The 68,859-nt window shown below is 45.9% G+C and overlaps 4 protein-coding genes across 11 annotated transcripts; all 4 read right to left on the bottom strand.

Annotated features, from left to right (window-relative positions):
* Positions 1 to 30,278: 30,278 nt before the first annotated feature.
* Positions 30,279 to 40,362, bottom strand: LOC112542158 (zinc finger protein 263-like). Of its 5 annotated transcripts, none has more exons than XR_015793617.1 (6): positions 38,603 to 40,362; positions 38,093 to 38,219; positions 37,843 to 37,925; positions 36,462 to 36,588; positions 32,214 to 34,609; positions 30,279 to 32,118 (listed from the first exon to the last, which is right to left on the bottom strand). XR_015793617.1 is itself a non-coding variant. In XM_025174250.2 (6 exons), the coding sequence occupies exons 1-6, from the start codon at positions 39,008 to 39,010 to the stop codon at positions 32,019 to 32,021; spliced, it is 1,914 nt and encodes a 637-aa protein (XP_025030018.1). In that variant the 5' UTR covers positions 39,011 to 40,362; the 3' UTR covers positions 30,279 to 32,018. The 5 variants fall into 5 exon arrangements, 4 of the variants coding, with proteins under 4 accessions (XP_025030018.1, XP_087985494.1, XP_087985495.1 ...); XM_025174250.2 differs by having other exon boundaries at positions 30,279 to 32,030; positions 33,453 to 34,609; XM_088129368.1 differs by having other exon boundaries at positions 30,279 to 34,609.
* A 201-nt stretch (positions 40,363 to 40,563) lies between these two features.
* LOC112542161 (uncharacterized) lies at positions 40,564 to 51,907 on the bottom strand. 2 transcript variants are annotated; one of them, XM_025174253.2, is made up of 4 exons: positions 46,962 to 51,907; positions 46,356 to 46,726; positions 45,404 to 45,530; positions 40,564 to 43,199 (listed from the first exon to the last, which is right to left on the bottom strand). In XM_025174253.2, the coding sequence occupies exons 2-4, from the start codon at positions 46,422 to 46,424 to the stop codon at positions 41,686 to 41,688; spliced, it is 1,710 nt and encodes a 569-aa protein (XP_025030021.2). In that variant the 5' UTR covers positions 46,425 to 46,726; positions 46,962 to 51,907; the 3' UTR covers positions 40,564 to 41,685. The 2 variants fall into 2 exon arrangements, with proteins under 2 accessions (XP_025030021.2, XP_087985733.1); XM_088129607.1 differs by having other exon boundaries at positions 46,356 to 51,907.
* Positions 51,908 to 52,940: 1,033 nt separating this feature from the next.
* Positions 52,941 to 56,990, bottom strand: LOC148213942 (uncharacterized). Its single transcript, XM_088129748.1, has 4 exons — positions 55,184 to 56,990; positions 54,946 to 55,028; positions 54,009 to 54,135; positions 52,941 to 53,722 (listed from the first exon to the last, which is right to left on the bottom strand). The coding sequence occupies exons 1-4, from the start codon at positions 55,377 to 55,379 to the stop codon at positions 53,598 to 53,600; spliced, it is 531 nt and encodes a 176-aa protein (XP_087985874.1). The 5' UTR covers positions 55,380 to 56,990; the 3' UTR covers positions 52,941 to 53,597.
* A 151-nt stretch (positions 56,991 to 57,141) lies between these two features.
* Positions 57,142 to 67,937, bottom strand: LOC148213941 (zinc finger and SCAN domain-containing protein 23-like). Of its 3 annotated transcripts, none has more exons than XM_088129424.1 (5): positions 67,549 to 67,937; positions 65,507 to 66,069; positions 63,662 to 63,775; positions 62,352 to 62,478; positions 57,142 to 61,260 (listed from the first exon to the last, which is right to left on the bottom strand). In XM_088129424.1, exons 2-5 carry the CDS (start codon positions 65,900 to 65,902, stop codon positions 59,429 to 59,431), a joined length of 2,469 nt encoding a protein of 822 aa, XP_087985550.1. In that variant the 5' UTR covers positions 65,903 to 66,069; positions 67,549 to 67,937; the 3' UTR covers positions 57,142 to 59,428. The 3 variants fall into 3 exon arrangements, with proteins under 3 accessions (XP_087985550.1, XP_087985551.1, XP_087985553.1); XM_088129427.1 differs by having other exon boundaries at positions 61,124 to 61,260; positions 63,649 to 63,775; positions 67,549 to 67,932; XM_088129425.1 differs by lacking the exons at positions 65,507 to 66,069; positions 67,549 to 67,937 and having other exon boundaries at positions 63,649 to 63,769.
* Positions 67,938 to 68,859: the final 922 nt, after the last annotated feature.

Raw genomic sequence — 68,859 nt, 5'->3', positions numbered from 1 at the left:
AGGACCCTCTCAAGCTTGTGGGGAGGTAAGGCCTCCGGGTTCCCATTCTCTCTGCACCTTCTCCAACCTTTCACCGACAGCCCCTTTTTTGAGTACGAACAGGGGAACGCTTCTTTCCAAAACATGTCCAGAAAAAAAGACTGTGGCTCATAAGAGTCAAACGTTGTCCTCCTGCTTGACTTCTCTAAGGACAGGGAACCACGGATATATTGGAATAAAAGAGGTGAATAAGACAAGATCAACTTAATGTCCCACACAACTGTAGTGATCCAGATTTTCCCCGGCGCTGAATTTAGGTTGCTGTTGAAGATTTGTTTTATGCGGATAATTGGACCGAAAGCGAAGTCCGTGTCTGCGTAGCATAAGAATACGTTGACTTGCTTCCACAGGGTGGCTGGCACACTTTGGAACATCCTTGTGTAGGAAATCATTTGGGAGTATTGTTTCGAGAAGGCGACGCAAATGTCATTCCTGTTGAGCATGGAGGTCAGTGCCCCAGAGAACCTTTCTCCATTGGCACTATCTGGAGCAAAGAGGCCAATCCACGTCCATCCAAAATGCAGCAGCAGTTGGACAATTCCCTGGAATTGAGTTTCTTCTTTGGGGACCATGCGGTAAAAAAAGGGGAATTGACTTTTGTCACTAAGAAGAGGAGAAGCCAGTCCGTAACTAACCTAAAACAAAACAAAACAAACAAAACCCAAAAGCACAAAAAAAATTACAGTTGGGACAAAGATCCAAATTTTATGAGTTTACTTTTTTAAAAAACTATTGTGTTAACATTTGTTTTTATTCCAAACTGTGACTTAGAAAATTTCTGTTATAGGGTAAAAAACGGCTATCTTTTTGGCTGGGAGGTGAGGGAAAGGGTTTCAAGTCAGTATTGACTCCTGGAGACTGTGAGATTTGCCCCGTTCGACAGAGAAACTCTCGTGACACGTGTGGTTCACAAAGAAGGTTTACTCATGCGTAACGTAGTAGTCACAAGCAAAGCCAGGACTGGCTTGGTACAATTGCATCACTTGTTATATTCCCCCCTTCCCGCGCTTTTTCCCGCCTCGTGATCGCGTTGCGGCTGTGGGCTATTAGGCCCCCCAATGTCCCCCCTGATCGTTCATGATGGCAGGGTCGGTCAGAGTCCATTGTCCTTGATTGCCAGTCCCCCTCCGGCTGGATTGGCCCCTCCCAGCTACGTGCAGACCGCAGGTTCTGTGCTGCGTTGCGATCTTGTTTCGCTGCCCTGCGGCCCCGTTCCTTGCTTGCTCGCGCCGTTATCAGTTCGTAATTAAAAGCTTCCGCTGCGGTTTTCCTGTTTAGCTGGCCGCAGGTGGCTCGTTAATTAGCGGCGCTTTCGGTTCCTCTTTTCCCTGCTAGCTACCGCCGGTGGATTCCGCGTGGTCTGGTTGCGAGCTTCCCTGCAGCCCCGTGCTTCCCTGAAACCTCGTGCTGACCGAACCTGACATGCCGCCCCCCTGACGACAACTCCCCCCCTCGGTCCTATTTCGGCTTCCCGGGGTATTTACTGTAAAGGTCCCGCACTAGGTCCGGCGCCCTTATGTGGGTTTTACTCACCCATTCGCTGTGGGACTTGGGGAAATGTTTCCATTGCACTAGGAGCTGGGTCTGCCCCTTGTGCCTCCGGGCGTCCAGTATCCGGTTGATTTCGAAATGCTGCTCCCCCCCGACCATGATGGGTGGTGGTACTCCCTCCGCCTTGTGCCAGGCGTTCCCCGGCTGGTGCAACTTTAGCAGGCTGCAATGGAACACCGGGTGGATCTTCCCGAGGCTTTTCGGGAGCGTCAGCCTGACGGTCACCGGATTGATGATCTCCGAAATGGGGAACGGCCCCACAAACCTCGGGCTGAGTTTTTTCGATGCCTGGTGCGTCTTTAGGTTTTTGGTTGACAGATACACCTGGTCCCCCACTTTCCACTTTTCCTCGGGGAGCCTCTTGCGGTCCGCGTGCTTCTTGTAGTCGGCTTTGGCTCTTTGCAATGCCGCGTGCGTCGCTCGCCGGGTCTCGTCGATTTGGGCGAACCAGGCGTCCAGGGAGTTGATCTGGGATTCCGGCTGAGGCAGCTCCGGCATGGGGACGAATTCTCTCCCGGTGGCTACTTTGAACGGAGAGAACCCGGTGCTCTTGTGGACGGCGTTGTTGTATGCCACCTCCGCGAATGGTAGTAGCTCCGCCCAATCGTCCTGTTGGTGCCCCACGTAGCAGCGCAGGTACTGTTCGAGCACCCCGTTCAGGCGTTCCGTGGCTCCGTCCGTCTGCGGGTGCGCCGCGGAGGATAGGGCTTGTTTCGTCCCCACCCGCTTCAGGAACTCCCGCCAGAACCGCGCGATGAAGTTGCCGCCCCGATCGCTGACGATACGTCGAGGTGCGCCGTGGAGTCGGTAGACATGTTGCACGAACAGTTTCGCCAACCCCTCGGCCGTGGGGACTCGCCGGCACGCTACAAAGTGCGCTTGTTTGGAGAATAAGTCCGTGACCACCCAAATGGCGGTCTTCCCCTTACTCTCCGGGAGCTCCACTATGAAGTCCATGGCGACCTCTTGCCAAGGGCCGTCGGGTTCCGCTACCGGCTGGAGTAGGCCTCTAGGTTTGCCTTTGGCTCCTTTCGCTGTTGCGCACACCGGGCAACCCCCCGAGTACGCCTCCACGTCCTTCCGGAGCGTGGGCCACCAAAACTGCCGCCGGATTAAGTGGAGTGTCTTTACGAAGCCGTAATGCCCCGCGCTCCGGCTGTCGTGGGCTCTCTCCATGACCTCCCTTCGGCAACCCTCGGGCACGTACAGCTTTCCTTCGTGCCACCACAACCCCTCTTGGCTGGTTAGCGCCTCTCGGTTCTGCTTGAGCCAACCGTCCCGCTCCGCTGCCTCCGCGAACCCTTGCCTTACTTCAGACGCCGCGTCCCGTCGCTCCCCCTTGGTCTGGCTTCGGGTCACCGCCTTTGCAGCCAGCCTGCTGGCGGGGATGACGGAGTCCACGATCTCCTCCCGTAGGCTGGCGTGCTGGGGCATGCGAGACAGTCCATCCGCTAAGAAGTTGCGCTTCCCGGGGATGTGTTTCAGTGTGAACCTGAACCTCCCGAAGTATTGGGACCACCGTGCCTGTTTGGGGGATAGCTTACGCGGGGTCTTCAGGGCCTCGAGGTTCTTATGGTCCGTCCACACCTCGAACGGTTCAGTTGCCCCCTCCAGTAGATGCCTCCACGTGGCCAGCGCCCACTTGACCGCGTACGCCTCTTTCTCCCACACCATCCACCTCCTCTCCGTCTCGGTGAATTTGCGGGAGGCGTAGGCGCACGGGTGGATGGCCCCCTCCGGGCTGGGTTGGAGCAGGACTGCTCCCGTTGCCACGTCTGATGCATCCACTTGGATTATAAACCGCCGGTCTGGGTCGGGATGGCGCAGGATCGGCTCCGCGGTGAACCGCTGTTTTAGTTCCTCAAACGCCCCCTGGCATTCTGCAGTCCACGCGAGTGCCATGCTGGGCTTGGGGGTTTCCCAGTGCCCTTGGTTTTTAGCAGGTCGGTTAGGGGAAGGGCGATTTGGGCGAAGTTCGGGATGAACTGACGATAGAAGTTCGCAAACCCTAGGAAGCTTTGGAGTTGCCTCCGGGTTCGCGGCGCTTCCCAGCCCAGGACATCCCTTACTTTCGCCGGGTCCATCTCAATTCCCCGGCTGGATATTCGGTAGCCGAGGTAGTCTAGTTGCTCTCGATGGAACTCGCATTTCGAGAGCTTTGCGTACAGCTGTGCCTTCAGCAGTCTCTGGAGCACCGTGCGCACCAGGCTCACGTGCTCCGCCAGGGTCTCGGTGTAGATGAGGATGTCGTCCAGGTAGACCAGGACGCCCCGGTAGAGTAGGTCGTGCAGCACCTCATTAATTAGCTGCATAAATACCCCCGGGGCCCCTTTTAATCCGAACGGCATCACGGAAAACTGGTAGCTTCCGAGCGGGGTGTTGAATGCCGTCTTCCACTCATCTTTTGCGCGGATCCTAACTCTGAAGTAGGCTTCGCGCAAGTCCAGTTTTGTGAACACCCTCCCCTTCGACAGATGCGACATCAAGTCCTTCATCAGGGGAGGGGGTATTTGTACTCCGTGCTGATTGCGTTCAGCCCCCGGTAGTCTACGCACATACGGAGCGAGCCGTCCTTCTTCTCCCGGAATAACACCGGGGCCGCTAATGGTGACTTCGCGGGTTGGATGAATCCCCGTGCTAGGTTCTTGTCTATGAACTCGCGCAGGGCTCCCATCTCCCTCCTCGACAGGGAGTACATTTTTGGCTTAGGCAGGGTCGCTCCTGGCTCTAGCTCGATGGCGCAATCACTGGGCCGGTGTGGTGGGAGCTGGTCAGACTCCTTCTCCCCGAACGCTGCCGCCAGGTCTCGATACTGCCTCGGGATTCCGCCGCCCGTCGGGGGTTCCCCGGGTCCGGCCCCTCGCTTTCCGGTTGCCTCGCCAGTCGCCGCTGCCTCCCCTCGCCTCGGGATCGTGGCGGGTCTCCGGGGTCCCGGCGCTGCTGCTGCTGCTGTTGCTGTTGCCGCCCGGGTCTCGGGCCCCATCTGCTCTCGCCCCGTCTCCCGGTGTCCCGGACCCTCCGCTTGTCCGCCGGTGGTTGCGGCTGCCTCCGTCTCCACGGCTCGGTCCCCTCTGCTCTCGCCCCTCGCCGGTCTGTCGACCCCGAACCGCACTGCCTCCGCCGTCCAGTCGACTCGTGGGTTCCGCCGCCGCAGCCACGCCAAGCCGAGTACCACCGCGTAGTCGGCCACCGGGACCACCACGAACCTCAGTTCTTCCCGGTGACTCCCGATCGTCATCTGGACCGGCTCGGTGTAATACTGAGCTGGCCCCCCCCCTGCCAGCGTGCCATCTAACTGGCTGAATGAAATGGGCTCCCGGAGGCGCCTCAGCTGTAGCCCGAGCCCCGAGACCACCGCTGGGTGCATCAAGCAGTGGGTGCAGCCCGAGTCCAGTAGCGCCCGTAGCTGCGCCTCCCCTCCGGATCTCACCCCCCGGACGTGTATCCTCACCCGGAACGGTGGGCAGTCCTCGTCTCCAATTGGGTCCGCGCGCCTCGACTCCCCTGCTCGCACTGGGACGCCGTTCAGTGCGAGCGCGCCTCGTTTCCCGCCGGCTCCGAGTCCTCTCCGGAGGATGCTGTCTCCGGGGTCGACCACCCCCCGCGTCCTTTCTCGGTCACCGCCGCCACTGCCCCCTTCCGCGGTCGGTCACCGGTCCTTTTCCCGTTTGCACGCGGGGTTTTGACTTCGGGCCGTGGTGGGGCGCCTTCCCGCTCCGTCGGGCACTGCGCCGCTCGGTGGCCTCTGCCTCCGCATCGGAAGCACAGATTCGGGGCTCTGGTCGCCTCTCGCCTCCCGGTGGACTGCCGTCGACCGCTCCGTCTCTCCTCGGGGGTCCTCTCCCTCGGCCGGTCCCTCGTCTGGTCCCGTCGTCTTGTGCTCTGTTGGATCTGCCGCCACGCCGATTCCGCCGTTCCGGCCAGCCAGATCCAATCCTTCACTGTGGCCGGGTCGTCCCGCCCCAGTGCCCGTTCCAGGATCTCTGGGTTGAGTCCCCTCTTAAAATACTTCACCTTCAGGGACTCCGGCCAGTCCGCGAGCTTCTCGGCCAACCTCCGGAACTCCAGGGCATATTCCGATACCGATTTGCCCCGCTGCCTGAATTGTAGGATGTCGTCCTCCGCCCGCTTGGCGCTCAATGTGTCCTCGAATCTGTCCCGGAGCGCCTGCATGAAGTCCGGGAAACTCCGTAGTTCCGCCGCGTTGGCATCGTACAGCCCGATCACCCAGCTGGCGGCTTGGCCATCTAGCAGCTCGGCCACGTAGGATACCCTGTCCTCGTCTCTAGCGAATAGGTGACCACCCCTCTGCATGAACCCCCTGACATGCGTCAGAAAGTGCGGCAGCTGTTCGGGGTCCCCTGAGAACTTCCCAGTGATACCTCGAAGTCTCAGGGCGTCTGCCGCCCGTTGGTCCTCCGACCGGGGCGCCGTGGGTGGTGCCGGCGGGGGTGTCGGACCGCCCCCCCCCTGTCGCTCGCCTCCTCGTTCACCGCCGGTGGCCCCACTCTCTGTAGTAGGGTCTGGAGCATCGCCTCCACGGCGTCTAGGCGTCGCTCGACTCTCTCCTCTAGTCGGGCGAATTTCTCGCTCCACTCGCGGTTCCGGAACCCCGAACCCCGGGTCATCGTAACGCCCGAATCGTCTGGTCCTTGATTCACGCCCATCGACCACCGCTCGGATGGAGTGCGCCCGGCCCTGGCCGCTGCCCCGTCGCTCCCGGGCGGCTCCGACCGCCCTTCCGCGAGCCTGGATCCCTCGCGCTCCAGCTGACCCACGGATTCCTCGTCGCTGGTCATGCCTGTATTGAGAAAGAAAACGCTCCTCGGTGGTACCGGGTAGCGCTGACGGTGAGTCCTGGCTTTATGTGAGATTTGCCCCGTTCGACAGAGAAACTCTCGTGACACGTGTGGTTCACAAAGAAGGTTTACTCATGCGTAACGTAGTAGTCACAAGCAAAGCCAGGACTGGCTTGGTACAATTGCATCACTTGTTATATTCCCCCTTCCCGCGCTTTTTCCCGCCTCGTGATCGCGTTGCGGCTGTGGGCTATTAGGCCCCCAATGTCCCCCCTGATCGTTCATGATGGCAGGGTCGGTCAGAGTCCATTGTCCTTGATTGCCAGTCCCCCTCCGGCTGGGTTGGCCCCTCCCTGCTACGTGCAGACCGCAGGTTCTGTGCTGCGTTGCGATCTTGTTTCGCTGCCCTGCGGCCCCGTTCCTTGCTTGCTCGCGCCGTTATCAGTTCGTAATTAAAAGCTTCCGCTGCGGTTTTCCTGTTTAGCTGGCCGCAGGTGGCTCGTTAATTAGCGGCGCTTTCGGTTCCTCTTTTCCCCGCTAGCTACCGCCGGTGGATTCCGCGTGGTCTGGTTGCGAGCTTCCCTGCAGCCCCGTGCTTCCCTGAAACCTCGTGCTGACCGAACCTGACAGAGACAACCCTGCAGTTCTTTTCACAAGTTTTTTGGAAATGATTTCTTCTCCCTAGAGCTGAGTGATTGGGACTGGCCCAAATTCACCTAACTGGATTTGTGCCAAAGGCAGGATTAAGACTCACAGTCTCCCAGTTTCTAGGATGATGCCTTAAACCACTACACCAAACTGTCTTTCTACCACCAATTAGGGATGGGTACCCTTTTGGAGATCATCATGTTTTGGGGAGGCAAAAGATGAGAGAGAGCATATCAGAGATTTCTTTTATTATGTTAAAAGAGGGTGGTGTTTTTATTTCTTTTAAAAACTGTATTAAGCTTATTGTGAGCATACACCAGTCCTTTTCCTACCCTGGAGAAACCACAAAGTCAAAACCTACACAACTGATTGTTGTCCTCTTGCATGCAGTGTGTTTTGCATAGTATTCCAGTTCCTACCTGTGTGATTTTGTAGATGCCCAGAAGGGTGGCGATCTGGTTGGAGATTTCAGAGTCGGCCCGTTCCAGAACAGCGAGCAGGGGATTTGGTCTCCCACAGCTGTAGTTGGGAATATTGCTTTTTCCACCAGCGAGCAGATCTATCACAGCATCAGAAGTGATTCTTTTATCGCAGTAGTTCTCATAGAGATTGTAGCCCAGGGTGACATTTGGCGAGAACCCAGAATTATGACTGATCTCCTGAATGGCAAACCAGAAGGACAGGACATGCCAGTATCTCATTTGTGACTCACTGCCAAAAATATAGATATATTAAGATAGGTAGATGTTCACGTTGTCATCCTAGTCCTAGTAAAATTTAGAGCTTGTTCCATGCTCGAGAGCAATGTTTCCCAACCTTGGTGGATAGACCTCCTGGAGAAAATCCATCTATGTGGTCACTAAGAGTCAACACTGACTTGGTGGGACATCAGTCAATCAATCAAATGAATTGATTCCTTAAAGCAACAGCACCTTGTTTTTAGGCTTCCTCAGAAAAAGATCAGTTTCCCTTAATAAAAGGAAGGGCAAAGTCATTATTTGGAATCATTATTAACGACTCTGTAACCCTGTTGTTGATACATTTTGTTATAATTCAGTGATCTCTGCAAGGGTACCCTGGCAGCCAGGGGACAGAGATTTCCCCCATGGTTGGGGTGGGAGGTGGGGGGGATAGTCACAAACAGAAAAAGAGGCAGAGATCTACAATGCTCCCTATTGCAGGCCCATAATCCTGCACCACTGTGACTGTTTTACAGCCAGTCCTCCAATAGTTGTAATTCTTGGATACATTTTCCCCATGCACTACATGGTTTCTTTCATGGGGCAGAATAGAGGAGGGATCCCCTGGTGTCCTACTTTCCATCTCTATTCTGCTGCCATTAAGTACATAAAAGGGTTAAGGCTGGAAAAACCATGAAAGACTGGAAACCTTCTATGGACTTTTTGTTGAAAGAAGAAGAAAAATTTTAGCAGCTAAAATAATAATTGCCCAACCCTGGAAAACTCTAGATAACGTAACAGTTGAGATGTGGATTAACAAGGCCTCTTCAATTGCTACATTAGAAAAAATTACAGACAGTTAAAATAATGAGACATCAGAGGCAGGAACCACAATTTTATCAAATTTGGATGGATTTTATGGACTATCTCAATAGCAATAGACTATAATATGGCCAATATTTTACATATATGGTGAATCATTTTAGTAGATCTGTTTGTATTTTCTATATCTTTTTTTCTGTATGTATCTTAGATTTATGAATTGATTTATGGATTTGGAAACTAAAAAGGGTTAAAAAGGAAGGGAATTACAAAGAGGAAAAAAGAGGGAAGGGAAAGTGTAAGATGGAAAGAAGGGGGGAAGTCATAATATTTTCTTTCCTTTTTTTCCCCTTCTTTTCTTTTTCTTATTTTTTTTCCTATCTTTCCTTTAATTTTCTCTACTTTTATTGTATTTAAAAATTCTAATAAAAATAAAAAAATTTAAAAGCTAGAATAGCCAAAGGGACTGTCCATGCTAATTCCCCACAGGATTCTTTCTAGTGGTTGTGAAAAGTTCTGTCCTTTTGATAGGTAATATACATTAAATTCTTGCCTCTCTCTCTTTCCCTTGTTAGCTCCCTTTTCTCCCATTTTGCCAGTTAACTGTTTTTGATGTTTGCCGTTGTTTAATTAAAAAATCAAGCTATATATTTTTTCCAGAATAAACTGGAAATGAACTGAGAGCTGTGTCTTCTTGCTCTGATGGGATGTAGGGATTGACTGGGAGGGCGCTGGGTACAAACGAGACTGGAAATTGCCCACAATAATTTTCCAACAGTAATTAATAGAGCAATCACAGAGTGACAGGGATTCACATATCCCCCTCAGCATTTTCCTTTTCTTTTTCAAAAATAGGTACTTAATAGCTGGCTAGGCTGTTCAGAGCTTACAGCTGCCTGTTTTATCGGACTGACTTTTAAAACTGCCGAGAATCCAGTCCCGAGATTGCGGTGGGCTAAAAACCAAATAAATAAATAAATATCTGAAATAAAATGCAGCATTCTTCTTCCCAAACAGAGGATACTTATAAGAGACATTCCCAACATCCCTTTATAGAATGTTCTGACCCTGAAGGGGCTGTTCTGAACTTGAAACAGCCCATCCCAGGTTTTCCAGAAATGCTCTGATCCCTAATGCCTGTCTTCCAGTAATAGATCATGGCAGGGAACAACTCCCAGGGATCTTGACTGATCACAATAAAAGTAAAACAAGACCAGCCCTGATTATTTATCCATTCATTTATTTATTTGAATTCATTAGCCGCCCAGTTCCAATGGATTCTGGGCAGTGTACAAAGCTAGAGAAAACATTAAAAAAAAAACAGATTAGGACTTGGATGGGAGACCACTAGAAAATCCCAGTGAATGTGCACTAAACTGGAAATTCAAATAAACATCCTGGAAGAAGACAAACCTCCTTTAACTCTGCCAAGGAAACTGCCTGGATGTGTCCGTGGTAACTAGGAGTCAAGTCTGACTTGAAGGAGATTTTCTTACCTTAAAAGGGAATGGAGCATTCAGCCATGAAATACAAAAATCACCTCTGCTGTTGGTGATATTGGCAAGAAAAAGAGATATTCAGGGAGGACTTGGGGCATTTCCAATTTCAGTAGAAAGTCCCCAGAATGAAGGAGGGAAATTCCCCAAGCATGGAGTTGATATCCTTCTTTATTTTTTTTTATTTGTATAATTTTATTAAATTATTAATAAAAATTAATAATTTTATTAAATTATACAGATTTAATTTTTTTTAAAAAAGAAGATAAAAACTAATACAAACTAAAAAGAAAGAAGTCAAAGAGAAAGCTAAAAGTGCAATAAAAGGGAAAAAAGTCAAAGAAAAATAGGAAAGAAAGAAAAAAGATACAAAGAAGTAGCTTCCAATCTTCTTTACAGCAGCGATAAGTACAATTATAAATTTACCTCTTACTCTGTGGTTACAACTTAACTCTCTTCTTTCTATAATCTATCCTGTCTAATCATCAAAACCATAAAACATAAGGTTTTCTTTTTTTTAAGTCTATAAGGGGTGATATCCTTCTTTCTCAATAGGAGGGAGAATACGAAAGAGGGGAAGCCCCCCCCCACACATATACAAAGGAGGGAGGAAAAAGACTGCTTCCATAATGAAGGCTGCAGGCCTGTATATCTGACAATTTCCTTTGCTTCTCCCAGCAAGGACCTTCCTGTCTAGTTATACAAAAGCAGTTTCTCTTAGAGCAGTGATTCTCAACCTTGGTGAACTTCAACCCCCAGAATTCCCCAGCCAACAAGGCTGGCTAGGGAATTCTGGGAGTTGAAGTCCATGCATATGAAAGCTACCAACGTTGACAAACACTGTCTTAGAACAATCATTCCACATGCTCAACTTTCTTTCTTTCTTTCTTTCTTTCTTTCTTTCTTTCTTTCTTTCTTTCTTTCTTTCTTTCTTTCTTTCTTTCTTTCCTTCTTTCTTTTCTCTCTCTCTCTCTCTCTCCCTCCCTCCCTTTCATTTGTATGCCACCCATCTCCCCCAGGGATTACCTATAAAGTTTGCACCGAGGAGGCTCAGAGAAGACAAATGGTTCAAAGAAACCAATTTTTGGAGAGACAATCCCACTAATGATGTAGCTTCCGGGTCTGTAGTAACTCACAGCCTTGTGTTCATCCTGGGCTAGATTCAGTGGGCATTTTGCCCTCAGGGCCCCATAGGATGTCGTGGGTAGCAGCCAAAGCAGGAAGAGGAGGAGGAAGAAGAGCAGGACCATTATGACATAAAGTCTCCTCCTTTCCCACTGTTGTCACTGCCTTGCCTTCGCTTCCCCAGATGGGAGTCCACCAATCCTTCACAAGAAGGAAGGTACTGCAAGAACAAAGAGCATGCTTTGGTTGTGGGTTTTTTGTAGTATAGTCAACAAGGTAGCAACACCTAGCTGACCTTGGTTGATCCTGAAGAAGCCAGATGTTTGACCTAGCCAATGAAGCAGGCTGCCACGTGATATGGTGGTTTCACCTTCACTCAAGGTCTTCAAAGAGAGGCTGGATGGACATCTGGCAGAGACAATGCTGTCCTGAGCAGTGGATAGGACTGGATGACTTCCCTGGTCTCTTACAATTGTAGGAATATTTGGATGGGAGGCCACCACGAACTCCCTGGGCAGTAGGCCTGACTGGGAAGTCAAACTGACGTTCTAGAAGAAAGTGAATATTGCTCCTGTAGTATTGCCAGGCCCATGTTGTCACCTGGAGTCAAGCCAAACTGGAAGGCATCCTTGTCTTTAGTATTACAGTGGAGAGACCTGGTGTAATGTAGTGGTTAGAGTGCTGGATTAGAACCGGAGAACCCAGATGCAAGTTCATTCTTAGCAACAGACATAGCAGGGGTACTCCTGAGCAGAGCGATCAAGCAGTTACAAGTGTAGGAAGGTAAATGCGGACACACACACACTCACACACCATCACAGTAGGAAGGAAGGTGAATTTACTCCCAGCAATTCCTTGAAACTCTCAGGGATGAGGCATCGACACTAAGGCAGCCATGTCTGGAATGATAAACCAAACCACAATTGCAACCAGAAAAGAGAAGCCAGCTCTAGCAGGGCATTTCGACCCTGAGCAGGAGAGTTTTGAACGCCAGCCTCGGCTGAGGAAGTTTTGGCAGACTTTTGCCTTTCCAGCTGGCATTTCTTTGGGGACTGCCAGGTGCCCAGGCAAGGAGGTGAGATCTTTCACAGCCAGCCCACTCTGATGGGTTGTCGCAGGTTTATAGGTCTGAGCAAAACGTTTTGTAGAAGAATTTTACTCCTTCCCTTCAGCTTTCTTCTCTCTCTCAAAATCTAGGCACCATACTTGTGAATGCTTACTCCTAAGGAGGCTGGTGGTGTTGCAGACATCATCACCGTCCACCAAATTGGTCCCTCCAGGGTGCAGAACAGAGGAGGGATCACCTGGTGTCCTACTTTCCATCTCTATTCTGGTGCTGCCATTATGTACATATAAGGATTAAAGCTGGAATAACCAAAGGTTGCTCCCTTTATGACTGTCCATGCTAATTCCCCCAGGATAGTTTCCTGCAGCTCTAAAAAGTCTTGTGCCTTTTAATATAAATATAATATAATATAATATAATATAATATAATATAATATAATATAATATAATAGTAATATAAAATCTTGCCTGTTGTTCATGTTTCTCTCTCCCTCCCTGCTTTTTTGCTTCCCTTTTATCCCATTTTCCCAGTTAAATATTTGTGATGTTTGCTGATCACTAATAAATAAGCAAGCTGTATTTTTTTCTCGCTGAATTAAGTGGTGTTCATGCTTGTTCTGATCTGGATGTAGGGATAAACAGGAAGTGTGCTGGAAAATTACCCACTGTAATTTTCCAACAGTTGGTTCCTCTCACCCCAGCAGAAATTCACTGGGTGACTTTGGGCCATTCACAGTCTTTCAACCCAGCCTACTCTGCAGGGCTGTCATTGCATAGAAAAATGGGAGGAAACCATGCTATAAACACCACCTTAAGCCCTAATGGCAAGGCGGGGTAGAAATCAACAATCAAATAAATAATATAAATCAGTGTGTGCTTAGCACCTTTATGTTGCTTTTTAAAGTGATCATTCAGTCCAATGACTTCAATAGTCATAACGTGGTCGCCTGAAATGGAGGCAATGTAAATTAATGGTACAAATGTCTTGTTGATTTTAGTGGGGTTCTCATCAGCCACTTAATCTGCACACTGTCCTGTGATAAAGAACAGAGGCAGTTTTGAAATGCGGCATTAAAAGAAAAACATAAGGCTGGGTCACAATAAAACCTCAGGGTGGGTGAACCTGGAGTTGCTGAAGTTTGCACTGTTGGTGCCTCTCTGTTCCAGGAATATTTCTAGCAAATTTCCTCCCAGTAGTGAGACAAGGCTTCCCGGGCATGAATTCTTGATATATTATGACTTACTAAAACGATCAACCTAGTCTTATTCTGCCTTCCACTTGCAAAGAACCCTGAATCAGCTTGGAAATGAAGTAAAAAGTGGAACTAAACCAACAGATCAAAATGCCCGTTCCCAGCAAGCTCCCTCTTGATTGTTTCTACAGAACGTTTATGATAAGATTTTCATTCTGTTCGGCTTGAACATGGGAAATATTTTCACTTCCTTCCCAGTAATTTAGCAATTAGATCTTGTCCTTTTTGGCAGTGAGAGCTGAAGGCTCAGTGGAAGAAAAAGAAGTGAAGATGACAAAGTAGGCAGCGGAAAGATTTTACCCTCCATCCTGCTAGAGAGGATGGCAACTTTAAAATGGGTGGACTTCAACTCCCAGAATTCCAGTGCTGGCTGTGAAATTCTGGGAATTGAAGTCCACCCACCTTATTGTTGCCAAGGTTGAAAAACACTGGACTGAGACTAAGGTTTGGGCTCCCAAAATAAGCTGTATGGGGGTTGTAGTACCAGTCTCAGGGTAGCCTGTAACCTGGCCCAGGAAGTTAAAGACTATTTGCTAAAGCTTGTACTGTGGCATGAAACTTTTTCTGCTGAGTGCTACACCAAGGAACAAGCCCCCCTCCCCCCCCCCCCACGGCCTTGAAAAGGAGCACAAGATTTCAATCCAACTGAAAGGCAGTTTCTTGAAATACTGAACGGACAGCGAGCTTACTTGGCACACTCACACAGACACACACCCCTGCCTTAAACTCTTCCCCCAAGTTCCCAGGGACCGGGAAGAGACGGAGGCTTCTGCCAACGTTTTCAAGCCAACTCCAAGATATTCCCTTGTGCTCCATTCTGGTATTTTTAAATGGCTGGAAATCCAAGGCAATTTTGGAAAGGAGGCTAAACAAACAAAAATAACACAACAGCCCTTGGGTTTTGGCAAGAATAAGAAAACTATCTGACTGTGGTAATTACAGGGGGAGGAAACATCGTTCTTTTAACAACTTGAAGGTCGCATGATTTGATGCGCAGGTGCACCGTTGGAGAAAAACATGTTTGTGCAAATGCTCAGAGGCTCATCGGTGCAAAACAGAGGACAAGTCATAGTACTTCAAACACACACAGGGACATACACACACATTTTTTTTTCAGCTCCCCAAGTCTCCCTGCGATCACAGCTGTCCAAACACAGTGGCCTGGATTCCCCCCATTACGAGGTGCAAAACTCACTAAGGGGTAGTTTAAGGCCTCAAGTAAGCTTCACACAAATGAACAAAAAGCGAGCCAATTCTCCTCAGAACTCCCCCAAGCCCAGGCCATAAATAAATCAGGAAATCTAGGTGTGCCAAAGAGGGGCCAAATGGCTACATTTAGACCGCAACACAATGGTCAGGGTGTGTAACATTCACGCAGTTACCGCGGGGAAAGAAGACACCAAACTGATTCTCCTTCGAGGGGGGTGAGAGCGCCCAGACCGGAGTCTGGAAACCTCTTTTATTGAGTACATCAGAGGGCTGGGTTAAGCATATATACATCACACTACCTAATACAAGCCCATAACCATATATGATAATACATGAAACACAAGGGATCATGTGCTCCGATTGAGCACGTGACAAGCTGCGGGGGCTTGCCTCCTGAAATTTGAGGCTTTTCCCCAGGTTGTTGCTGGTACTTTCCATGCTAGCTTCCTTGTTATTGTACAACTGATTTTACTAGTCTGCACTAACAGAAATGCCTAGCATGTGATGGGGTGTTATAATGCAACATCTCCTCTGTTTTTATTGTTTTAAAGAGCAGCTTCCTCCTCATCACTGATAAAGGTGAGTTGAGGTTTGCAAAAAAGCTGTTCAGGTGCCACTGGTTCCGTGGTTGGGAGAGGCAGGTATTTATGAGTGCAGACCATGTTGACCTGTGCTTCCATGGTACCCAGTCTATCCTGAAAAAACCTTATAAGCCTATTAAGGACACAAGGACCAACTGTACATGCTATAATCAACAATAATAACGGTCCAGCGAGAGCGCTAACCAAGGTTGTGAGCCACGGGGAGAGATTAAACCATCCCTCAAACCATCCTTGTTGGTCTTCGCGCTCTCGCCTGCGAGCATTCAGGTCCTCTCTCAGTTTGGTCATGGATTCTTGAACAATTCCAGAATGGTCAGCATAGAAGCAGCACTCTTCCTTCAAGGCCACACACACACACTTACCCACGTCCTTCCCAACCAGGCTGCCAGGCACTAGCTAGAGGGACGGAAGCCACCAAGTCTGACATATTCCTCCCCTTGGCATCGAGTTAAACAGGATATGCCACAAAATGGGGTTCACTCATCACCCACTCAGAGCATTACAGGTTTTTTTAGGTATTCTTGCCAATAGGTTTGCTGTCCAGTTGACATGGAAATACAATATTTCCAGAAAACAATTTTAACACATTGAAAGATTGAAGAAATTAATATAAAAACAAATAATACAAACAACAAGGTCTAAACAATTTTCCTTCCCCAAGATCCAAAGTCTGGTAACCAAGATGTGAGCCATGACCAGCTCCATCCCTCTGGATCTTGGGAAATGTGAGAGGCTAGAATTTTTAAGCTTGGCTAGTTTTGTCTCAATGTAAGACTTCTGATGAATAGCAAATGTAGTTTGATCAAGACACAGCTGGGTGACCCCAATCAACACATTAACAAAAAATGTTGATGGAATCACACCTCACAACACAAACATCAGAGGCTTTATAGACATTTAAATCTATAATCAGATAGTACATCCCCTCATACAAGGGATTTTTGGGACGGTCTGAACAAGTGAAAGGTGGTTCTTAGGAAGGTGAACTTAAATGTAACTTTTTCTTCTGGTTACCAAGGGAATGGCATACAAGATTTTTCTTATCTCTCTCTGGAATGCAGGGCCTCACAACTGTTGCGAAAAGCTTGATACAACATTGAGTTTGTACTCGGCTAATTGCTTATTAGAAGACAATCGGGCATTCAGCAAAGAGATAAGGGGGGGGGGAGGAAGAAACCAGTGCTCTTTACAAAGCAAAAGCAAGTTAACCCTTTAGAAATAAAATAGAGTGCACTGTTACAGGTATGGTTATACATTATGTGAAGCATATATAAAATATATAAAATTGTGTATATATAGAGTATAAAATTGTGTATCAAAATAATGCCCTACAAGGTTAAAACAACAAAAACATTGAAAGGATTTGCAGCCCTGTCCTGCTCTTAATAGTAGATAGTCAATAGCTACACGGTTTTGGAGGACTAATATCAGTCACTTCTTCATTGGTTACACCTGAAGAATTCAGGGTCATTCTCCTCTAGTTTGTCCATGGTTCAGGTTCTGGAGAAGATCCAAAGTGAAAAAACATTCCCTCCCACAAGTCATTAGTGAAATTCTTTAAAACAGTAACATCTCTTAATGTCTCTAGGCTGGAGGGTATTCCAAAGAAACAGGTAGATGTGATTCCTCCCACTGCCAAAAGTCACCCTACGCAAAAGCTGAGCTGTTCATAGCTGTTTGTGCCTGTTCTACAAAAAAATTGTTGTTAGAACTGTGCTGCAGAGCTTCTAGGCATTGTCCCAGCAGGAGAATTTGGATGTACTGTAGATCGTCATGCTTGGATCCTGTGGATAAAATCAAAAGGGTGGGGGGACAAAAACAAACAAACAAACAAAAAGCAAAGGAAAACAAAGAAAGGGGGGGGAACAAAAAAAAAAGGAATAGAAAAAAAAATAACCTAGCCTATTTACACAGATTACACAGGCTTAACTTGGGAACGGTGCCACCATCTGTTTGTGTCCAGGTACACTAGATGGGGTGAAATTACATCAAGGACTGTATGTGGTCCCTTCCATCGTGGTCCCAGGGCTCCTCCTGGTTTAATGTAATTTTGGATTCTTTGGAAACAGCATCAGTTTGTTCTAAGGCTTTAGCTATATCTGTTCTTAGTTCTGCTAGGTTTTTAAGCCATTCGGGATTCCAATTCACATATCCTCCCCTTCCAGCTTCAGTTCCTGCTGGAGCAGAAAAAAAACTGCTCTTTCTCCTTAACTTTCCCTACATCTTCCTCTTCTGATCCATGCTTTCCTCCCTGACTTCTCTATAACTGCTTCACCCGCTCCTACAAGCTTCTAGTAGGAGCCCCATCCCATCTCTCCATGTTTTCTTTCAGCTTTCGCCACACTTGCACACGCTCCTCTCCATTCCCTACTCTCTGCCCCTGATTACTCCACAAATTCCTATTCCTGCTGTCTCCCCCACTTCTTTTCCACCTATCTCTTATTATTCGCACCTCCCCCACAGTCTTTACTTTACTTTCCTCTCCAACATTTCCAACAGCTTTCCTTGCTTCTCGCAGATCTGTTTCCAAAGTGGCCAAGTCTAATGGGTATGTTACAGACGCTGCTCCCAGGTTCAGCCTATGGTCACTCACACACACACTCACAGCCTGTTGAGGCACGCGGATCTTGTCAGCCCCCTTTGCTTTCTACCTGGATTTCCAGATAGGTGCGGCTGGAGCAGACAGACACACAGCCCTGGTCAACAGCGTGGAAATAATTGGGGAAACACACAAATCACTTCCAACCGAGCACTGGGGCACAAGAGGTTCTTTATAATACACAGAGACCCAGACAATCAGCATTTGCATTTTCATAGGCTAGTTTTAATAACAATTCATTACGAGCGTCCTCATTATCAATCTGACGCTCAATGGCTAATTGGAAACGGCTAAGAAATTCAGAATAATTTTCAATAGATCCCTGCATGATTTTTGAAAAGGATTGTGTGGGGGTGGCTGAGGAATCATCAACTTTCCACAATGCAGATACAGCTGCTTGTGAAACCAAGGGAAATGAAGCACTTGGAGAGTTGATTTGAGCGGCAGCAGTTGTAAAAATTCCTTGTCCCAGCAAGTGATCATTGGTTACATTTGCAGGAAAACCATCCTGCACAATAAGGGCAATTTGTTTTTGATATTCTGACCACCACACAACATACTGAGCAGGAGTTAAAATCATATTACACAGCATTTGCCAATCAAAAATCATCATGTCAGAAGAATTTGCAAGTGTTAGAAACAAGCCCATAGAATAGCGAGATTGTAAGCCATAAGTAGTTACAGCAGTTTTAATATCCTTTACAACTTTATAAGTCAAAGGAGCAAACACTTGGGTAGGAGGGTTATTGGGGTTGTTGGGATCGGGAATATATGAGACAGGGAAGGCAGCACAAGATTGCATATCCTCCAAATCTAATTCCCCTCTAGCACGAGCCTCTATCATGGCGCGTACCAGGGGTCCGGCAGTTGGAGTTGCCGGAGGAGGGAAAAGTTCCTCATCCCTTTCCTTTGTTGTTAGAGGGAGAGGGGGGGCCAATGGTGAATGGCCCTCGTAAAGAGGAGGCGCCGTGATTTCAGCAGCAGCCATCCTCGGCTCCTCATCGTAAACTTCCAGAGTTTCTAAAAGAATACGGCAGGAGACAATAATTTGCTGTGGAGCTTTTGGTGGCTCATTTAAATACTTCAAAATCTTTCTCCACAATGTGGCTTTTGTTGACCCGGTCTCAGGATAGACCGGACATTTGAGCCAGACATATTTTAGCAGTCCAGCTAGCCTTTTTTCTTAATTGGAGGCAATGGGGTGCCTCGATTAGAAAGAATAATGTTAGAGGCCTTGAGAAGGTTTCCAAGTTCGTGGAGGTGCACAATCTGGGACTTGGACAACCCACCTCCCATACTTACGAGGGGGCCGGCAGGCGGCCGGGATGCGTTGAGCCCGTTCTCGGGCGTAAGCACCGGAGGTCTCAGGCGGAGGGAGAAGGGGCCTTGAGAAGGTTTCCAAGTTCGTGGAGGTACGCAACCTGGGGCTTGGACAACCCGCCTCTGATACCTACGAGAGAGCTGGCAGGCGGCTGGGACGCATCGAGCCCTTTTCCCGGGCGTGAGTAACGGAGGTCTCAGGCGGAGGGCGACGGACGATTACCCAGTTATTGGGGATCACGTCGGGGTCACCAGTTGTAACATTCACGCAGTTACCGCGGGCCTCTCACGAGTGAGGGGAAAGAAGACACCAAACTGATTCTCCTTCGAGGGGGGTGAGAGCGCCCAGACCGGAGTCTGGAAACCTCTTTTATTGAGTACATCAGAGGGCTGGGTTAGTACATCAGAGGGCTGGGTTAAGCATATATACATCACACTACCTAATACAAGCCCATAACCATATATGATAATACATGAAACACAAGGGATCATGTGCTCCGATTGAGCACGTGACAAGCTGCGGGGGCTTGCCTCCTGAAATTTGAGGCTTTTCCCCAGGTTGTTGCTGGTACTTTCCATGCTAGCTTCCTTGTTATTGTACAACTGATTTTACTAGTCTGCACTAACAGAAATGCCTAGCATGTGATGGGGTGTTATAATGCAACAAGGGTGAGGGATTCCGTTTGTGATGGGGAGTTTTTCTTCACTCGCATCTTAATTTCATAACCCATGTACATGCCTGCCATGGTGCCAGGATATTGCCTTTATCTCATCCACAGCCTGAGCATGGAGAAGCCTTCAACCAGGGGAGGGGGAGGTGTCAAAAAAGTCAAGATGGTAGTTGTGACTGCAAAACTGAAGTTCCGCCTTTGTTCATATGTGCCAGCAATCCATGTTAAAAGGGGCGGAGCTTTGATCAAGCCACGGGGGCCACTATCTTGACTTTTTTGACAGCCCCCTGTGGAAGCTCCTGCCTTCAACCATGATTAATTGTACCATGGTCGTGCTTTCACAATAGCCACCTACTGTCGATGAGAGTGGTAGGGCTGTGCAAATTGTTCCCCCTCCCTTTCAGTGGCCTGGGGTGGATGGGGTCAACTTTGTGCCTGTTGTTCACTCGAGGTGGGTGAGGGCACACCCCCTCCCCCAGACCCCTGGCCATCCTCCATCGCCCTTCCATCTGTGTTCATCTGGGGAGGCCAGCTTGCATGGCTTCAGAGTTTTAAAAGAGGGGGCTTCTCCTGGGAGGCCGTGGCAGAGCAGGAGAGCAGCGTCAGTCCCTGGCAGGGCCCAAATGCTGCGGTTGGGTTCTGAGGCTGGGCCCAGGGCTACCCTGCTGTTTGGTGCCCCTGCAGAAGTGTGGCGTTGTTTGGAAGCAACACAAGAACCGTCCTCTTCCCTTCCTCCCATTTATGTTGCTTGTGTAGGATTGCACAGCCACTGGTGCATCTGCCACATGGAATTCACCAGCTGCTGGCGTAAAGGCTTCTAGACCGCCAAATGGTAATTTTTTGCAGGCTGCAAACCTACCTCGGGAGTTGCGGATCTGAAAGACGTCCTGTATGTGCTCACGCGAGACTGCTAGGACCACATCTCCTGGGCTGCTGTGTTCTCATGGCTGGTACCAGAAATGGGCTGGCCAAAGTCCATCCAGTGTCTTTTCTAGTCACTTGAAAGGAGATGCTGTTGCCAGCTATTCTGGGTATGTTGTTAGTTGGAAATCTGAAATAGCACTACTCCACTCTGGCTAGTAGAACTCAATAGAAGAGAATCTCCGTAGCTGAACTGCGAAGTCTTTGGTGCTCTCTGAGCTTGGTTGCTTGCTTGCAGATGTTTCATTACCTGACTAGGTAACATCATCAGTGCTGGTGAGATATAATCAGGGAGCAAACCCCACACTCAATAGCACTGATGATGTTACCTAGTTGGGTAATGAAATGTCTGCAAGCAAACAACCAAGCTCAGAGAGCACTAAGGACTCCATAGTACAACTTAGCCTGGGTCTTCTGCTTTATGGTCTTCTTTCAACTTCTTCCAGTGATCTGGATCATAAGTTGAGCAGTGAAGTGAGACTCACAGCCACTGCTCTTTTACTTGGCAGCTAGCAGCAATGGTGTATTCCTTCCTATTATCCTTGACGTACAACACCCAGAGAATGGCTATTACTGTCTGAATAAATGGCTAGTAAATATACAACTGTCTTCCAATGTTTTTGATAAAGGTACCATTCCAATCAATTTCATCCCAGCCTATTTCATTCCACCCTTCACTCTGTCCCACAACCAACCTTCCTTTTCTGGAAAAAAGGAGATGGAAATTTCCACAAATAAGAAATGCCAGTTTGGAGGAGAGAAGTCTGAGAAAACCCTTTCATGTATATAACACACTCCCCACTCCACACCCTATATCAGATTCCTTTGCATGGTCTCATGGCCTGAATATAAATTGCAGAATTATTGGATTTAAAGTGGTCCTTTCCAATCCAATTTCTAAAACTTCTGGTTTAATGTTTCATGTTTTCCTGGGTTCAAGCTTCTCACATTTCATCTTCCACTTTCAAGTATCTTTTTTTAAGTGAGAAAAAAGTACTGCTAATTGGAAGCAATGTGTCTCGATTCAGAGATGCAAGATCAAGAAGAGTTTCATCTACCCTACCCGTCATAAAAGAGTAAGAATAAAAGAATAAGTACAAAATAATGAGTGCTCTTAACAAAAAGAAATAAACTCTCAAAGATTTTACTCCTTTTTTCATTTTAAACAAGGAGAAAATTCTCAAAATATTCATGTCACTTTTAACATCAGCAGCAAAGTAGAAATATTAAGAGGACTTAATAAAATATATTCCCACTTTTACTAAAAAGGTTTTTGGCTAAGATTACTATTGACAATTTGACATATCTAATGAGGAAACTGTAATTTATGCTGAAGTTAAAGATTCAGAGCATCAAAGAGCTTGGCTCAGCCTAGATGATTATAGAGACTTTTAAATAATTCTATCCGAAAAAAAAAAAAAGACCAGGAGCTGACTGTGGCTCAGATCATGAGCTTCTTACTGCAAAATTTAGGCTTAAATTGAAGAATGTAGGGAAAACCACTAGACCACTCAGGTATGACTTAGATCATATTCCTTGTGAGTACACAGTGAAGGTGATGAATAGATTTAGAGGATTAGATTTGGTAGACAGAGTGCCTGAAGAACTATGGACGGAGGTCCGTAACATTGTACAGGAGGCAGCAACTAAAACCATCCCAAAGAAAAAGAAATGCAAGAAAGCAAAATGGCTGTCTGATGAGGCTTTACAAATAGCTGTGGAAAGAAGGAATGCGAAAAGCAAGGGTGAAAGGGAAAGATATAAGCAACTGAATGCAGATTTCCAGAGAATAGCAAGGAGAGATAAGAAGGCCTTCTTAAATGAACAATGCAAAGAAATTGAGGAAAACAATAGAATGGGGAAGACTAGAGATCTCTACAAGAAAATTGGAGATATGAAAGGAACGTTTAGTGCAAAGATGGGCATGATAAAGGACAAAAAAGGCAGGGACCTAACAGAAGCAGAAGAGATTAAGAAGAGGTGGCAAGAATACACAGAAGAACTATACAAGAAAGATCTTAATGTCCCTGATGTCCACGCTGGTGTGATCACTGACCTTGAGCCAGACATCCTAGAGAGTGAAGTCAAGTGGGCCTTAGGAAGCATTGCTAACAACAAAGCTAGTGGAGATGACAGTATTCCAGCTGAGTTATTTAAAATACTAAAAGATGATGGTGTTAAAGTGCTGCACTCAATATGCCAGCAAGTTTGGAAAAAGCAACAGTGGCCACGGGATTGGAAAAGGTCAGTTTACGTTCCAATTCCAAAGAAGGGCAACGCCAAAGAATGCTCAAACTATCGCACAATTGCACTCATTTCACATGCTAGCAAGGTTATGCTCAAAATCATACAAGCTAGGCTTCAGCAATACATGAACCGAGAACTACCGGATGTACGAGCTGGGTTTCGAAGAGGCAGAGGAACTAGAGATCAAATTGCCAACATTCGCTGGATCATGGAGAAAGCACGAGAGTTCCAGAAAAATATCTACTTCTGCTTCATTGACTATGCAAAAGCCTTTGATTGTGTGGATCACAACAAACTCTGGCAAATTCTTAAAGAGATGGGAGTACCAGACCACCTTACCTGTCTCCTGAGAAATCTGTATGCGGGCCAAGAAGCAACAGTCAGAACCGGTCATGGAACAACCGATTGGTTCAAAATAGGGAAAGGTGTACGACAAGGCTGTATACTGTCACCCTGCTTATTTAACCTATATGCAGAGTACATCATGAGAAATGCCAGGCTGGAAGAATCACAAGCCGGAATTAAGATTGCAGGGAGAATCATCAACAACCTCAGATATGCGGACGATACCACCCTAATGGCAGAAAGTGAAGAAGAACTAAAGAGCCTCTTGATGAGGGTGAAAGAGGAGAGTGCAAAAGCTGGCTTGAAACTCAACATTAAAAAAACTAAGATCATGGCATCTGGACCCATCAATTCCTGGCAAATAGAAGGGGTAGAAATGGAAGCAGTAACAGACTTCATTTATTTGGGCTCCAAGATCACCGCAGACGGAGACTGCAGCCATGAAATTAAAAGACGCTTGCTCCTTGGGAGGAAAGCTATGGCAAACCTAGATAGCATATTAAAAAGCAGAGACGTCACCTTGCCGACAAAGATCCGCATAGTCAAAGCTATGGTTTTTCCAGTAGTAATGTATGGCTGTGAGAGCTGGACCATAAAAAAGGCCGAGCGCCGAAGAATTGATGCCTTTGAACTGTGGTGCTGGAGAAGACTCTTGAGAGTCCCCTGGACTGCCAGGAGGTCAAACCAGTCAATCTTAAAGGAAATCAACCCTGATTGCTCATTGGAAGGATCGATAATGAAGCTCAAGCTCAGATATTTTGGTCACCTAATGCGAAGAGAGATCTCTTTGGAGAAGACCCTGATGCTGGGAAAGATTGAAGGCAAAAGGAGAAGAGGACGGCAGAGGATGAGATGGTTAGATAGCATCACTGAAGCAATGAGCATGAAACTGAGCAAATTCAGGGAGGCAGTGAAGGACAGGAAGGCCTGGCGCATGGGGTCACGAAGAGTCGGACACGACTTAACGACTAAACAACAACAACAACAATCCAAAAAGTCATAAAAATATCAGCTCTTAGCTTCTACATTGTTTGAGAAATGACTACAGGAGGCTAAAAAATGGGAAAAGTTGATCGTATTAATTTTATTTTCAGTTAGCTAGGAAAAGAAAGATTAAAATGAAGAGTATAAGTGATGGAAACTGCAAAATTCATAGACCCGTTCATATTAAACCAGGAAGAATCTCCTATAAGGGAGCTCTCTCTATATAAGAAATGTGAGATTTGCCCCGTTCGACAGAGAAACTCTCGTGACACGTGTGGTTCACAAAGAAGGTTTACTCATGCGTAACGTAGTAGTCACAAGCAAAGCCAGGACTGGCTTGGTACAATTGCATCACTTGTTATATTCCCCCCTTCCCGCGCTTTTTCCTGCCTCGTGATCGCGTTGCAGCTGTGGACTATTGGGCCCCCCAATGTCCCCCTTGATCGTTCATGATGGCAGGGTCGGTCAGGGTCTATTGTCCTTGATTGCCAGTCCCCCTCCGGCTGGGTTGGTCCCTCCCTGCTACGTGCAGGCCCGCGGGTTCTGTGCTGCGTTGCGATCTTGTTTCACTGCCCTGCGGCCCCGTTCCTTGCTTGCTCGCGCCGTTATCAGTTCATAGTTAAAAGCTTCCGCTGTGGTTTTCCTGTTTAGCTGGCCGCAGGTGGCTCGTTAATTAGCGGCGCTTTCGGTTCCTCTTTTCCCCGCTAGCTACCGCCGGTGGATTCCGCGTGGTCTGGTTGCGAGCTTCCCTGCAGCCCCGTGCTTCCCTGAAGCCTCGTGCTGACCGAACCTGACATGCCGCCCCCCTGAAGACAACTCCCCCCCCCTCGGTTCTATTTCGGCTTCCCGGGGTATTTACTGTAAAAGTCCCGCACTAGGTCCGGCGCCCTTATGTGGGTTTTACTCACCCATTCGCTGTGGGACTTGGGGAAATGTTTCCATTGCACTAGGAGCTGGGTCTGCCCCTTGTGCCTCCGGGCGTCCAGTATCCGGTTGATTTCGAAGTGCTGCTCCCCCCCGACCATGATGGGTGGCGGTACTCCCTCCGCCTTGTGCCAGGCGTTCCCCGGCTGGAGCAACGTTAGCAGGCTGCAATGGAACACCGGGTGGATCTTCCCGAGGCTTTTCGGGAGCGTCAGCCTGACGGTCACCGGATTGATGACCTCCGTAATGGGGAACGGCCCCACAAACCTCGGGCTGAGTTTTTTCGATGCCTGGTGCGTCTTTAGGTTTTTGGTTGACAGATACACCTGGTCCCCCACTTTCCATTTCTCCTCGGGGAGCCTCTTGCGGTCCGCGTGCTTCTTGTAGTCGGCTTTGGCTCTTTGCAATGCCGCGTGCGCCGCTCGCTGGGTCTCATCGATTTGGGCGAACCAGGCGTCCAGGGAGTTGATCTGGGATTCCGGCTGAGGCAGCTCCGGCATGGGGACGAAATCTCTCCCGGTGGCTACTTTGAACGGAGAGAACCCGGTACTCTTGTGGATGGCGTTGTTGTATGCCACCTCCGCGAATGGTAGTAGCTCCGCCCAATCGTCCTGTTGGTGCCCCACGTAGCAGCGCAGGTACTGTTCGAGCCCCCCGTTCAGGCGTTCCGTGGCTCCGTCCGTCTGCGGGTGCGCCGCGGAGGATAGGGCTTGTTTCGTCCCCACCCGCTTCAGGAACTCCCGCCAGAACCGCGCGATGAAGTTGCCGCCCCGATCGCTGACGACCCGTCGAGGTGCGCCGTGGAGTCGGTAGACATGTTGCACGAACAGTCTCGCCAGCCCCTTGGCCGTGGGGACTCGCCGGCACGCTACAAAATGCGCTTGTTTGGAGAATAAGTCCGTGACCACCCAAATGGCGGTCTTCCCCTTACTCTCCGGGAGCTCCACTATGAAGTCCATGGCGACCTCTTGCCAAGGGCCGTCGGGTTCTGCTACCGACTGGAGTAGGCCTCTAGGTTTGCCTTTGGCCCCTTTCGCTGTCGCGCACACCGGGCAACCCCCCGAGTACGCCTCCACGTCCTTCCGGAGCGTGGGCCACCAAAACTGCCGCCGGATTAAGTGGAGTGTCTTTACGAAGCCGTAATGCCCCGCGCTCCCTCTCCATGACCTCCCGTCGGCAACCCTCGGGCACGTACAGCTTTCCTTCGTGCCACCACAACCCCTCTTGGCCGGTTAGCGCCTCTCGGTTCTGCTTGAGCCAAGCGTCCCGCTCCGCCGCCTCCACGAACCCTTGCCTTACTTCAGGCGCTGCGTCCCGTCGCTCCCCCTTGGTCTGGCTTCGGGTCACCGCTTTTGCAGCCAGCCTGCTGGCGGGGATGACGGAGTCCACGATCTCCTCCCGTAGGCTGGCGTGTTGGGGCATGCGAGACAGTCCATCTGCTAGGAAGTTGCGCTTCCCGGGGATGTGTTTCAGTGTGAACCTGAACCTCCCGAAGTATTGGAACCACCGTGCCTGTTTGGGGGATAGCTTACGCGGGGTCTTCAGGGCCTCGAGGTTCTTATGGTCCGTCCACACCTCGAACGGTTCAGTTGCCCCCTCCAGTAGATGCCTCCACGTGGCCAGCGCCCACTTGACCGCGTACGCCTCTTTCTCCCACACCATCCACCTCCTCTCCGTCTCGGTGAATTTGCGGGAGGCGTAGGCGCACGGGTGGATGGCCCCCTCCGGGCTGGGTTGGAGCAGGACTGCCCCCGTTGCCACGTCTGGTGCATCCACTTGGATTATAAACCGCCGGTCTAGGTCGGGATGGCGCAGGATCGGCTCCGCTGTGAACCGCCGTTTTAGTTCCTCAAACGCCCCCTGGCATTCTGCAGTCCACGCGAGTGCCATGCTGGGCTTGGGGGGTTTCCCAGTGCCCTTGGTTTTTAGCAGGTCGGTTAGGGGAAGGGCGATTTGGGCGAAGTTCGGGATAAACTGGCGATAGAAGTTCGCAAACCCTAGGAAGCTTTGGAGTTGCCTCCGGGTTCGCGGCGCTTCCCAGCCCAGGACATCCCTTACTTTCGCCGGGTCCATCTCAATTCCCCGGCTGGATATTCGGTAGCCGAGGTAGTCTAGTTGCTCTCGATGGAACTCACATTTCGAGAGCTTTGCGTACAGCTGTGCCTTCAGCAGTCTCTGGAGCACCGTGCGCACCAGGCTCACGTGCTCCGCCAGGGTCTCGGTGTAGATGAGGATGTCGTCCAGGTAGACCAGGACGCCCCGGTAGAGTAGGTCGTGCAGCACCTCATTTATTAGCTGCATAAATACCCCCGGGGCCCCTTTTAATCCGAACGGCATCACGGAAAACTGGTAGCTTCCGAGCGGGGTGTTGAACGCCGTCTTCCACTCATCTTTTGCGCGGATCCTGACTCTGAAGTAGGCTTCGCGCAAGTCCAGTTTTGTGAACACCCTCCCCTTCGACAGATGCGACATCAAGTCCTTCATCAGGGGGAGGGGGTATTTGTACTCCGTGCTGATTGCGTTCAGCCCTCGGTAGTCTACGCACATACGGAGCGAGCCATCCTTCTTCTCCCGGAATAGCACCGGGGCCGCTAATGGTGACTTCGCGGGTTGGATGAATCCCCGTGCTAGGTTCTTGTCTATGAACTCGCGCAGGGCCCCCATCTCCCTCCTCGACAGGGAGTACATTTTCGGCTTAGGCAGGGTCACTCCTGGCTCTAGCTCGATGGCGCAATCACTGGGCCGGTGTGGTGGGAGCTGGTTGGACTCCTTCTCCCCGAACGCTGCCGCCAGGTCTCGATACTGCCTCGGGATTCCGCCGCCCGTCGGGGGTTCCCCGGGTCCGGCCCCTCGCTTAGCGGTCGCCTCGCCAGTCGCCGCTGCCTCCCCTCGCCTCGGGATCGTGGCGGGTCTCCGGGGTCCCGGCGCTGCTGCTGCTGCTGTTGCCGCCCGGGTCTCAGGCCCCATCTGCTCTCGCCCCGTCTCCCGGTGTCCCGGACCCTCCGCTTGCCCGCCGGTGGTTGCGGCTGCCTCCGTCTCCACGGCTCGGTCCCCTCTGCTCTCGCCCCTCGCCGGTCTGTCGACCCCGAACCGCACTGCCTCCGCCGTCCAGTTGACTCGTGGGTTCCGCCGCCGCAGCCACGCCAAGCCGAGTACCACCGCGTAGTCGGCCACCGGGACCACCACGAACCTCAGTTCTTCCCGGTGACTCCCGATCGTCATCTGGACCGGCTCGGTGTAATACTGAGCTAGCCCCCCCCCTGCCAGCGTGCCATCTAGCTGGCTGAATGAAATGGGCTCCCGGAGGCGCCTCAGCTGTAGCCCGAGCCCCGAGACCACCGCTGGGTGCATCAAGCAGTGGGTGCAGCCCGAGTCCAGTAGCGCCCGTAGCTGTGCCTCCCCTCCGGATCTCACCCCCCGGACGTGTATCCTCACCCGGAACGGTGGGCAGTCCTCATCTCCTATTGGGTCCGCGCGCCTCGACTCCCCTGCTCGCACTGGGACGCCGTTCAGTGCGAGCGCGCCTCGTTTCCCGCCAGCTCCGAGTCCTCTCCGGAGGATGCTGTCTCCGGGGTCGACCACCCCCCGCGTCCTTTCTCGGTCACCGCCACCACTGCCCCCTTCCGCGGTCGGTCGCCGGTCCTTTTCCCGTTCGCACGCAGGGGCTTGACTTCGGGCCGTGGTGGGGCTCCTTCCCGCTCCGTCGGGCACTGCGCCGCTCGGTGGCCTCTGCCTCCGCATCGGAAGCACAGATTCGGGGCTCTGGTCGCCTCTCGCCTCCCGGTGGACTGCCGCCGACCGCTCCGCCTCTCCTCGGGGGTCCTCTCCCTCGGCTGGTCCCTCGTCTGGTCCCGTCGTCTTGTGCTCTGTTGGATCTGCCGCCACGCCGATTCCGCCGTTCCAGCCAGCCAGATCCAATCCTTCACTGTGGGCGGGTCGTCCCGCCCCAGTGCCCGTTCCAGGATCTCTGGGTTGAGTCCCCTCTTAAAATACTTCACCTTCAGGGACTCCGGCCAGTCCGTGAGCTTCTCGGCCAACCTCCGGAACTCCAGAGCATACTCCGATACCGAATTGCCCCGCTGTCTGAACTGTAGGATGTCGTCCTCCGCCCGCTTGGCGCTCAATGTGTCCTCGAATCTGTCCCGGAGCGCCTGCATGAAGTCCGGGAAACTCCGTAGTTCCGCCGCGTTGGCATCGTACAGCCCGATCACCCAGCTGGCTGCTTGGCCATCTAGCAGCTCGGCCACGTAGGATACCCTGTCCTCGTCTCTAGCGAATAGGTGACCACCCCTCTGCATGAACCCCCTGACGTGCGTCAGAAAGTGCGGCAGCTGTTCGGGTTCCCCTGAGAACTTCCCAGTGATACCTCGAAGTCTCAGGGCGTCTGCCGCCCGTTGGTCCTCCGACCGGGGCGCCGTGGGTGCCCCCTGTCGCTCGCCCCCTCGTTCACCGCCGGTGGCCCCACTCTCTGTAGCAGGGTCTGGAGCATCGCCTCCACGGCGTCTAGGCGTCGCTCGACTCTCTCCTCTAGTCGGGCGAATTTCTCGCTCCACTCGCGGTTCCGGAACCCCGAACCCCGGGTCATCGTAACGCCTGAACCGTCTGGTCCTTGGTTCACGCCCATCGACCACCGCTCGGATGGAGGGCGCCCGGCCCTGGCCGCTGCCCCGTCGCTCCCGGGTGGCTCCGACCGCCCTTCCGCGAGCCTGGATTCCTCGCGCTCCAGCTGACCCACGGATTCCTCGTCGCTGGTCATGCCTGTATTGAGAAAGAAAACGCTCCTCGGTGGTACCGGGTAGCGCTGACGGTGAGTCCTGGCTTTATGTGAGATTTGCCCCGTTCGACAGAGAAACTCTCGTGACACGTGTGGTTCACAAAGAAGGTTTACTCATGCGTAACGTAGTAGTCACAAGCAAAGCCAGGACTGGCTTGGTACAATTGCATCACTTGTTATATTCCCCCTTCCCGCGTTTTCCCGCCTCGTGATCGCGTTGCAGCTGTGGACTATTGGGCCCCCCAATGTCCCCCTTGATCGTTCATGATGGCAGGGTCGGTCAGAGTCCATTGTCCTTGATTGCCAGTCCCCCTCCGGCTGGGTTGGTCCCTCCCTGCTACGTGCAGGCCCGCAGGTTCTGTGCTGCGTTGCGATCTTGTTTCGCTGCCCTGCGGCCCCGTTCCTTGCTTGCTCGCGCCGTTATCAGTTCATAGTTAAAAGCTTCCGCTGTGGTTTTCCTGTTTAGCTGGCCGCAGGTGGCTCGTTAATTAGCGGCGCTTTCGGTTCCTCTTTTCCCCGCTAGCTACCGCCGGTGGATTCCGCGTGGTCTGGTTGCGAGCTTCCCTGCAGCCCCGTGCTTCCCTGAAGCCTCGTGCTGACCGAACCTGACAAGAAAAACATTCAAGAGAATCATAAAGGGGCCATGAGGCCCCCAAGTTCAAGTCCAGCTTTAGGCAGGAATCCACATTCAGTATGCTCCAAAATGTGGATGTCTTGCTTTGGCTTGAACATCTGAATTTTCCTTGGTAAATAATCTCACTTTTTTGTTTTCCTAATAGCTGCATTCTGCCATTATTCTGCGTCTTGTGTTCTGCAACAGCAAAGACTGCATCTTGACTTTCCATGTGACATTTCTTCAAAAACTTGAAAAATATTATCACATCCCTCCTCATTCATATTTTCACACAGCTAAACACACAATGTTGCTTCAATCTCTCTCCATGGGATTTAGTCTTTAGGTTCTTGATAATCCTCAAAGCCTATCTCCTCCAGTTTCTTTGAACCTTTCTAAAAATGTAGCACTTAGATCTGGGCACAATAGTCAAGGTAAGATCTAATTAATATAGTGGACCAATTACTTCTTCTTGATTCAGAAATAGTATTTATTTGATATAGACTAAAACTGCAATTTCCTTTTGGGCAGCTTCATCAAATCACAGATGCATAGTCAGTTGCAATCAATGACTACTTTTAGATCTTTTCTCAAGTATTATTACCAAGCTCACTTCTCAACCCTATCCATACAATATTGAATTTGTTTTTATGTTCTAGAGTGGCTAGCCCAGGCATTTTTGGGTCATCTGCAAATGTTGCTAAGCATTCCTACTTCATCCTAGCCTTTGATGTTTCCTAGGCCAGAATCAAATCCAGTGGCAAACACCTGGTATCTCACTCATTGGACGGTGAGCATTCTTTCAAGCCACAGGATCCAGCCCATGCTTGATAGCTAGCTCAGCAGAATGTCAGGAGATACTTTGTCAAATGCTTTGCAGAAATTAAGATATATTATATCCACAGCATTCCACCATCTACTAAAGATAAAATAAAATGTAAAATAATGCTTGTCTGACAGTTGTTGTTCTTGACAAATCCAGGTTGATTTCTTTACTAATCACCGCATTGTTGATTAACCACTTTCTGATCTGCTCCAAAATTTACCGAGGCATCAATGTCAAAGTAATCTATGGTTCCCTGGCTGTTCCTCTTTTCCAGGTAGAGACATTTGCCTCCTCCAGTAACCTGACACTTTATTTTTTCTCTGGCATTACTCAGACATAGTACATAAAGTTTTGTCCAGATTATCAGATATTGACATCAGAACTCTAGTATGCAATTAATTTAGCTTTAGACTCAACTTCAAGTAAATAGGTACTTCCCAACCATATCTCCTGCCATTCTCAAGCTTCAGATAGGGAATGGTCTTGAAAATTTTTCCCCACATTGTCATTTTCTAATCTGAAGAGGAAAAATATTAAATATGAGTCAGAAATAATCATATGATGTCTACTTAATCATACGGCTAATAATATTCACACTAAATCTGCTGAAGGCCACATCTACACAGATGAATGAATGAAATATAATTTGTTCCTGGCCTCTCCCCCCTTTTTTTTGGAAATGTGACCTTCAGCAGATCACTTAAAGAATAAGTACTGAGGTAATTCTAGAGAAGACTGCACAATCCCAGTTCATTTGGATACCATTGTATAAGTTCAATAACATGAAAAATATGCCTGTTCGTGCTGAAGCTGTTTCCACACTTCTTAGATTTTCTCTTATGAGAGATTTTCTTATGCATATTGAAACCGAGCATTTAAAAGGACTGTCCCTTATTCAGATCCTTTTTATGTTAGTAAGGTCACTGCTCTAACTGAAGCTGTTTCCACACTCCATGCATTTATATAGTGCCTCCCCTGCAGGGAACATTTTATGTGCAATAAGGTTACCACAGTTGGGGAAATTCTTCCCACATTCCACACACTGATATGCTTTCCCTGCTATGTGGATCTTTTGATGGGAAGTAAGGCTACTACTCCTGCTAAAGCTCTTTCCGCACTCTATACATTCATACGGCTTCTCCCCGGTATGGATCATTTTATGTGCAACAAGGCTACTGCAAGTACGAAAGTTCTTTCCACATTCCACACATTGATATGGTTTTTCTCCTGTGTGGATTCTTTGATGGGAAATAAGACTGTTATTTTGACTAAAGCTCTTTCCACACTCTAAGCATTTGTATGGCTTCTCCCCTGAATGAATCATTTTATGTACAATAAGGCTACTGCAGGTGCGAAAGGTCTTTCCACACTCCACACATTTATAGGGCTTTTCTCCTGTGTGGATCCTTTGATGGGAAGTAAGGCCACTGCTCAGACTGAAGTTTTTTCCACACTCCAAGCAGCCATATGGTTTCTCCCCACTGTGAACCCTCTTATGGGAAGTAAGGGCTGTGTTTGTACTGAAACTCTTTTCACACTCTGGGCATTTATAGGGTTTTTCTCCTGTGTGGATTCTTTTATGTTTGAAAAAGCTACTGCTCCGACCAAAACTTTTTCCACATTCTGGGCATTTATATGGTTTCTCTCCCGTGTGGGTCCTCTTATGGGAAGTCAGGTGACCACTCTGGCTGAAGCTCTTTCCACACTCAGTGCATTTATAGGGTTTCTCCCCTGTGTGGATTCTTTTATGTTTCATAAAACTACTGCTCCGACTGAAGCTTTTTTCACACTCCATACATTGATATGGTTTTTCTCCTGTGTGGGTCCTTTTATGGGAAGTCAGATGACTGCTAAAACTGAAACTCTTTCCACACTCTAAACATTTATATGGTTTCTCTCCTGTGTGGACTCTTGCATGGGAAATAAGGGTGCTACTCACTGTGAATCTCTTCCCACATTCCAGGCACTTATACAGTTTCTCTCCTGTGTGGATCATTTTATGTTTCATAAGAGAACTGCTCCTACTGAAGTTTTTTCCACACTCTAGGCATTTATATGCTCTCTCTCCTGTGTGTATCCTTTTATGGGAAGTAAGGCTACTGTTGTGACTAAAACTCTTTCCACACTCCAAGCATTTATAGGGTTTCTCCCCTGTGTGAATTGTTGCATGTTTCGTAAGACTACTACTCCTATTAAACCTCTTTCCACACACCATGCATTTATATTTGCTTTCCCTTGTGTGGATTTGTTTATGCTTATTAAAGTTACTGCTCCGACTGAAACTTTTTCCACACTCCAGACATTCATATGGCTTTTCCCCTGTATGGATCCTTTTATGGGAATTGAAGCTACTGTTGTGCCTAAAGGTCTTTCCACACTTCATGCATTTATATGGTTTCTCTCCGGTGTGGATCCTTTTATGAGAATTGAGGTAACTGCTCTCACTGAATCTCTTTCCACACTCGGTGCATTTGTATGGTTTGTCCCCCGTGTGGATCCTTTTATGGGAATGAAGATGACTGTTGCGCCTGAAATTCCTTCCGCAGTCCATGCATCTGTGTGTTTTCTCCCTTGTGTGGATTTTTTGATGTAAAATAAGCAACAGTCTCTTACTGAAACCCTTTCTACACTCAAAGCAGTTATATAATTTCTCCTCTCTGTGATTCTCTTTTTGAGAAGTAAGGTGATGACTCAAACTAAAATTTTTCCCACCTCTAATAAGTGTATATAATTTCTGTTTCATGTATATGCTTTGATGTAATGAAAGAGGGAAGTTATGACCACTACTTTCTCCATGCTCTCTGAATTCATGTTTTCTTTCTTTTGTGTAGGTTCTGTGTTGTCTAATTAAATTGAATTTGTCTGTTTCGCTGTACTCTGGATATTTCCTCTTCCTTTTTCCTTTGTGATCTTGTTGGGTTAAGAAGTCATGGATTTCTGCAAAGAGAGAAATAGAGGACTTTTCCTTTCCTTTCCTTGACTGGCTTCTCTCTTGGGTTTTTTGTCCCCCTTGATTTCCACACATCTCTCCTCCTACTACATGCTTGGTTCTCTGTAATGGCTCCTTGTAATCCTCATTCTCCTCTTCATCACCAGCTTTGGGGAAAAAAGAAAAGAAAATTTCACATCAAATATTTTAAGCAGAAACACAGGCCATTAGCAAGTTCAAGGCAAAAATAAGATGCACCTGTTATTTCTGTAAGATCTCCCATATTTCCTATTTGTATACTTTGATTTAAAAAGTGAGCTTACTTTTTATTTGTTGTACTGACTCATAAGTTCATTTTATAACTGTTGATTTTTCATCATGATAAAACTCTAGTATCGGCTTCCACAAGACTAAATAATCAGAAGCAATGGGGCAGCAAGGGTAGGCAAAAGAGACAAAGATTGATCTACAGGAACTACCAGAATGGTATATACAACCCATCTTCCCTTAAGCATTCAGAGCAGAAATTCAGATGTTACATTATGTTGTGCCCGTATGAATGGCGTTTTACATGACTTCTACCCATCGCTTCCTGGGGGTGTGTGGAATTTCTCTCTTTTTACAAGTAATTGTGAAGTTGATGAATATATCCCTTCACATCTAAAGCAGAAATAAATTTTGGAGATACCCTTTGCCTTGTATCATTGCACCAGGCCTAAGTTCGTTAGAGTGTGACTTTCAAATGACTGGGAACCCCACATTTGCTAATGGGAAAGAAAGAAAAAGGCCTGCAGACAGCAGAATTCCCCCTTTTGCTTTGAGGTTGCCATGCAAGAATTATGTTAATGTAGCTTTACAATAAAGTAGAATTAGCTTACTAATGTTTCCTGTCTGGTCAACCTCAGGAGGCTGACAACAATCTTGCAAATCTGAAAGTACACATCTCCCACTGTCTCTTTTACAGCCTGATAAGTTAGGGAGGTTCCTTTCTGAGTTTCTTTCTCTGCTTGTTACACAGCTGCGCGCTAAGCCCTCTCTTATCTGACAGTACCCTAGGCAGCATCTCTTTCCCCGTCTCCCAAGGTCATTCCCACATACCATTACATGTGTGAACTTGTAGCATTTATGTCTACTGTAAGAGTACTCCCTGTTCTGTCTGAGTGCAGATGTAACTGTGAAAAACACCATTGGGGTGTTACAGTAGGAGATCTGCCCAAAACTGATTTCATCTTAGGAACTCTTGGCTTGAGCCAAATTGATGCCTTTGGGGTGTCTGCCTGAGTTGGCCCTCTTTGTTTTCTGTCTAAGTTTGGGCTTTGCCCATGACCAGTTTGATTATCAGTAACCTGCACAGGAGTTGTGGGTAAGTAACAGAGACAGCCTGCCTTCACTTTTCCTTTCCTGGAAAGCTAGTATTGAGGGCAGGCTGGCTGATGCAACACCAAAATGATGAAGTGTCTTTTTGAAATTGATCCGTTGAAAAAATTCAAGGAAAAAGGGGGAAATTGTTGTTTTAACAATAGCTTGTCAATCTCTGATAGGGGTCAGCAGTCAGAGGCCAGGGAAGAACACAGCCGGTTCTGAGTTGTACAGAGAATTTAGAAGTGACATATGAATTAGCAGGATGGAGAGGCATTTGAACTAACAGTCTGTCTGCACAACTGCTATTGGAAGTTAGTGGCCCAGGGGAACAAAAGTCAGAGGGACACATGCCAGAGGAATCGTCATGTAAAGCTATTCCATTAATCTGCCCTTGGGGGGGGTTAGAGAAAAACTGGAATTCTCACATTGCTGTCACATCCCAGATAGGAAATGACCCCATCGTACTTCTAACAGATACTCTCCCCTTCCTCAGGGCTTAGGATAAACACTTTGTCTCCTTCTAACAAAGAGATGTTCCCTGATTCTTCTGACTACACAATCCTTTTTTTATTTTATTTATTTATTTATTTCTATTTCAAATTTGTCACCGCCCATCTCATTCCAATGAACTGAACTCAGTGCTAAGAGGGGCCTCACCCAGAGTGGCTACATTCCTGGAATTCTCCAGCATGACTTCCCTGCATAAGGCTCTTTGGCCACAATCCAGCAGTGCCCACTCCTCCTCCGTGAAATACACCGCCACCTCCTCAAAGGAGATGGAGCCCTGAAAGAGGAAAAACATGTTCCTTAAGAGAGAGCTCTAGAAAGAATCCTGCCTCTGCCTGGGTGAGCAAATTTGCAACTGCTGCTTGGTTGGAATGTATTTCCTGACACAATTGGGGTAGGGTTTTGGCGGGGGGGGGGGGTTGCTTTATTTATTTAATAAAACAGAAGAAACAGGGGGGAAAATCAAGCAATACTCTCCCCGAAAGAAAACAACTAAGGCAGAAATGCAGCAACAAAAATGATATAAACAAAGATTTTTCTCTCTCAGTCTCATACATACACATGCACATATTTGGAGGATGTTTTGCACAAGAGTTTGTTTGTTTGTTTATTTATATATATATATATATCAAATTTATATCACTGCCCAACTCCCCCACAAGGAGGGACTCTGGGTGGTTCACAACCAAACAATTTAAAATCAATAAAAACATAAATAATACAGTATAAAATACAATTATTAAATATAATAAAATCCAAGCGATGGTGGTATTATTTCAGGCTGTGACCAGATAATATTAGTCAAAGGTAAGATTAGGGAACCAGCCATCCCCAAAACTGACTATTCCCATAAAGTTTCCATAAAGGATTATCATATTTCATTGTAATTATCTATACATAATCTGTATCTGTAAGCAATTCATTCTAAGTTACATCAGGTCTTCAGTCTGCTACATAACTGGGGTCATATCTTTCAACGTTAGTTGAAGCACAATTCAAATTCTTGCAATTACTTTGAAAACTTATTCCTGTAAAAACTTTAGTAATTTAGACTCTTAAGGATTTTTATAATGAAAAAATGTATTTCACATAACTATTTTTAAGTTGCTCTGTTTCTTCCTATGTCAGGTGGTTTTATGCTGAAATTTGCTGATCTGATTTTTTTTAATCCTGCAATGCAAATACATTTGCAAGGATGAGATATAGAAAGAACAAGTATCTCCATGCTTTTTATTACTGCTATCTTCAGGCCCTTCTGAGATATTGAAAAATTAAATGTAAAATTAATTACTCCAAGACACAAAAAAGAAAGTATTCTTTTCATAAGTAGATTAGATTTCTGAATAATATTTCATAATAATAGGTTGCATTTCTATATCAATCCTGAAAGTCAGATCACTCTGAGCAAGTGTGAATAGGCAAGTACCTGAATCACGATCTCTTCTCCTGCTAAGGAAGAGGCTGTGCGTAAAACTCCATACCAACACATGGGATCCTCAAATGATCCCCTGCTGTAATGAAGCTCCCCTACCTGATCTGGAGGCAGAGCTGCTGTTTTTGCTCCACAACAAAGAGAAGACATTTCAGTGATTTCCATCACCGCCTTTCTGTTCCCTGTGAGCAAGAAAAGGATGGGGAAAAGAGAAAATTGTAAGACTTTGTAAATAAGCTCTAGGAAGGCACCATAGGCAAATGGCATCCTTGCACACAGGGTCAGGATTTAGTGTAAAAGAAGCTCATGAATGAAAGGTCCACTAATTTCAGAAGAAACCTTCACTCACAGGATGAGATGATTTGAGTTGGATCCTCCTGGGAGATCATCCCAAAGCACAGCTCCTGAAAGGGATTTGACAGATCTCTTCCTTTAGGATGCTCTGAGACCGCTTCCATCAATGGCTCCTGCACCACCTGAAATACCAGCCAGGAGCAAAGAACAGAAGTTAAAACAAATTAACATGAGAAAGAGGGGATTCTTCTCTGCCTCCAGTTCTGGAGTATTTCATATCTATCCCATAGCCTTGGATTCCTCTTCCTCCTGTGGAATTATCTGGACGGGGAAACAAAACTATTTGGCTCAAGAGGAAATAAAAACTCCTCCTAATACTGTAAAATGCAAAAAATACTGGGGAGGCATTTAAGAAATCAGGACAGGAAGGCCTGGCGCAATATGGTTCATGGGGTCACGAAGAGTCGGACACGACTTAACGACTAAACAACAACAATTTAAGACATCAGTAATATTTCTCATCATGTTATTACCTTATAAAGTTACCCGAACAAAATTCTCTCACCTGCTTCTTTCCCAGCTCTTCACTCACTGCTTGGCTCAGGAGGAAGCCCTCAGCCAGGGCCACCGCCTGGGAACAGGTCTCTGCTCCGCATTCCCTGACCCAGCTCTCCATCTCCGCAGGCAGGAGGGACAGGAACTGTTCCAGGACCAGCAGGTCCAGCATCTCAGCTTTCGTGCTCCTTTCTGGCTGCAGCCACTGATGGCACAGCTGGTGGAGTTGGCTGCAAACCTCCCGGGGCCCCTTGGTCTCCTGGTAGCAGAATCTCCGGAAGTACCAGCACTGAACACCTGGACAGATGGCTCCTTCAGGGAAGATCTTCTGCCCGGTTCTTCCCCAGAAGTCCCCTCTGTTCTCAGTGTGCCTGGGATCGGAGCCTTTTGCTACCTCTGCTCCTACTGACCTTTGCATGTTCGTTTTCTCAGTTTGAAACAGAGCAAAAATTCTCCTGTCTCTACAAAGCTACTTGCGTGCCTTGGGTCTGAATATCATTAAAGGATTCTGGATAAATCTCACAAGGCCATTGAGCCATCTTCAGTTACAATTTCTAGACAAGCAGATAATTCACAAACACAGTAAGCCTTGAGCTCTCAATCTTGGTGACAAGGTGGAAAAAAATCAGAATAACTGAGGCTGACACTTGTGCAGAAACCTTTGCCCACTGATGAATTCAGTAAAAATCCTTCCACAGTGTCAGGCAGGAGGGTCTGCAACCAGCAGCCTTTTCAGATAGGATGCAGCCCCCTTTCCTCCTCTCTCTCTCTCTCTCTCTCTAGATATATAGATATAGATACAGATATTGATATAGATGTTTGTCTTATCAGAGGGGAGTCATGGAGTTGCAGGTTCTCTCTTTTTCTCTATTGGGGGTGGGGGCAGGGGCAGGCAAAAGCTCCTCTTTCTCCGGCCAGTGAGTCCAGATCGTCCCAGCTGGCAATGCTCTCTCCTGCTCTATGGGACGATGCCCTACTAGCGACTCAGCCCCCAGACCCGGCCTTCCCCACATCCCAGAGAAGCGCTCCCTCGAACGGGACACGGGAGGCTGCAACCTGCCACAACTTCCCTCTTGGCCTCCAAGAGGCTCGTGAGAAGGGTGAAAGTGAGAGAGCGCTTCGTCCTAGAGGGGCAAGACGCTCTAGGCGACCCTCACTTCCTGCCCTCGACTGAAAGAATCTCCCATCGCGTCTTCTCTCCAGGGCAGCAACTGCTGGCAAAGCGCTTCGGCGCATGCTCCGTTCCATTCCGAAGCTAGAAAGCTGCCAGAACCCCGATGGTTGCGGACTCGGCTGACATCCTGGGGGATCCTGGCGAGGATGGGGGCGGAGGATTATGGAGCGGGGGGTGGAGGATATTTGGTGGGCGGGAGTGATGGGAATGGAGGAGTCTGTTTCGAAGGCTGGAAGAAGCAGCGCCTCCTCTTCCAAGGCGGCAAAGCAGCCGCGCTTTGGGGAAGCTCCAGGCTCCGTTTCCGTGCCCGCCTGCAAATGGGAAGGATCTTTTTCAGGGCTAGTTTCACGGCACGAAGGTCGCCCAGTTTTTCCCCGAGCCGCCCTCTTCGTCCTGCTGGCGCCCCTGCCCTCCAAAGGTTGCGGTTGCCATCCCTGTAGAACAGTGTGGGGGATTCTGGGAGTTGAGGTCCACGTCTTAAAGTTGCCAAGTTTGAGAACCACGGATGCGGAACCGCGCCAGCTGTGCAGCCGGCCAACCTCGCCCGCCGCCGGCCGTGCCCCGCGCTGCCAGCGCACGCCTGGGACGCCTCGCGGCCGTGCAGCAGCCAAGAAAGCGGGTCGTCCCGCGCGGAGGAGGGGTCCCAAGCAGCCTGGGGAGGGGCCCGGGGAAACGGGGAGGGCGGAGGGACGACCCGATACTCCTTTGGGGATGGGGCGGCGGCGGCGGCGGCGGCGGCTACCGTCCGGCGCCCGAGCGAGAACGGGCTGGACTCCAGAGAAGTCCCGTCTGTTTACTCTTCAGGAAAAAGAAAGCCAGATGAGAAAAACTTCAGGATTTGCCTTTGTCGTTAGCACAAGCAGCCTTCTGATCGCATTAATCAAAGCTAAAGATTTGGGGGCGAGGGAGGGAGGGGTTTCTGCATTGCTTTGCCATGATTTAATTAACTTTTCTTATTAATTAACAAGTTCTCTGCACCCAGTTACAAGCTGTGCCTCACACGATTGCATTCCCATATGGTAAGCCACAAACAAGCAAATCACCTAGAGTAGGGTATTAGCTCTTGATGTTGAACACAGACTGGTTGTTACGAATTTTGCTTTTTAAAGAACACACACAAAAATCATAACTTCAAGGTAAAACCGCATATCTATTTCCCACTCATTCTGTTGGAGTTTAATCTGTTTTCTAGTGCTTTTTCATGTTTATAATTCACTTCCGTTCCTAGTCCAGTGCCTTAACCACTAGACTAAATTGGCCCCAAGCTTGGTCTAGTAAATACTGTAAAGCCCTGGACTAGGAGCAGGGAAACCAGGACTGTAGTCCTGCCTTAGGCACAGCAGCCAGCTGGGTGACTGTGAGTCAATCTTTCTCTCTCAACCCTTGGAAATTGTGTTTTTTAATGTGGTAGAAGACAAAAATTATGAAATGCATGACTTGAAAGTACACATACTATAGTTATCCTAACATCACTTAGATCCGACAATGCATGAAAGCAAATTTAGAGTTGGTCCTGGGCCCACAGTCAAAAGCAAAGTGCAGAACTCAGCCTGGAGAAAGTTACTCACATCTGATTCAGTGTATATCACCTACTCCAAGTTTTATGATGTAAAATAAAGTCCCTGCTAATACTGCTGCTCCTTTCCACTCCCTAGATTCTGTCCTGTGTATTGTGATCTTCCACATTCCATGTTTTAAATTCCACATTCCATGTTTTAAACACGATATCCAATCTTTTATTGAAAGATTTCAAATACTGAAAGCATATTTGAAATATTTATATAGCTCCTTTTGTGTGAAATAAGTTCACTGTTTTGATTTTTCCATAGCGCATCCATTTCCATGATTTCTCCTCTGTGTGAATTCTTTAACAGAAAATAATCCGTTTTCTGTGACAAATCTTTTCGGGCTCAAAGTGTTTATACTCTTTCTCCCATGTGGATCCTTATATGAGAAGTAAGTGCACTGCTCTTTCCTTGTTCTCTGCAGTCATACTTTTCCCCCATGTGACTAACCTTATGTCTAACAAGGCTACTGCCATGCTTGAAACTTTTATCACATTCCAGGCATTTATGTGGCTTCTCCTTTGTATGGATCAGTTTGTGGGCCATAACATTACTGCGCGTGCGGAAGCTCTTTCCACATTCCATGCATTTATATGGTTTCTCTCCGGTATGGATCCTTTTATGGGAAGTAAGATTACTGTTTTGGGTAAAAGTCTTTCCACATGCCATGCACTTGTACGGTTTCTCTCCTGTATGGGTCCTTTGATGGGAAGTAAGGTGACTGCTCCAAGTAAAGCTCTTTTCACACTCCATACATTTATAGGCTTTTTTCCCTGTGTGAATCATTTTATGTCTCATCAGGGTACCTCCACAACTGAAACATTTCCCACATTCTGAGCATTTATATGGCATCTCCCCTGTATGGATCATTTTATGTACCCTCAGGTTACTGCCCCTGCGGAAGCTCTTCCCACATTCTACACATTGATATGGTTTCTCTCCCGTGTGCATCCTTTTATGGCAAGTGAGGGCACTGTTCTGATTAAAACTCATTCCACATTCCAAACATTGATATGGTTTCTCCCCTGTGTGGATCCTTTGATGGCAAGTAAGGTGGCTGCTCTGACTGAAGCTCTTTCCACACTCCAGGCATTTATATGACCGGTCTCCTCTGTGGATCCTTGCATTAGAAGCAAGGGCAGGGGTTGTATTAAAACCCTTCCCACACTCCGTGGATTTACATGGCTTTTCCCCATAGTGGATCCTTTGATGGGAAGCAAGGGCGGGGCTTCTACTGAAGCTCATTCCACACTCCAGGCATTTGTATGACTTCTTCCCAGTGTGGATTCTCTCATGAGAAATAAGGTCACTGCGGCTACTGAAACCATGCAATTTCTCCCTTGCGTGAGTTTTTTTATGTAAAATAAGCAGCATTCTCTTACTGAAAGCTTTCCCACACTCGTCGCATTTGTATAATTTCTCCTCTCTGTGAATCCCTTCATGGGAATGATGGTGATTTTTCAGACTGAAATTCTTCCCACATTTTATAAATGAATATGTTTTCTGGTTTTTATACAGGTTCTGATGTAGTGAAAAAGAGAAGTTACGACTGATACTTTTCCTGTGCTTCCTACCTTCATACTGTTTCACTTTAGTCTCCGTTCTACAGTGTTTACTTAATCTGGATTTCTCTTTCTGTGTTTTACCACATCCTGGATATTTTCCCTTTCTTTTCCCTTTCTGATCTTGTTGGGTTGGGAAGTCATGGATTTCCACACAGAGAGAAGTGGTGGATTTCTCTGAGTGGCTTCTCTCTGGCCTTTTTGACACCCCATGCTTTCCAAACATCACTTCTTCCTCTTCATGCTTTGATGGTCGCAGTGGCACTAGTCCTGGCTCTTTAGAAATCACTTTCTCCTGCTCATCACCTGCATGAGGAAAAAAAGGAGAAAATCCCATTCCAAACCTTGAGCAGAGCTCAAGGCCATCATTAGACTTGATTAATTAATTAGCTCATTAGCTGCATCTGTTATACCAGTATCTCAAAGGTTTCCCCATTTCTTCTTTCGGCATGTTGATGAAATGATGTCCTTTTGTACTGTTTCATCACTTGATTTGATTTGATTTTTTATATAATGTTATTAAAGATTTTTTAAAAAGAAGATAAAAACAAACTAAGTAAGAAAAAGAAAAGAAAAAGAAGGAAATCAAAGAGAAAGCTAAAAGTGCAAGAAAGGAAAAAAGGAAAAGAAAAACAGAAAAGAAAGAATACAGAGATAGAAAGAAGTAGCTTCTGATCTTCTTTACAGCACTTATAAGTACAATTAAAAATTTACCTCTTACTTTATGGTTACAACATAACTCTCTTCTTTCTGTAATCTATCCTATCTAATCATCAAAACATAAATCATAATTTCATTTTTTTCTCTTTTACACAAAAAGTCCATAAGGGGTTTCCAATCAGCATAAACCTAGATGTTGTCTTTTCTCTGATCAAAGAAGTCACTTTAGCTATCTCAGCAAGTTCCATCATCTTCACCAACCATTCCTCCTTTGTGGGTGGTGCCGAATCTTTCCATCTTTGTGGATATAATAATCTCCCTGCAGTTATCATGTACAAAAACAAAGTTCCATGACTTTTTCCCAACTGTTTGTCCATCAATCCCAAAAGAAAAACCTCTGGTCTCAATTGTATATTCATCTTTAAAATCCTCTGAATCAGTACATCACTTGATTTTATGAGACATTTGTGTGTTTTTTCCCCTTCTGGTATTAAATTCTATAATACAGTACTAAGTAATTGAAAGCAAGGTGGTAACAAGGTTAGACAATCCAAAAAAACCCAAAAGTAATGTAATTGTGGTTCTGTTATATTACTGGATTACTATAGAAGGTAATATCCATTTTGGTGGTACCTGATACCACAATGAGATGGACCAAGCCAAAATTAATCCAGAGATCATTTTCATGCAACTGGGAATCTGCACCTTTGAATGTCTGCCTTGGCACATCCCTCCTCAGCCATACCCATACTAAAATGCAAAGAAAATTCTGGGAATGTGATTTCTTGAGCACAAGTTGAAATTGCAACATTCTTTATCTCAGAAAAGAATCTAGAGGTGGTTCTGTGAATGAATGACTGAAGCTTTATGGTAGGAGTAGGGATTGTTAATCCTTTCAGTTATAAGAAGTTGGTGGAGTAGGGTGGATGGGCTAATTCGACAGAGGGGGAAAAAGTATGCAAAAAATCGCAGTCTGTCTTTCCCCTGTGTGGCCGTGGAAGAATCATGCACCTGATTACTCAGTTTGCATGTACCAAATGCAGTTGTGCTAAGAATGGGCACTTTATATTTTAGGAGCAATGGAAGCCCTAGTCAGGCACAGTGAAGTTAGAAAAACATTATGCAGGTAGCAATCAACCCTATCTAGCCCTATCTATGTGGTTGCTAGGAGTCGAAAACTACTTGATGGTGCATAATCAATCAATCAATGAACAGCCCTACCCTGATGCCAGTAGTGTGATTATAATTCTTTAGTTACGTTCAGAATGGAAAGGAAAAAAAATCAGTATATCAGCTCCTTAATGTGGAAGGCTGGATGCTAACAGGTAGCAAAAAAAACACAGAGCTACTCAAGAAATGGAAAATACATAGGCTTAAGGAAAGAGGACTGAGGCAGATTGCAATTACATTTTAGAAAAAAGTTAGCAAGGGCAGGTTGACGATGGAACTAGTGATCCTAAGAGGTGTGGGATCCCTTTTGTTGGATGTATTCAAGCTGGAGCTAGAAAACCATCTCTGTGGGATGTTTTATTTCCTGCACTAAGCAGGAGATTGAGATGGATTCAGCTCCAGGGTTCTATGGAAGAGCTGCAAGCAGGAACGCAGAGAGAATAAGACACACCTCTTCCAATGTTCCTTATTTTCTCTGAAGATGAAGAAGGACATCAAGAGTTGGTGGCCACCAACAGAAGGTTTATTCTCTCTTTTATTCTTTCTCTCAGCTCCTAATAGTTGCAAAGGAGCAACTCTGCCTGGTCAGTGATGCAAAGAAGCCCAAGGAGAGATTTCCTGAATACTTCTGATTACAAAATCCCTTCCCCAATTAACTGAAATGCAGAGAAGGTCCTTACCCAAAGCAGTCATAGTCCTATAAATCTCCAGCATGACTTCCCTGCAGAAGGCTCTTTGGCTGCAATCCAGCAGTGCCCACTCCTCCTCTGTGAAATTCATGGCTATCCCCTCAAAGGACGTGGAGCCCTGAAAGAGGAAAAACATGTTCCTTAGAAGATGGCCCCAGAACAGACTTGTAAATACTCTTCCTTATTTCAGAGATCCTAAAAGCAAAGCTTTGGATGGAGTTATGGGGAATTTCCTTATAAGAATACATATGCTGAGTTTTGTATCTGGACAGTCATTGGACACTAACTTATAACTTTCAGATGTTGATGACAGTATATTCAGATATACTGATGACAGTATATAAAACATGGAACTACTTCTGGAGAGCTTTCTGCTGGTCCAAAATGATGCAGCAAGTTTGCTGAGAGGAGCAGCATCCTCAACCCCCACTTGCCTCGTGAATAAATTACATTTTACTTCCAATAGCTGCCTAATTAGGCTTTCTGTTTTACATAGCAAATCCCATTCTCACTATTTTTAAACCTGATGTTTCTATCTGTGGGTAGAGTTTTAATCAATCAACGTGTTAGACTTCACTGATTTGATTTTTTTAACTGATTGCAAGCACTCAGATATAATGCAAATACATTTGTTATTTTTCACCCTCTCTGTGATATTGAAGGATTCATTATTAACATAGATACTGTAAATATCATAGGCACCCTTTCCATAAATCAGTTATGTTCCCCAATACAACCCTCTCAGGTTGGCCTACAGCTTTCTTCTCTTCTTATTAAATCTACAACAATATGGCAAGGTAGATCAAGTTGATTGTGCCTCAAAGGGCACAAATTGAATCTCAGTCTCAACACCCTCTCTTGCTAAGGAGCATGCAGGGCGCTGAACCCCACAATAAAAATTGGGGCCTCCAAATGGTCTCCTGATCTGATGAAGCTCCCCTACCTGAGTTGGAGGCACAGCTGCTGCTGCTGCTGCTCCACCCCAAAGAGAAGATGTTTCAGTTATTTCCATTGAAATCTTTCCATTCCCTGTGAACAAGAGAAAGACAGTGAAACAGACTAATCTAAAGCCTTGAGAATAAGTTTTGGGAGGCACTATGCACACATACCATCTGATACAGACCCAGGATTTGGTGTAAAAGAAGCTCGTGAAAGGAGGTCTGGCTTCAGTGCTCTCAGAAGAACCCTTCACTTACATGGCGAGGTAGCTAGAGTTGGAGGCACCTGGAAGTTCTGCTGCTCCTGAGAGGAATTGGACAGATCTCTCCTTCCTTCAGGGTGTTCTGAGACAACCCTCATGAATGACTTCTGTAACTGAAACACAAACCAGGAGTTTTGGATAACAGAAGTTAAGACAAGGGAACATGGGAATGAGGGAGTTCTTCTCCCCTTCCAACCCTGGAGACTCCAATGTCCACTGGTGAAGATAGAAGTAGCTTGAGATTGCCCTTCCTCCTCTGAAACTGTCTGAAAGGGAAAACATTTTGCCTAAAGAGGAAAAACTAGCAAGTTATCACTCCACATAGCTCCCAGGATGGAATTCTCTTACCTGTTTCATTCCCAGTTCGTTGTCTGCTGCCTGACTCAGGAGGAAGCCTTCGACCAAGGCCACTGCCTGGGAACAGGCCTCTGCTCCACATTCCCTGACCCAGCACTCCATCTCCATGGGCAGGACAGCCAGGAACTGCTCCAGGATCACCAGGTCCAACATCTGAGCTTTTGTGTTCCTTTCTGGCTTCAGCCATTGATAGCAATGCTTGTAGAGTTGACTACAAACATCTCTGGGCCCCTGGGCCTCCTGGTAGCAGAAATCCCGGGAGTGCCAGCACTGAGCATCTGAGCTGAGGGTTCCCTCAGGGAGGACCTTCGAGTGGGTTCTTCCCCAAAAGTCCTCTCTGTTCCCAGGCCAAATGGCAGGAGGGACATTTGCTACTCCCATCCCTGAAGACCTTTGGACCTCCATTTCATCCTTCTGCACAGGCATAGTTCAGAATAGGGCAAAGGCTCTTCTGGCTTCAGAAAGCTATTTTCATTCACAAGGTCCAATTTTCATTAAGAGCCTCTAGATAAATCTCACAAGGCCACTGAGCTATTTATCCCTAGATAAGCAGATACCTGATGCACAACCAAAAAGGTTTTGAGTTCCCTGAGAAGGGAAAACAATTGGAATACAGAGCATTGCAGTCCAAAGCCAAAACATAATGCTCCTGTTGAATAAGCTTTATTCCATTCAACTTCCAGTATGAAAGTTTGGGAAGAGGGTCTGCGACCAGCCGCCTTTTCAGATAGGATGCAGCTTTCCCCTTCCCTCTCATGCCTGACAAGCAGCCAAGTCTCTCCAGGCAACAATCACTTCCTGTCCTCTGCCAGAAATGATCCCCAGAACAGCAACTGCTCCAGCGCATGCTCTGTTGCATACGGAGGCTGCAAAGCTGCCAAAAAATCAGATTCTGGTAGCATCTTTTCCAACTAACAACTTTAATTAAAAAGCATAAATTGTCATGAGCTGCAGTTCACAAAAATTGGTTTGCCGGAAAAAAAGGTGTTATCTGACTCCTTCTGATTTTTTGCCACCATACACTAACATGGGTTTCCTCCTACAACAGAAAGCTGCCTGGATCCTAATGCATGCAGGGAGCCTCATGTAGGCTCTGCTGTGATTCCTGGGCATCCTTCAGGAAATGGGAAGGGGGGCATGATGGATCTGGGTGGAAGGTGTATGGGAATGGGAATGGAGAGAAGCCCCGCCCCACTCCCACTCCAGGTCAGAACTGGAACCGGAAAAACAGCAATCCCAATGGGGCCAGAGAGTTGCAGTTCCTCAAATACCTCCATTTGCTTCCACCTCGCACCAAGCCAAGTGAGTCGTGTTTCATGTGGCTGGGCTGCCACAACACCTTAAGGCACAATCAAACAATCTATAGACTTGACAGTCCTGATTGTGCTTTTCGAAAAAACTTTCCAGGGCTTTACATCTGGAACGGATGGCACAACAGCTTTGTGATTATTTAATTTATAACTTTTACATGCTGTGTTTTGTTAATTGTCTTCCTAGCTGCTTGAATGCTTTTTATGTTTCCAACTAAGACTGTGCAATTCTTCAGATCTGAAAAACTTAAATATTAATTGATGCCTCACTTGTTTCATTCTGGAAACATTTATGAGAAATGGTTGGAGAAATGCTTAGCCTGGAGAAGACTGCAGGGAGACAAGAGAGATGTTTTCTAGTATGAGAAGGGCAGAAACGGAGCAGAATTGTCCCAGTAGACAGGACAAAAAAAATGGGTTTAAATTTCAAGGAAGTAGGTTTCAGTTCTTTCCACTGAAATGGCAGGAGCCATTCAACAATGGAACAGACTGTTTAGGAGTGGTAGATATAAACATAGGATGGATAACCATCTGTCACAAATGATGTAGTAAGGTTGTCCTTGACTTATGACCATTCATTTAATGACTGTTCAAAGTTACGATGGCACTGAAAAAAGTTACGACAGGTCTTCGCACTTACGACTGTCGCAGTGTCCCTGTGATCTCGTGATCAAAATTCGGGCACTTGGCAGCTGGCATGTATTTATGATGGTTGCAGTGTCCTGGGGTCATGTGATCAGCATTTGCAACCTTCCCAGGGGGCTTCCAACAAGCAAAGTCAATGGGGGAAGCCAGATTTGCTTAATGACCGCAGCAAAAAAGGTTGTAAAATCAGGCACAACTCACTTAACGACTGATCACTTAGCAAATGATGTTCCGGTCCCAATTGTGGTCGTAAGTCGAGGACTACCTGTAATGGCTTCTGGATTGGGCCAGGGGTTGGATTAAATGATCACCTAGGTCTCTTCCAACCTCTTTCTTCTTTTAGCTTACTAGTTTTCCTAATCATCCATTTTTTTCAAAGCAGTTCACATGCATTCCCTTCTAGACCACATCAAAATATTGGGCTTTTTTCTAATCCCATTGTGTCTATGGATTTTCATATGTGAAAGAATACTGACAAATATGCTTTATGTAACAGCATATCTATTTTTTAATACATGTTAAACAGCCAACATTCCATTCCATTCCATCTAATTCCTTTCTGTCTTTTACACTGTCCCCAAACCAACCACTCCTTTCCAGATGAGAGCAAACGGGAATCTCTCCAAATTAAAAAACAGATTTTTGTCTTGAGAACCATATTTTAAGGATTGAAGAGCCCGTCATTCCTTCCATCTGAACAATACATTCCTTACTGTGGTGTAGCATAGGAGAAATTTCTCCGCAGGGTTCTTTAATAACAGGGATCAGCCACACCCTTCCACTGAAGCAAACACTGTTTATTACAGCACTGGAGGCAGCAAAACCAAATGCAAAAGTGTTTGCAAGAAAACAACCAGCTCAGAGAACCCCAAGGACTCCAAACATCACATACCGGCTGGGTTCACACAACACATTAGACTAACACCGGTTGGTTTTTCCGTGGCTGAATGTGCTGTGTGGACACAAGCAATAGAGAGAATTCAGTAGCCCTGCTTTAGCACGGTGATGTTGAGGAAACAACCCTTTGTGAACTCTCTTGGACACAGGGGCTGTCCTGCTTTGTCCAAGACACACAAAACAGGTACACAAGAGTAACAAAACTCAGCAAGCAAAGTCAGCAGGGAGGGGCTAGATCCTGTTTCAAGGCAAGATTCTGCCAGTTTCTGTGCACATGGCTCTATCCAATGCAGGGGATGGTCAGGAAGTGACATCATGCAAGTCAAGTCCCACCTCTTTGTATGGAAGGGCACAGCGGGACTGTTGTGACAGAAAGATGTTCAGGGCCTGAAGATGCAGCGCTTGGCCTCGGGAGTGAAGAAAAACTTCCGTTGTGGGAATCACATCAAAAAAAGGGAACAATTAACAGCCTTATGATACCGCCCCCCTGCACGCCAAGTCTGGAAACAGAGAAACACTAAATGGAGCCTGAGGAAAGTCAACCCCCAACTGGGGCCTGAAGCCTCCCATCTGAGGGGGGACTGGGACCCCCAGAGGAAAAGGCAGAGTGAAGCTCCAAGAAGGAAGAAACACAGATCTTGAAAGGAAGCATGTTTGTAGGTGGAAAAACAAGAGAAATAAACTCCTGGAAAACGTTACCTCAGAAAGTGCACAAAGTTGCAGAAATTGAGGGTGGACAGGCCCCTTCTGAGGAAGAAAAGCCAGAAAGTGGATTTTTTAAAAAAGGAGACAGAAAGAAAGATGGAAGTCAAATGCAGATCGATGAATAAAGCTAATGTAATAAAGGAATGTGAAGAGAAACATTTGTTTTATGAATGAATAGAAAAAAACAACAAAAATTCTGCTCATCAAATATGAAAGAGGCAAAGAGAAGGCTAAAGTAACAGCATATAGGCCATCCTGAAAGTCTTGAGTTCATAAAATAACAATTGCCTCGGAGGAAAAAGAAAACAGAAATCCAGTTCTAGCTAGAGCAGCAGATACAGGAATAAAAAAACTCCCCAATTTGAAGCACATAATCTGGATTTAAAGACGCAAGAGAAACAGTAAGCAAATTCAGCTGCAGTTGGAGCTATAAAGGACGCAGCATAAGAAAGAACTATGCTCTTAAAATGGCTCCTTGTCGTCAGGTCCACACTGGGGGAATTTGCAACCACTGCTGCTCTGTTTTAATACCGTCTGCATTTTATTGTTAGTTCCTCCCTTGTGCTTGATCCTCCATGGGAGGTTAAAATACTGCTCATACACAAACTTTCACATTTCCAAACATTCATATAGATATTTCATGAACTGATACCCTTTGGATTTCTTACCCAATTGCAGTTTTTCATGTGATGAGAGGAAGTAAATAATGAAATATCTGACTCAGGAGTAACAACACTACCATTATTTAATTACTCTAATTTCATTTTATGAGAAGACGAATGAATGAAATTAAATTTTTGATTGGTCCAGGCTTATTTACACACAATGCAACCTCAGCCTGGAGGAACCACATACAGTATTTGGTTCAGTTTCCCCTATATAAGTTCTGCGAGGGAAGTAAGGTGCCTGCTCATACTGACACTCTTTCCAGCCAGCCTTGACTGTGATAAATTTTTGATATACATTAAAGGATCTGATATTGCATTTTGCGCATTTAAATGAGATCTCCCCCATGTAGATCCACATAAGAGGCTGGTCTCACTGAAGCTCTTTCCACATTCAGAGCATTTATAGAGTTCCTCCCACATGGCGTCTTTTATGTGAAAAAAGACCACTGCTCTGACTGAAGCTTTTTCCATCATAGATTTACGTGGTTTCTCTTCTTCAATCCTTTGAGATAAATTAAGCATCTTCTGTAACTGAAGCTCTTTCCAAGCTCAGAGCATTTTTATGGTTTCATCCCTGTGTTTTTGATGTAACAAAAACAGCTTTCCATAAATGTAGTTCTTTCCATTGCAAGCATTTATATGGCTTCCAAGTGTGGGTCCTTATATGAAAAGCAAGCACTCTTTCCAATGCTCTTTCCATACTCATTCTTATGCTTTTTCTGTGTGAATCTTTTTATGCCTAAGAAACCAACTACCTTGGTTGAAACTTTTCCCACATTCCATGCATGTATATGGCTTCTCTCCTATATGGATCATTTTATGTGCAAAATAGTTACTGCCACTATGGAGGTTCCTTTGATAGGAAGTGAAGCTACTGCTCCGACTGAATCTCTTTTCACATTCCATGCATTTATATGGTTTCTCTCCAATGTGGACCCTTTTATGGGAACTCAGATGAGTGCTTGTTCTAAATGCCTTTCCACACTCCATGCATTCATATGGTTTCTCTCCTGTGTCGATTCTTTTATGTTTCAGAAAGCTACTGCTCAGACTGAAGCCCCTTTCACACTCTCCACAATTATATGGTTTCTCTCCTGTCTGGATCCTTTTATGGGAAGTAAGATGACTGTTCCTATTGAAACTTTTTCCACACTCCAGGCATTTATATGGCTTCTCCCCAGTATGGGTTCTTTTATGGGAAGCCAGAGCACTGGTCTGACGAAAGCTCTTTCCACATTCTGTGCATTTGTATGGTTTCTCCCCTGTATGGATTGTTGTATGTTTCATAAGACTCCTTTTCCAGCTGAATCTCTTTCCACAGTCCATGCATTTACAGTATATTTGTTCTCCTTTGTGTGGATCCTTTTATGCTTCGTAAAGCTACTGCTCCGACTGAAGCACTGTCCACACTGCAGACATTTATATGGCTTCTCCCCTGTGTGGATCCTTTTATAGGTAGTAAGGGAGCTGCTTTTTTCATACCTCTTTCCACATTCCACACACTTGTATGGTTTCTCCCCTGTGTGGCTTCTTTTATGGGTAGTAAAATGGCTCCTCCACTTGAAGCTTTTCCCACAAGCCATGCATTCATAGGGTTTTTCCCTTGTGTGAATTCTCAGCAACTGTCTCTTGGCAAAACTCTGTCCACACTCAGAACACTTATATAGTTTCTCCTGTGTATGAATCCCTTTATGAGAAGAAAGGGAGCAGCTTTTTCTGAATCCTTTTCCACATTCCATGCATTTATATGGTTTCTCCCCCGTGTGGATCCGTTCATGTGAAGTGAGGTTACTCTTCTGACTAAATCTCTTTCCACATTATGTGCACTGATATGGTTTCTCCCCCATGTGAATCCTTTTATGGGAAGGAAAAGAACTGCTCCCACTGAAGCTCTTTCCACACTCCAGGCATTTGTATGGTTTCTCCCCTGTGCAGATTCTTTTATGCAAAATAATGTCCCTGTGGTTATTGAAACTATACAATTTCTTGCTTGGATGAGTTCTTTGATGTAAAATAAGCAGCAGCCTCTTACTGAAAGCTTTTCCACACTTGTTGCATTTGTATAATTTCTCCTCACTGTGAATCCCTTCAAAGGAATTAAGGTGATTTCTCAAACTGAAATTCTTCCCACATTTTATAAATGAGCATGATTTCTGCTTTGGGTAATGGCTTTGATATAATGAAAGAGGGAAATGATTAATTCTTTTCCCACATCCTCTGTATTCATATTGTACCTGCCTAGTGTGCAGTTCACAAAGTTTACTTAAATCAGATTCATCTTTTTCTACTTTGCCACATTCTGGATACCTTCCCTGTTTTTCTCCTTTATGTTCCTGCTGGACTGGGGAGTCATGGATGTGAAAACATAGAAGAGAAGAGGATTTCTCTCCCTCATTCTTTGACTATTTTCTCCTTTGCCTTTTTGGTGCTCCTTGATTTCCAAATACCACATCTCTCACTTCATGCTTGCTTGTTAGCAATTGCACTATACTGGACTCCTTGTAATCCTCATTCAGCCCATCACCTCCTTGGGAAAAAAGAAAAGAATAGGGGAAGAAAAAATTCCTTTTACAAATGTCAACCAGAAAATGAGGATGCCATTAGGTATCATGTCCCACTAAAATCTTCCCTACTCCTAATTATACAACACCTTCTATACCTAGTCTCTTCTAACCCTAACCTTTTCCAATTAATTGAACTCAAGATAAAGAGGGACCCTTTCCTAGAGTGGTCACATTCCTACAAGTGATGCGACTCAAGAGGACCCAGAAAACAGTGCTCAGGCAGCTTTCTTAGCAACAGTACAGTCTTACCCAGAGCAATCACATTCCTAGGATTCTCCAGCATGACTTCCCTGTGCAAGGCTTTTTGGGCAGAATCCAGCAGTACCCACTCCTCCTCCATGAAGTACACAGCCACCTCTTCAAAGGACACAGAACCCTGGAGGAGAACATGTTCCTTAACAGATAGTCCCAGGAAAGCCTTATAAATTCTCTTCCTTATTTCAGAAATCCTACAGGCAAAGCTTTGTGATGAAGTAAATTGCCCATTGTATTACATGATATATATGCTGAGGGTTGAATCTGGATAGTTATTACGGCAAGGTGGTTTCTCAAATGTTGATGTCAGTGCTCTTAGAGGTAGTCTGGAATACAGCAACTCAGCTATTTTAGAGACCCTTTCATTGGTCCAGAATGAAGTAACAAAGGTGATTAGGAGAGCAATATAACTGTCTCCCCTTTCAGTGGTTAACTTAGACTGCCTTTCCAATAACTGCATGCTTGAATTTTTTTTTCATGGCCAACACCATATTCCAGATCATTATTTTGTACTCACCTATTTCTGCACGTATGCACATTTTAGTGAAATGGTTACAGTATGCTCTACTTCGCTGATTTGATTTTTAAGTGGTTGTGAGCACTCCTATGCAATGCAAACGCATCTTGAAGAATAGGACATAAATATTCCAAGTGATTTTTTTTAAAAAAGTGGTTTCTTAACTATTAATTGTGTTTCTATTTTCAGTCTTTTTCAGATGGAAAAAAAGTACACATTTTTTTCCATAAACAAATGGAAAGTGTAGTTTTCCAAATATGAGCCTAAAGGATTTTTCTCTTGCTGTGTTCCTCCCCCCACAAAAAATTGAAAGATGGATCACGCTGATCTACTTGATTAAGGAACAGACCGGGCACTGAGTTCCATGACAATTCTTAAGCTAACCAGTCCCCTGCTTTAATGAAGCTCCCCTACCTGAACTGGAGGCACAGCTGCTCTTTCTGCTCCATCACAAACAGGAAATGCTTCAGAGGTCATCATCAACACCCTTCTATTCCCTGCAAACAAGAAAAATGTAGAGGAAAGAGATTATTTTAAAGCAGTTCAAGGCATTCCTGCATTCAAGCACAGGACTGGTTGCAAATCAGCTCATGAATGAAATGTAGTCAGGCTGTATTGCTCTACTGTTCTACTGCTTACAAGAGGAAATGACCTAAGTTGGATCTGCTTGGAAGATCTTCCCAAACGTTTGCTCCTGAGATGTAGTTGATGGAACTTCCATTCCTTTGGGATATGCTGAGACCACCTTCATGGTTTCTTGCATCTGGAACATCAGCCAGGAGCAAAAAATAAGAGTTAAGACAAAGATACACAGGAAGGAATACTTCACCGGAGTGTCTTATGTTCATCTATGGGTTCAATATCCATTTGGACACCCACTAAATCTTGTAAAATTATATGGAAGGAAATTATATGGAACTGAAGTATTTTATATTATAAATTCTAGGAATGACAAGCAAGGCATTTAAGAAATCAGCAGAATAATTTATCATGTTATCACTCCATGGAGTTACCAGGATGGAATTCTCTCACCTGCCTCTTTCCCAGCACCTCATCTTCCACTTGGCTCAAGAAGAAGCCTTCTGCCAAGGCCACCACCTGGGAACGGGTCTCTGCTCCACACTCCCTCACTCAGCTCTCCATCTCTGGGGGCAGGAGAGCCAAGAACTGCTCAAGGATCACCAGGTCCAGCATCTGAACTTTTGAGGTCCTTTCTGGCTTCAGCCATTGATGGCAAAGCTGGTGGAGTTGGCTGTAAATCTGAGTCCCTTGGACTCCTGGTTGCAGAAACATCTGAAGCACCACGGTTGAACAATTGACCCAATGGTTTCCTCTTGGAGGATCCTCAGCCTGGCCCTTTTCCAGAGCTCTTCACTGTCCCCAGGCTTAAAGTCAGGAGGGCCATTTGCTTTTCCTAACATTGCTGATTTTTACATGTCCATTTTTCTTTGAACTCCAGGGCAGTTTGAAATAGGGCAAGCAATTTTCTACTTCTGCAAAACTACTTTAATTCAAATCTTACAAGGCCAATGAGTAATTTAAGTCTTCCATCATGAGTGATTTTCCTCTCTAGATGAGCAGAGAATATTGACAAGCAGTCAAGTAGAGAGTAAGCATATAGAGTAAGATGCTTTTGACTCCTATTCTGAAAAAATGAAAACATCAGAGAACTGCAACCCAAAGTAGAGGCACAATGCTTTTGTTCGGAAACCTTTGCTCTGTTGGCTTATTTAATTAAAATCCTTCCTGAATTAAAGGTTGGGAAGAGGGTCTGCAATCAGCAGGCCTTTCAGATGGGACACAGCTCCCTCTCGTGACATTTACCTGTCTTGTTCAGAGCGTCCACGTGGACTGTACTGTGATATCTGGGGATTCTTCAACTCTCTATGGGGCGGGTGGGAGCTGGGAGGAAGAGAGGGTTTCATCTCAACTGCTGTAAGATAGACTCTGCCATCATCATAAAGGTATACCATAGGCAATCAAATTGAATTAATTGTCAGGTGATTTGGAATTCTATGCGGTTGAGTAATTTTCTCAGCGTGTGCATCTGCTCCTTTTCCTAATAGCTTCTCCTGCCACAGAAGCTTAATCTTCTTAAATGGACCTGCTCTGCCAGCATCCCGTCTATATTTGCTATATCTGCTCTACCAGCATCCCGTCTATATTTGCTATATCTGCTCTACCAGCATCTCGTCTATATTTGTGCTGACTCTGTGGCCAAATTCAGGTTATAGTTACTACACAAACATTTAATCCTGCTTCTGTTTCTGCTACCTAGTTCAATACTTGAAGGCCAGAAGGCAGAATTAAATAGTGGTTAGATAACTCAGGGAAAAACGCAGAGATGCAAATAAGAGCTGTTAACCCAGCTATGCTACAGGGTTATGAACTTCAATTGTGGGATCTTGGGCATTCAAATTATCCAGTAGCAGCACTGCATTCTTTATAGGTATTGCATTTATCACCTCTTGTAATTTGCCATAAAATTCAACCTCTTCTCTCACTGCACTTGTAGTACAGGCCCAGACTTGTATAAAATGGGTTTCACCATATGGCCAGTAATTCAAATAAGTATTTCTTGAGTTTTAGCGAAGCATATACTTTGCAATATTCTTTTTAGTATTATTTATTTACTGCATTTACGTCCATTGCAATCTGAAGTGACTCTTGGCAGTTTACATAATATAGGCAATTTAAAACATCCCCAGTAAAAATTTAAACAAAACTTAGAACAATTAAAACCAAACACCAACAATCCAATTTAATACAAAATAAGATGGTCAAGTGTAACTAGAACATTCTATAGAAAGCTTGGTCTTCAGTATCTTCCTGAATGCCATCAGCCTGATCTCTACTGGAAGACAGTTCCAAAAAACATGTTCTGTGATGCAAAAACAGTGGCCTCAGTTCTCTTTACCATAGTTCCTAAAAATAGGGAACTAAGAGTAGTTTCTCCTGAGATGCTCTGGGCCAGTTCTGGTTGGAGTAAGCAATGCTGCAGTATCATCACCAGGATGTTCTTTTATATAGTCTCATGCTCTGAATAGTGTTTCACCTAATCATCTCATTCAAAGTGGCCCATTCTGGTCCAACTAAATTCACTGATTCCTAAGATATCTAATTAAGTGTGCTTCATTTAAATGAGTTTAAATTACTGCAAATTTTCCTTGGTTAATTCTTCTCACATTCCATATAGTAACTATCGTTGTAAAATTAGAAAAAGACACCATGGATTTGAAGCAATTAGTCTGTTTTTCAAGGTGTTAAGTTAAAAGGAGTAAATTAATCTAAGCTTGAGGCTATAAAAGATACATCCTTTGAAAGTGTGATCTTAAAAAGACCTTAGTCCTTTTCAATCAGGGAAAATTTACCGAAGTATGCTAGTCAACTTTTGAGAGAGTAGCAGAAAAATGGGCATTTTAAAAGGAGGACATTATGAAATGTATTACTTTTTTTTATTAAGGGAGATTGGGCTGAGCCTGTTATTCACAATTTCACATACTTCTGCCTGAATGTATGTGTACCTCCTTCCTTGGAGGAGTTTCACTAGTATTATCATTAAAACATTATTCCTAACTTTCAATTGGATTCTACCTTTCCTTACATTAAGAAAATTATTTAATATACTCATTCTGGGAAGACAGGGAACAAGTCTTTCCCTTCTTAAATGCTTGAATAGTACTATAGTATCTCTCTTCATTCACCTTATCACAAGACTGAACATACTCAAATGCCTCGATCTTGTTTTCATGAGATTTCCTTTCTCTTATAACCCATGTTGGCCTTCACTGCCTAAGGTCTATGTTGAATCTTTCTTAAAATGTGCCCAGACCCAGAAACGATACTGAAGATGGGGCCCAATCAATATATGGTAGGACTCATACTGTGATGGAATGGAATTATGAAGGCCAGACTCAGGGAGAAAAACATTTTCTTTCATCTCCTGAGGCGCAAGGGAGAGATAAGAGGATGAGACTGGCACCTCCCTGAGGAATTCACAATGTTGTGGCTGCCATTACTTGGGAGCTGGGGTTTCGGTCTGGGAAGATTCTTGCTAGAGGTTGTAGCTAATAAACATTGCTGGACTGAATTTACATGGTCTCTTGGAGTTCCTTGGGCTAGACCTGACACATACTTTCTTGCTGAAGATGGCCAAGGTAAGTTTGGCTTTCTCTTAATTATCTATTAGAATTTTGCTAAATCCATTGAGTGCTGGTATTCTGTTTTTCCTTGTTTTTTTCTGGAATAAATGCAAATAGGTCTTTTTCTGTTCAATATGCCCTGCCAACCTTAGCTCACTTCGAGCTTTGGCATTCTAAACATCATCTTTGCTATTCCAGATTGTCTGTAATGTGCTTTGGTGATCTTTCCCTCCTTTATTCTCCTGCACATATCCTTTTTTGTATTTCAGATCATTACCAAAGTTTACATTCAGCAATACTGGTTTCCTTTACCATCAACTTTTTTCTCATAGGAACCATTGTGACTGCTCATTTAGGCCCTCTTATGGATCAACAAATGCCTACATCTTGCCAACAGAGGCTGATCTGAGGAGTTAACCAGGGCCAATCAAATTCAAACTAGAGCTATTGCACGCTGCAGGAACCATTTCACTTTTGTTTCTGCCATCTGATTCTGTAATTGGAGGCCAGCAGGGATATTAACACAGCTTACTCCTTTCAAGAATATGCAGGGCCATGAGTAAGGCAGCTCCCCTGGGACAAGCTATGCTTCCAAATTATGGCTGAAGCCATTAGATTTAAGAATAACTTCAAGCATACCCCAGTTTGAAAATGCAAAGTCAAAGTACAATTGGGCTGTATGGCCTCGAGTCATAAAGATTATTTTGATAACAAAAGGGGGACTTTTTTTCACAGTTCCATGCCAAAGAGTATTTTCAGCCACTGCTACTTCCGTGTTCCACATACTCACAATTTATATTTTGTGTGGATCCAATTATGGGATGTAAAAGGACTGCTTGCATTGAAGCTCTTTCCACACTCAAGGCATTTATACAGTCTCTCACCACTGTAGATTCTTTCATGGTGACTAAGGACACTGTGGTCAGGAAAGCTTTTTCTACATTCTGGCATTGATATGGTGCATCTCCAGTGTGGACCCTTTTATGGTTCTTAAGATGACCTCTTTGACTGAAGCACTTTCCACACTCCATGCATTTATATGGTTTCTCCCCTGTGTGGATCCTTTCGTGCATCATAAGGTGATCTCTCTGAGTGAAACTCTTTCCACAGTCCAGGCATTTATAAGGTTTCTCTCCAGTATGGATTCTTTCATGACGAGTAAGCGCACTGGTATCACAAAAGCTCTTTCCGCAATCTCTGCATTTATATGGCTTCTCCCCAGTGTGGATCCTTGTATGTTTCTTAAGCGAACTTCTCTGACTGAAGTTCTTTCCACACTCCAAGCATTTGTAGGGTTTCTCCCCTGTGTGAAATCTTTTATGGTCCATAAGGATACCTCTCTGGCTGAAATTCTTTCCACACTCCAAGCATTTGTAGGGTTTCTCTCCACTGTGGATTTTTTCATGGCGAATAAGGAGACTGTTGTGGTGAAAGCTCTTTCCACACTCTCTGCATTTATACAGTTTCTCTCCTGTGTGGATCCTGTTATGGCAAGTAAGATCAAAACTTGAACTGAAAGTCTTTCCACACTCCATACATTTATATGGTTTTTCCCCAGTGTGGATCCTTTCATGGCGAGTAAGGTCACCACTTCCACTGAAGCTCTTTCCACACTCTAGGCATTTATATGGTTTCTCTCCTGTGTGGATTCTTTTATGTTTTTTAAGGGAACATCTTTGACTGAAGTTCTTTCCACACTCCAGACATTTAAATGCTTTTTCCCCAGTGTGGATAATTTTATGGCGAGTAAGGATACTATTGTCACAAAATGTCTTTCCGCACTCCAAGCATTTATACGGTTTCTCTCCTGTGTGGACCCTTTTATGTTTCATAAGGTGACCTCTCTGATTAAAGTTCTTTCCACACTCCACACATGTATAAGGTTTCTCTCCTGTATGAATCCTTCTATGACAAATAAGATAACTGTTTGAATTAAATCTTTTTCCACACTCCATGCATTCATATGATTTCTCTTCTGGGTGGATCCTTTGATGATGAGTAAGGTGACTTCTGCTACTAAAGCTCTTTCCACACTTCATGCATTTACATGGATTATTCCTTGTGTTAATTTTTTTATGTAAAGCAAGCAGCAGTCTCTTATTGAAACCCTTTCCACAGTCAAAGCATTCACACACTTTCTCCTCTGTGTGAACTTCTTTCTGAGAAGAAAAGTGACTAAAATTATTCTCATATTTTATAAATGTATATGGTTTCTGTTTCATATATACATTTTGATGAAAAGTGAGAGGGAATGTATAATTCACACTTTTCTCTTTGGATTCATACTCTTTCTCTTTAGCGAGGGTTCTGAAATGGTTACTAACATCTGATTTATTTTGAGGGGGTTTGTCATATCCTAGATACTTTCCTTTTCTTTGTCCTTTGCGATTTTGCTGGGCTGGGAAGTCACAGACATTAATACATGCATAAGGAGAGGATTTTTCTCTTCTATTCCTTGAGCATCTTTTCTCATTCATTTTTGATGCCTTTGGATATCCAAACATCTCGCCTTCCATTTCACACTTGGCTGTTTGTAATGGTACCACACTGGGCTTCTTGTAATTCTCCTTGTGATGCCCATAAGATGCTTTGGGGGGGAAAAAAGGGAAGAGAAAGAGATCCAATTAGAAATTTTAAACAGAAATGGAGGCTGTCATTAAGCTGCGGTTGTTATTAAGACATATCCAAGATTTCCGATGGTTTTTCTTTGTATATTTGGAAGAAACTAAACTTACTTTTTGTTTAAGATACTACTGCAGAATTGATGCCCTGACTATTTCCCACTTCATTTTATGACGGACTTCTGTTTTTTTTCTTCCCTATGATAAAACCCTGGTGTTTTGTTATAAAACTGAATAAACAGAAGCAAGGAAGCAACAAGAACAAAATGTATGAAGGAATTTTGCAGGTCATGAATATATGCCTCATAATAATTGCAGTTTTGAATCGCCTGTGCCTTGCAGGGATGCATCAGGCCTTAAATTCATCAGAACATTACTTTCAAAAGACTGGGAAAGCTACACCTGCAAAATTTCTAGGCACATATTGCTCAATCAAATGTTGAGCTGAAAAACAAAGAAAACCTTGAAGTAGAAATGGAAATGGAATGTGCACGTAATACATTTAGTAAGGCAGAGAAAGAATAGAGCACATTCCCAACCTTCAAGACATTGCAGCATTAATTAGGGTGCTGCAACCACTGAGCAATCACAAGTCATTCTAAAATAATAAGGAAAGAGGTGGGATGTGTGGGTTTTATTGTTAAGCAGTAGCCTTTAGAGCAAACCTGTGTTGTAGCACCAGGCCTCAGGGAAAAGAATTCAGCTAGTTCTGAACTTTGTAGGGAGGAAGAAGGTCTGAAGGATAGGGCTATGTTCATATAACCTATCTGAGAAATCATCACTGCTTCCAAGTCCAGCTAGGAAATTAGGAGTCTGTAGTGAGTAGAAGTCAAGAGGGGCAACATGAAATAACAGAGAAACTGGAACATTCATTTATGGACTTCTCAAATCCCAGGTGAGAAATGATCCCATCACGTACCTACCAAACTCTCCTCTTCCTTAGGACTTTGGAGAAATAGATTGTCTCCTTCTTTATCTAGGATCTCTTCCTTGATTAGTTCTGACTACAAATCCTTTCCCCAACCAACTTAACCGCCAAACAAAGTGAGACCCTTACCCAGAGTGGCCACATTCTGAGAATTTTCCAGCATGACCTCCCTGTACAGGGCTCTTTGACTAGAATCCAGCAATGCCCACTCCTCCTCTGTGAAATCCATGGTCACCTCTTCAAAGGACAAAGAGCCCTAAAAAAGAAAGAAAATGTTCTGTAACAGACTATCCCAGGAAGGCTAACTTCTCTCTTTTTTCACAAAAGAAAAAATCAGAATGTTGCAAGATTGAATGGATCTTTTCTTGCAAGATAAGCCTATCAGATTTTGTGTCCAGTTCTCCAAATACTTGCTATGGGGAGAGGCCTCTCAAATGTTGACACCAGTGCTCTAAGTGGACAAACCATGAAACTCTTATATCCAGGTTGGAGTATGGCAATGAAGCCACCCTTGGAGATCCTTCTTTTGGCCTGGAATGATGCAAGAACTGTGCTCGGGAGAACTCAGGGGACCAACCCCTTCTGCCTGGGAGAGAAAATTACTCTGAACTTTCAGTAGCTATATGGCTGAAATTTCAACTTGTTGGACATGAATGTGGAAGATGTAAGTAACTTGACAGACCCCTTTCTGTCTGACAACTTTGAATTCTTTGTTACAGTCCACCTGAAACGACTTATATTACAGCATTAGGAGTTTTTATGTGGCAAATCCACAGTTCACATTACTGATTTAATCTGATATTCTTGGGTACATGTTTAATCCTATTGCTAGAAATCACCAGACTGATTTTTTAACTGGTTGTGAGCACTACTATGGAAAGAAGAAGAATTTGGAAAGGAGCTATAACTAAAAGAGACTAAATAAAAAAAAAATGCCTCCATTCTTTTAATTGTTATAATTGTTTGCTATTTTCACACTCTGAGATAGTGAAGGATTTATTTTAAAATTAGATCAGGTAGAAGAAAAGAAAGTATTCAACTCTTTCCACAAATACACTGGATTTCTAAATACTAATATCTCAGGTCAGCCTATAGGTTGTGTTTCCACAAGAGTTTTGAAAGAGATTAAGTTCTGTGTGTGTGAGTGAGCAGGTAACTGAATCTTAATCTCTACAGTGTATCTGGTAAAGACTCAGTCCCCTGACAAAATGTGAGGCCTCTAAGTGATCCTCTGTTCTTCCCCTACCTGAGCTAGAGGCACAGCTGCTTATCTATTCTGTTTCAGGGATTTCCATCCATTTAAACCTTGTAAATAAAGCACTGGTCAGACAATATACACAAATGCCATTCTTGCTCACGGGCCCCGAATTTCATTGTAAAAGAAGTTCATGAAGGCCACTGCTCTCAGAAGAAAAACTTCACTTACATGGTGAGGTTACCTGATTTGGATCCTCTTGGGAGATCCTCTTGCAGCACTGCTCCTGAGAGGGGCAAGAGAGATCTCCCCTTCCTTTGGGATATGCTGAGACCATCTCCATGAAGGGCCCTTGCTCCTGAAACAACAGCCAAGAACATAGAAGGGGAGTTAAATCAAGACCACGCAAGCAGGGTGGAAGTCTTCTCCTTGGCTCCAGCTCTGGAGCCTCTTATGTCCCTCTATGTGGGTAGAAACAGATTAGAATTTCCCAGTCCTCCTAGAATTATCTGGAAGGGGAAACAGAATGAAGACAAAATGAAATCTCCTCCTACTATTATAAGTTCCAGAAAAGACTAGTGGGGCATTCAAGAAATTAGGTTTACTTTGGTGCAGATGACACATGAATTGAAAATGGAGGACATTAACATCTGTCTTTTGCTCTGGTCTTGGCCCTTCTTCTATTAGACTGCTTTGTGGCATTAGTATACTATCATCAACCATGATATTCTCTGGACTGCCTTCCAATAGTTAGAAGTTGGGGGCATTATCCTGCTGTGGTTCTGCTCCTATCTGGGCAGGTGGTTCCAGCCAGTGGTCATAGGAAGACCACCATTGGGTTTTTGGGCACAATCCTCTCCCTCATGTTACTTAATGTCTACGTGAAAGCACTGGGGGAGGTCATCTATTGATTTTCAGTGAGGTGTCATCAATATGTGGGTGATACTTGTCATACATCACCACCCAAGCCTTAGGTGACAGGGACTGGGTAGGGAAAAAAGGACCCAGATTAAATCCTTCCAAGCTAAAGTTGCTATCTGTTGGGAAACATATGGACAGTCCAGTAATAACAGGCCTGGTAACTACTCTCTCCAAATGAGCTGGCTTATGAGTTGGGTGTCCTCCTGGGTTCTTGGCTCCTCCTGAAATACAGGCAAAAGCTGTAGCCATGGGCCCTTTGCTCAACTTCAGCTGCTGCACCATTATAATCTTCCCTCAACCAGGGAAGTGACTCTTGGATTGGATGGCCCTGATCGCCATCCAATCCAAGAGTCACTTCCTCGTGAAATGAGAGGTGTCCAAATTTGAAATATAAATAAATAAATAAATAAATAAATAAATAAATAAATAAATAAATTAAATTAAATTACTGTAGCATGTGCTACAGGGAATTGCCTTGTAAATTACCTAGAAGCTGTAACTCATAGGAAATGCAGTGACAAGACTACTGACAGGACCCATCAGTATACAAAAATGCAATTTTGAGGTTGCTGCATTGATGACCTGGATGCTTCCAGGCCCAGTTCAAAGTACCAATCGTTACCTTAAATTCCTTTATGATGCATCACTGGTTATATCAGAAAATGCACTGCCAAAACAGAATCTGCCCAACTGGTTCAGACATCTAGGAAGGGTCTGTTGAGGGCTCCTTCCTCACAAGTTTCATTGGGAGTGGACCAGGTGATAGGTCTTCTCAGTGTGGCCCCAAACTAATGGAATGGCTTACATAGGGGTAGTGCCAATCATCCTTGCTTTTTGGAAACAAGTTAATGTGGTACTATTCCAGCAAGCACTTCACCCTTAGTTTTGTTTGGACAATCACCACCATTAGCTGAGTGCTATCATCATCATAATTATTTCATTCATTTATTCATTCATTCAAATTTAGCCTGCTACACTTAGTCAAATCTTGGTGGGCAAAAATCAAGAATTAATGATAACATGTCTCCGCCTGGAATCCATGTGGATTAGGGTGATTTATCAATATTGATGAATGAATGAATGAATGAATGAATGAATGAATGAATGAATGAATGAATTCCTTGCCATGTTACCACCCCACGTAGCTGACAGAATGAAATTCACTCACTTGCTCTTTTCCCAGCTCGTTATCTGCTGCTTGGCTCAGCAGGAAGCCCTCGGCCAGCGCCACCGCCTGGGAGCAGGTCTCTGCTCCGCACTCCCGCACCCAGCTCTCCATCTCCGCGGGCAGGACGGCCAGGAACTGCTCCAGGATCACCAGGTCCAGCATCTGAGCTTTGGTGCTCCTTTCTGGCTGCAACCACTGATGGCAAAGCTGGTGGAGTTGGCTGCAAACTTCTCTGGGCCCCTTGGACTCCTGGTAGCAGAAATTCTGGAAGCGCCAGTGCTGCATGTCTGACCTGAGGGATTCCTGGCTGGTTCTTTGCCAGAACTCACTGCTTCCAATGTGAATGGCAGTAAGACCATTTGCTGCTCCCACTCCTGCTGACTTTTGGATGTCCATTTCCTCTTTGTGTTCCAGCGGAGCTCCAAATGAAACAAATGCCCTCCTGGCTCTACAAGGTTACTTTTATGATGAGGTCTTGGATAAACCTCACAAAGTCACTGAGCCATTTATCTGCAGACAGGCAGAAATTTGGAATTCAAAATAAGATGCTTTCCGTTCTCAATCTGTAGTGACAAAGAAAAGAATATCAGAATAAAAGAGTGGTTAAAGCACCAGGCTAGAAAGCGGGAGACTGAGTTCTAGTCCAGCTTGAAGCACGCAACCAACTGGGTGACCTTGGGCCAGTCCCTCTCTCTCAGCCCTGGGAAGGAAGCAATGGCAAACCTTTTCTGAAATCTTACCAAAAAAACTGCAGGATCTGTCCAAGCAGTCACTGCTCCATCTGATTGTTTAATAAAAATCTTTCAAATGTTAAAGTCTAGGTAGCCTTGCAAAGAGGACAGACAGTCTCCTGTTCTCTTTATCCCACCTTTATCATTTTTATAAATAACTCAAGGCAGCAAACATACCAGGATTAAAGACCTGGTTCTGCCAGCTTGTGTGGGGTGACAAGAATCTTACTCAACCCTGAGGGTGGCTGGCGCCTTGAGGACACTCCCCAGCTACTGCCAATTTAACATCTACTCTTGGATTATATTTATTTTCTATTTATTCAGGATCATTTTATATTGTATTTTTAATTGATTTTAACTGCTTTGTAAACTGCCCAGAGTCGTTTTTTAATGAGATGGGCAGTGACAAATTTGACATGCCTATAAATAAACAAACAAACAAACAAGCCTAATACTCCTTCCTCCTCCTATTTTCCCCACCACAACAACCCTGTGAGGTGAGTTGGGCTGAGAGACAGGGACTGGCCCAAAGTCACCCAGCCGGCTTTCATGCCTGACTCCTGCTTTCTAGCTCGGTGCCTTACCCACTAGACCAGTGTTGTCCAAACTTGGCCACTTTAAGATGAGTGGACTTCAACTCCCAGAATTCCCTAGCCATCATGGCTGGCTGGGGAATTCTGGGAGCTGAAGTCCACTCATCTTAAAGTGGCCAAGTTTGGACAACACTGCACTAGACCAAACTGGCTCTGTTACTATGACTGTATCGATCGGTCTTCTTCAGAGGACCGTCACGGTCCTGCTGGCTCCCTTGCTTTCTCAGGAACAGGCTGGCCTGCAAACGGTGCCCTGGGCCCCAGCGTGCCCTCCCCCGAACGAGGGCCCCAGCGGGGCTTCTCTGCAGGTAGCATCAACCCTCAGGCCCAGGCCCGGGCCAGGGTTCTCCTCCAGCGTCCCGGCCGAGGCCGCCCCTTCAAACCCACCCGACACCTGGTACTTTGAGAAGGCGCATCGGCCAGTGCCCAAGGACCGCCGGGGATCAGGAAACGGGCTGCGAAGGGAGCGCGGAAAGCTGGGGCAGCTGGCACAGGCTCCTTCGAGGGAAGCAGGCGGGGACGGCACTCGCCAAGCTCCCGGGATCCCTGCAGGCGCCGAGACCTGTCGGGGACCTGCAGGCACAGCCAGAGCGGGGCTACACCGGGCAGGAGCCGCGCCTCCCGCTGTTTGGTCGGGGCTCCCCCTCCCGCCTATGGGGCCAAAAGGTCTCCCTTCCCTCACTCAGCAGCCCCTTCCCAGATTTCCCGGGAAACCCACTGAAGAGCAATTGGGGTTTCGCTCCTGCGTTGCATTTGCTCGTGAGAAGAGCGGCTGCGGCTCACAGGCGAGTTTCCGCACCCGCCCGAATTGCCTCCGGGAAGCCGGGACGGAGGACGAAAGTCAGAGAGTGCTTTTTCCTAGAGAGGCCAGACGCCAGCTGGAACTCCTCACTGTGCTAAGACGGATCCCCCTGGCCAGGGCAAGCCTCCCCGGCGCATGCGCCGTTCCATTTGGGAGGCGAGGAAGCTGGCAGGAGTCTCGCATTTGCCCAGATCCCTCCGGTGGACTCGGCTGTCATTGCCGGGGGTCGTGCGTGTGATGGAGGAGCGGAGGGGGGATGGTCCCATCTTCGGGCTGCCCGCCCCTTCTCTAGGGAGGGGTTCCATGGTCTGCTGCCACTGCTGCTCCTCGGACCGCCAAGCGAAGGTGCGGGAGGGTGCTGAGAATTGCGGCACCTCTTCCACTGGTGTTTCCATGTCTTTCCTTTGCAGGAAACATGGAAAGCCTGGTTTTGAAGACCTGACCATGCCACCGTGCATGGGGGTTGGAACATGCGACAGACCCCTTAGGATGGTTGTGCTCGATAACAATGATGGTTTTTACCTTGGCTGCCAATTACATATTTATTGTGGTCTTATTATTTTATGTTTTAAACTGCTGTTCGACGCCCAGAATCATGAGGTTGTGTTAGCCCTGCGAGGTAGTCCACACAAGAAGCACAACCAGGAGTACTAGTTCTGTCTTTATGGTTAGGTTACATTAACAGACTCTTGGAAGACTGAGAGTCTTTCTCTCCTCCTTTCCCTTTACTCTCCGGAAAACTAGGAAGGGTCCCTTCTAAAATGCTTCCCGCGGCATCCCCCCTTCTGTGGGCTGAGACAACTTTCACGTGCCAGTTATCCAGTCTGCAGCTCTCCCTCCTGTCTCCCAAGGTCATTCCCACAGACCATTACAGGTTGAGATAGGCATCCATATAATTTGAAATAAATATATACATAAAAAGTACATAATGCTGCTTTAGTTGGTAGCACAAACATTGCTCATGTACAAAAGCTGATCTTTCTAGCATGGCATTGCTAAGACATGGTTTACTTAATCTTAGTTTGTGTCTTTGCAACAGATGGTGGAGTTCTCTTTGACCTTCCTATGAAGCAGCAAGCAAACAAACTGCATCAAAACAACCAGGAAAGCAAAACTTTGATTAGTATCTAATGCCTCTTTTGTACCCATGAAATAAAAACAGACTCTAAAGTCTGGCTCAGAAGAACTTCCACAGTTTTAAAAATTGTGTGGATGCCAACAAAATCA

Source organism: Python bivittatus, unplaced genomic scaffold (genome assembly GCF_059951505.1).
Source record: "Python bivittatus isolate LINGU-HERP-01145 unplaced genomic scaffold, Pbiv_v1 ctg000810_np1212, whole genome shotgun sequence".
NCBI lineage: Eukaryota > Metazoa > Chordata > Lepidosauria > Squamata > Pythonidae > Python > Python bivittatus.
This window is presented reverse-complemented; position numbering and strand designations above follow the sequence as displayed.

What these genes read in the sequence shown, in the direction of transcription:
- LOC112542158 (XM_088129368.1), bottom strand. Translation starts at nt 39,010, where the DNA reads ATGCAAAGGTCAGTAGGAGCAGAGGTAGCAAAAGGCTCCGATCCCAGG. An exon ending in AAGAGCTGGGAAAGAAGCAG is followed by an intron (nt 38,220 to 38,602) that starts GTGAGAGAATTT and finishes CTGGTATTTCAG; the next exon opens with GTGGTGCAGGAGCCATTGAT. An exon ending in AACTCAAATCATCTCATCCT is followed by an intron (nt 37,926 to 38,092) that starts GTGAGTGAAGGT and finishes TCTTGCTCACAG; the next exon opens with GGAACAGAAAGGCGGTGATG.
- LOC148213941 (XM_088129424.1), bottom strand. Translation starts at nt 65,902, where the DNA reads ATGGACATCCAAAAGTCAGCAGGAGTGGGAGCAGCAAATGGTCTTACT. An exon ending in ACGAGCTGGGAAAAGAGCAA is followed by an intron (nt 63,776 to 65,506) that starts GTGAGTGAATTT and finishes CTGTTGTTTCAG; the next exon opens with GAGCAAGGGCCCTTCATGGA. An exon ending in CCCAAGAGGATCCAAATCAG is followed by an intron (nt 62,479 to 63,661) that starts GTAACCTCACCA and finishes TTTCTTTTTTAG; the next exon opens with GGCTCTTTGTCCTTTGAAGA.
- LOC112542161 (XM_088129607.1), bottom strand. Translation starts at nt 46,424, where the DNA reads ATGGAAATAACTGAAACATCTTCTCTTTGGGGTGGAGCAGCAGCAGCA. An exon ending in CAGCTGTGCCTCCAACTCAG is followed by an intron (nt 45,531 to 46,355) that starts GTAGGGGAGCTT and finishes TTCCTCTTTCAG; the next exon opens with GGCTCCACGTCCTTTGAGGG. An exon ending in TAGGACTATGACTGCTTTGG is followed by an intron (nt 43,200 to 45,403) that starts GTAAGGACCTTC and finishes TTCCTCATGCAG; the next exon opens with GTGATGAGCAGGAGAAAGTG.
- LOC148213942 (XM_088129748.1), bottom strand. Translation starts at nt 55,379, where the DNA reads ATGAACATAAGACACTCCGGTGAAGTATTCCTTCCTGTGTATCTTTGT. An exon ending in TCCAAGCAGATCCAACTTAG is followed by an intron (nt 55,029 to 55,183) that starts GTCATTTCCTCT and finishes TCTTGTTTGCAG; the next exon opens with GGAATAGAAGGGTGTTGATG. An exon ending in TAGGAATGTGATTGCTCTGG is followed by an intron (nt 53,723 to 54,008) that starts GTAAGACTGTAC and finishes TTTTTTCCCAAG; the next exon opens with GAGGTGATGGGCTGAATGAG.